At 41.3% G+C, this 72089-nt stretch overlaps 3 protein-coding genes across 4 annotated transcripts; 2 read left to right on the top strand and 1 right to left on the bottom strand.

The window, feature by feature from the left end:
- The first annotated feature begins 1813 nt into the window (after positions 1-1813).
- On the top strand, positions 1814-19249 carry vwa2 (von Willebrand factor A domain containing 2). Of its 2 annotated transcripts, none has more exons than XM_071527848.1 (13): positions 1814-1867; positions 5446-5520; positions 6502-6635; positions 6727-6836; positions 9867-10064; positions 10825-10958; positions 11262-11391; positions 12432-12487; positions 12673-12780; positions 13308-13889; positions 16198-16749; positions 17146-17268; positions 17893-19249. In XM_071527848.1, the coding sequence occupies exons 1-13, from the start codon at positions 1819-1821 to the stop codon at positions 18021-18023; spliced, it is 2382 nt and encodes a 793-aa protein (XP_071383949.1). In that variant the 5' UTR covers positions 1814-1818; the 3' UTR covers positions 18024-19249. The 2 variants fall into 2 exon arrangements, with proteins under 2 accessions (XP_071383949.1, XP_071383951.1); XM_071527850.1 differs by having other exon boundaries at positions 17146-17272; positions 17897-19249.
- A 1297-nt stretch (positions 19250-20546) lies between these two features.
- afap1l2 (actin filament associated protein 1-like 2) lies at positions 20547-71517 on the bottom strand. Its single transcript, XM_071527845.1, has 21 exons — positions 71296-71517; positions 53064-53192; positions 46992-47072; positions 44731-44836; positions 42175-42199; positions 39844-39854; positions 32841-32881; positions 29856-30067; positions 28394-28573; positions 28087-28173; positions 27707-27791; positions 27347-27451; positions 26721-26932; positions 24467-24612; positions 24244-24358; positions 23584-23832; positions 22884-23229; positions 22240-22413; positions 21767-21975; positions 21393-21557; positions 20547-21176 (listed from the first exon to the last, which is right to left on the bottom strand). The coding sequence occupies exons 1-21, from the start codon at positions 71309-71311 to the stop codon at positions 21150-21152; spliced, it is 2721 nt and encodes a 906-aa protein (XP_071383946.1). The 5' UTR covers positions 71312-71517; the 3' UTR covers positions 20547-21149.
- LOC139651022 (kelch repeat and BTB domain-containing protein 13) lies at positions 42215-43732 on the top strand. Its single transcript, XM_071527846.1, has one exon. The coding sequence runs from the start codon at positions 42215-42217 to the stop codon at positions 43730-43732; it is 1518 nt and encodes a 505-aa protein (XP_071383947.1).
- Positions 71518-72089: the final 572 nt, after the last annotated feature.

The raw sequence follows: 72089 nt of genomic DNA, 5'->3' as shown, positions 1-72089 counted from the left end.
TATAAATAAAATCTCTAATAACAGCTCACTACTGCAGCTAAACAACTAATGTTTCTATTAACATTGGAAAAAGCACTACAGTAAAGTTATATCCACAACAAAGGATTAAGTCCACTTAAATGAAAGTCCAACAAACACTATGTAGAGTGTCCACCCACATAGCCTTTATTGAAACATGGTTAGTCAAAGATAGTCAAAAGATAAATTAATGAATATGTTTGTTTCTTCAATGTAACTTGCTGCCCTGAAGGGTCTGGTGGAAGTGAGTTTAATGGATTATTGGCCAGAGATTATGTTTGATATAGAGTATATTTGAGATTTGCATCTAATTTGCTCTGATTGTGGAAGATGTTTAGGATAAGTCAAGAGGAGAGCAATTGGCAATACCCATCAGTTAGGCCTACACTGTATGGTGCTAGTCTCTGAAACTTAATAGAGAAAATTGTTCAGTGTTCATGATCTTACATACTTCCCTGGTAGCCATTGTTGAAGTCTTTCAGTAGGTCACAGGTTTGATCCCTGTCAGTGTCCAAGACACTGAACCGCTACATGCTTCAGGGGAAACACTTGCCCACCGGTGAAACACATACGGTATACGTATGTCTCAGAAGGATACACAAGTAATAGTAGTATTACTGAATAAACTTTCTAAGATTTTCTAAAAATTATTGCATGGTTGCATGCAGAACATGTTAAAATTGCGACATCTATATTGGCAAGGTCTGCTGCTTTTGGACTTGGACTTGTTGTTCTGCCATGATCAAGTTCAGGTCAAGATGTTCCATTTCAAAGCGGTTTTATCTTGATGAGTCTAGATAGAAAAGCTCAAATGAAAACAATGCTTGTTTCATCAATTCCAATGAGCATTTAAAGGGATACCATGAGTAGTTATTTTTCTTCACCAGACAAAATTATTTAGTTTGCCTGGCTGTAGCTGTGTCTGTTGTTTAAAATGGCAAAGAAAAATAACCAAGTAATATTCAAAATGTCAAATTATTCCGAAGTGTAGAGCTCTTTAAAGCCAGACTTCAGCAATGTCATTGGAGTGCAGAGATTAGAACAAGGTGGGCAGTTTTATTAAAACCAGTCACTCAAACACCAGCATCCTGGTGTGTTCCTACTATAGCAGGGTGATTGGAAGGCATCACTCGTCAACAGTCCCTTAATGCAGTGCTCCAGCTGGTTTTTCAAGGGCTTGACCTTTATACTTAGCTGTGAAAACATGGTATGGGCATACTAAGGGTCCCAGAGGCAGCTCTTCGGTCAGGTTGCGCACATAACTTGCCTGGTGAAGTAGTGAATATGACTGACAAGCTCTGGACCCCACTGGCCACCATCAGCTGTGGCTGAAAAGGTTATTTTCCTGCACTAGTCACTACTACATCTTCTGTCATAGAGTAGAAGACTATCTGGTAAGGATACACTGACGCTCCCCCAACACCCCCCTCACTACCTTTGACTGTGCTTTTAGCTTTCCCCTGTATCCTTTTCTAGTTCTGAACCATGTTTTCTCATCCCTTTCAACTTGATTACTAGGCTACTTGCAGTGATGTTGATATTAAAAATGCTGACTTGGAACTAGACTTTGCCATTGTTTTCCATGCCTGGCACCTTGTCTTTCTGCAGAAATAAAGATGGCTTTATTGACATTTGACGTATACACATGCCCCCACACACAGACACACTCCCTCGCATCTGTCCCTCTCTCCTCCTCCCTCTCATCACTCACACTCGCTCTCCCACTTCTGCTCTTCTGTTTGGTGTGTTTTGTTCCTAGCTAAGCAAAATGCCTTTGTTTATCATTCCAGGTGTCCCGACATGCACCCTGGTATCCATCTCTCCCTCTTCACACTGCTGCTTCTTCAAGGTTGGTTGATTGATATTATTGCTGTTTGGTGTTCAGTTTCAGTTGATGACTGGATACCACACATCACAGATAGTGTATGTGAAGCCTTCAGACCAAGAACCGTATAAGTTTGGTTTTGAAATGTTTTGAATAACCCACATTATTCCAAATGTATGGCCACTCAAAATAATTTGGGGCATGCAGTAAATATCAACACAGCACATGAAAGTACACAGCCTCTACATTCTTTACATGATGAGGTTTGAAAGCCTCACTCATCTGAATCTGAAAACGTAAAATTGACTTCTATAATATGTTTGAATTTGAAGGATTCATTCAATAGGTGCCTGTGGTTTTCTATTTTAAGGGTGCAGTATTGGATAGAATGCCCTCTGTTTTGCAGTTGTACCTTTTTTACATTTTGAGCATTCAGCTGACTCTTGTCCAGAGTGGCTTGCAATGACTGCAACAGTAGAATAAGTGCAAGAGCGTCCTGACAATATTCCTGTGACCATAGATTGATCATCTATGAAAGGGGTGATAGGAAAATAAATAAGGAGTGAGACAGGAGGGAGTTTTATGAGCAGTTACAGAGAGTAGAGGAGAGCTAATATGATTCAGTGATATGATTACTATGCATACATTAGCTTACAAACTAGGACTGAAGACTTCACCTGTCCATTTTAGGGTTAGGGTTAGAATTAGCGTTAGAATTAAGAAATAGTTTAGGATTGGTTTAGGGAAGGTTAGGGAAGGAATGTAGTCACAATGTATGTAGTTACAAATATAGTTAAAAAAAATGGTTTGTGTTTGCGCATGTGAGCATGAATGTAGTATGTGTGCACTGCACGACAGAGGCAAAGCTTCAGTGATGCTTTACTGGTCAACTCAAGGTTCTTTAACAGGATGTTTTACTGCTTAAACCTGTCAGGTCCTCAATGCAGAAGAATTCCTATTTTATCCTCTTCAAAGTGATTTCCTGCCGGTGCTTAAAGTGGTGTTTGTTTCCAGGCAAGTCAAATTTTGCGTTATAGCTCATCGTCACTCGCTCTCTTGGACCCAAGAGTATTCGCCCCAGGGAAGAGGCGGGAGTTGCGGGCCAATTTAATAGTTGAGTTGTTTTCAAAAATGACAGCTTTAGCACCATCTGAAGTATTTACTATTGGCCATGTCAAGACTTTGAACTTCTAGAAACCAGACTGTTTCATCTCTCCAATACTCCCCCTTTCCTCCTGCGCTGACAACACAGATAACATGTTGCAGTGCCTGAACAGATAGATATCCATGTCATCCAGACCGTGAACTTAAGTTTCACAAATAGATAGAAGTTGATCCTAGTTTTTCTCTCGGGTTTCACGGGGACATTCCCTAAATCCCTCAGCACTCCTCCCGACTGACACGGGATTAATGCCAATTAGACATTGTCCGCGCAGCCTGGGGGTTCTTCCCATTTTCTTGCTTATGTGTTTCCTGCAAAGTGTTCACTCACTTTAAAGACATGCTGTCAATCTGCTATGGGCGCTGAGCTGACCAGTTTTCAGAGCAGTGGGGCCCCACTGGCCATGATAAAACTGCTTCCCAAGGCCCTAAACTTTCACTGTCAGGAGGACCTTTGGCCTAGAATTAATGTTGGAATTAAGGCCATGAAGATGAAAGGCTCAGGAGTGAAGAGGTGGGAGCTGAAGCCCTTGGGTTGCAGGTGGCAGTCCTTTCATGATTCATGATTTTCCTAACCTCATGTCCATCCTTTGCTCTTCTCTTCCTATGTAATGGTGATTGAGACAAATGCCATTTCCAAAGAGTGCATTCTGAAGCCTTCGGTAAAATAGAATTTCATGGGCGTATAAAGAGGGATGTGAAGTAGGGAGCTGGGAGGAGAGGATTGTGTCCAAACACAACAAATCTGTCTCCTTTGCTTCATTGTGGTATGGATAATCCGCCAATCCCTTTTACCCATTATGGAATTATCTTTTGTTTACTGCAGGTGGTAATCACTTGGCAGAATCAACATAATCATTCAGATGGGACAAATTAAAAGGAGTGGAGATTTAATGTCCTGCCTGTGTCTCAACAGGTCACTCCTCGTCTCTCTCCTCCCGACCAACGCTCACCCTCGCTCCTACTTGCCGCATCCTCCACATTGCCTGGAGTGGGAGGGTTGCATACATTTGCATTCATACCTGGGAGCACACCAGTACCACCTGTCTGTTACTATTGGCCACTGAAAGCAGCTGTGGGTCAATAAGTGCCTTAAGTGCCTTACCTTGCCGTGTCGGTCTGGGGTTTCGAGCTCCTAATGTACCTTCCCTAACCTGCCTCCATCATTAAACATGTACAGTATGAGAGGGACGTTCCAACTAAATTGTGTTCAATACTGTAATCGACTAGAATATTGCAATTTGGTGATGCAATCTGAAAACTTATAACTTTGTCTCCAAAACCTATAATATAAAGTTAAAGAGACAATTATTTCAATTTTACAGGCTGAAATTTTGAATAGTGTTATCGCCTTCTATGTATAGTCACTGGTTATATTCATTTACTGGTTAATACTTAAGTATCTGACACAGACATGCCCTTATTGCTAAGCAGTGCATTGAACTTTTGCTTTGATTCTGTTTCTCTTGAGACTTGAAGGAGACATCAGAAGAAGCATCACCAATTTCAATTAATTGCATACAGCTCCATCTGCATGATGTGTCAGCAGCCACTGACTAAGCCGACATCTGAAATATTATTGCGAAGTTGACAGGAGAAATAACACAGTGTTTGACTAATTCTTTCTGGACTCTGATTGAAAGGAAGGGCTGTGCTATTCGAAGTGTGGAATCTGTTTAATGTGGAGATCTAGGCTACGTCTGTAAAATCACTCAAGTGCTCTGTCTCTGGACCAGGCAAATGCTTTCATGACCCATCGTGGTTACCAGGGACAACAGAACAGACCCAGAGCATGTTCACAAGTTTTGTGAATGGGAACTTCACTTGTCCACTCACATTAACTTTGATTACTCCATCACCCATTGTGAAGGGGGTCAAGTGGGAGGTAGTGAACTGAATCGAGGACAACATCCCATTTATTTTTTTTCCTTTTCCCAAGGCTCAAAGGATGTTGCTGGAATGACACTAAATGGTCGACAGTTTACATGAAGAGAGGTTAATGGCCCCAGGGAAGAGAGTGTGTGTGTACACTCATTTGGCCCGCTCTAACAGCACATGTAAATCATAGGTTGTCAATTTGCAGTCAACTTACAGGTGTTGGCTGTCATCAACAAGAGTAAAGCTGCTATCTCAGTCACTACCTAAGCTTCTATTTGGTAGTTAGTGTATGTAAATGGTTTATTTGTGTAGGGACAGATACAAACACATTGATTTGTTATATTAGAATATGGGTAGCTTATTTATTTACAAACCATATCCCAAGATGTTTTTGGTGTATGTTGATATAGGTTTGTAACTGATTTTTACTTTTGACATAAACTCCACCTCTGTAAGTTATTTGTATGTGTTTATGTGCATTGATGCTAATGTGTGTAAAGGGCCTAACTGTTTATTCATCTAAATGTCATGAGACTAACCACCATGCTTTCTGTCCCTCCTAGTCCAGCGGACCACCTCAGTGCAGGAGATCCAAACCAGCCATGAGACCATCGTCAAGATCAACTCGGCAGGAGAGAGTGAGTGCCTTATCAGAATCACTTGAATTCCTGAGTACAATGAATTTACATGAATTTGTCCTGGTGGAATTGATGCAGAGACATATTAATAACTTGGAGTTTCATAGTACATACTGACACACACAGTAGTACAAGTACAGTAGGATATTCCTTCAGTGCCAAGGGACAGGGCAACATAGCATGCAGTATGTTGATGCCATAATGAGTGGTGCAGTGGACCATGAGGAACATTACACTGAAAACAATGAGGTGCATAAACCTGCATTCCTGAGGCTGAAAAGTGACATAGTGTGCGATATCTGATGTAGACGCCGTTGTACAAACATTTTAAAATATTGAGAGGCTGGGCAAGTAGGTAATAATAAATGGCTTGATGACAAATATTGAAGTAGGGCGACAGCTCTTGGGCAGAAGCTGTTGAGGTGTTGGGTGGTCTTAACAGGCTGGCACTGTCTGGCAGAGGAAAGCGTTTTGAAGCCTTTATTACACGAGTACGCAGGATCAGTGGCAATCCTTCACAAGAGCTGTGACAGACAGACGGCACACTCTCCCTGTCTCTAATGACTCTCTTCATGATCAGCAGCGCATTCTAACATGACAGCTACACCACTGATTATTTACGCTGCTAGCAAGTACAAACATGCTCAAGGGTGTGGGTGGGAGTGTGTGTGTGTGTGTGGGAGAGAAAAACACATTGTTCTTGCTTGTTGAATGGGTTTTTTGTGTGTGTATGTTTGGAAAAGAAAATTGAGCTTAGGTATGCTAAGCTGTTGTTCCCTTGTTATTATGTCAGTGTGAGGGCAGGACATACAGTCGCTGTCTCTACTATTTCAACTGCAATAGCACAACAAAAGAACAGGAGCTCCTTGCCAGGAATGCAATGGTTTGGACTTGGGACAAGTGCGGGCCTACTTCTTTATCTATAAATCATACTGTATGTGTTTAACTGTTAACTGTGTGTGTGTGTGTTTACACATGAAGTGATGCAGTGCTCAGCAGCCATGGACATCCTCTTCCTCATGGACGGCTCCTACAGTGTGGGGAAGGGCAGTTTTGAGAGGTCCAAACACTACGCACTCAAACTCTGTCAAGCTCTAGACATAGGACCAGATAAGGTTCTTTCTGTCTTCCTTTCTATCTATTTTTGTTTCTTTCACCTGTACAGAGCACGTCAATCAACATTTGTGTAATTTCACCCTTGTGCAGGTGCGAGTAGGTTTGATTCAGTTTGGCTCCACCCCTCGCCTGGAGTTTGGCCTAGATACATACACCACCAAAGAAGAGCTGAGGAAGCACATGAAGAAGATATCCTACAGGTATGTCTCTCTTCTCTTCTCTTTTCTTTTCTTCTCTTCTCTTCTCTTCTCTTCTCTTCTCTTCTCTTCTCTTCTATACAGTTTATAAAGTGATATAGCTTTGAGCGAGACCTAACCATGCTTCAAATATGACCAGCAAATTCATAATATCATTTCTAAATCTAGCAGGTAAACAGTGAACACAATGCCAGAGCTTGAGTGACGTGATTTCATCTGCTTGTACTAATTAAAATCCTGACTGCTGCATTTTCAACAAGCTGGAGACATGAAAGAGTTTTGTAATTGAAGCCAGAATAAAGAATATAAATAAATGACCTTCACCAGACAACTAAATTATGAAATTGATTTAATTTTGAAAAAGTTGAAAACTGAAGGTAACAAGACTGCACAACTGTGTTTATATATTCAGCACAAGTCAGTAGGGAAAATTACTGAAATAAAACTATTCCTGATTTATTGTCGTTAAGCTGCAAAATATTTTGTGACATCCAGCGCTTAACATCACTGAGGCTTTCCTTAAGAGTGTCTAGGCCTTCCAGTTATTGGGTTTCAGAGGTAGATATATCTGTATATCATCAATGTAGCAATAGAAAAAATATTGTGTTTACGGATGATATGGCCAAGTGGGAGCTTGGTAATGGAAAATAGAATGGGGCCTAAAATTGAACCTTGAGGAACTCTACAGGAGTTGAAGAAAAACAATATTCCTATTGTGATGGAGAATGTTCTGTGACCAGTATGAGCTGAACCAATTAAGTGCTCTGTCCTTGAAGCCAACCCAGACTTTGACGGGGCCAATTAAAATTGCATGGTGTACAACGTCAAAATCTGCAGATATAAAAAGATTAAAATCTAACTTTCACTTACATTTGTTGCTTAAAGAAGGCAATTGGTTACTTAACAAGGGCAGTATCTGCATTATGAATTACTCTGATTGAAATTGTCAAAAATGAGTAAAAAATGTCATTTTGACTCATAAAAGCTATTAAGCTGATACGTTTCTCTAAAACACTAGCTAAAAATGGATGCTTGGAGAAAAGTCTGTAGTTGCTGGGATTTAAGGGGTCTGGACTTGTTTTTTTTTTGAGGAGTGGTGCCACATGTTTAAAAACAGAAAGGAAACTGCCATTTGCCAGAGAGCTATTTATTATTGATAAAATACCAGGAGCAACTGTTTCAAAGATCTCTTTCAGGAATTTTGTAGGAACAACATAATGGGGGCAGGTCTTGGACTTCACGAGATAGTTTCTGTGACAGATGAGAGAAAAATGGGTTCAAAACAGTCATAAATCAGAGAAATTTCCCCATTGATAGGTATGACCTGGTCAGTAAGAGTAGTCAGAAGTTCGCCACCTTTTTGGTATGTTCAAAACACTTCACCATTCTCTGGGCTGGCTCCAGTACCATGACTGGATTGAATGAGACAGGAGAAGAGTGAGATAGTAAAATAGTAAGTTGATAAAATAAATGTCTTTTTTACATGTTTGACAAGTTAGATGATCTGGATTGGATTTAGTTACAACTCATGCTGAACACACACACACTCAGTAAGAGGTTGACTAATGACAAATGCTCTCTGGAAAGGAAAGCAAATTAATTTCAGATTAGAGGTAGGTGGTCACTGGATATTGGATAAGCGCATTAAGCTGACAGAAAGATAAGTTGGATCTGTGTGTGTGTGTGTGTAGTGTTCAGAGTTTGGAAGCACAATTTTGGCTTGCCATCTGATTTGGAATGGCCACCCATATTTTGAACTCATTAGCTGTCTCATTGCCTCAAATCAAATTACATCTTAGAGTGTTCGAATTTATGAACATAGGTGTGTGTGTGTGCGTGTGTGAGTAAGTATACACACATTATTAATCCTGTACTTTTTTAATGAAGTTAGCATAATTTACATTCTAATAAATAGAATGAATATGGATGTGAAAATATGTATGGTTACATGAGACAACAATGCAATACTAGATATTTTGAACTGTTAAACCTTTAGAGTGTGCCAGAGACAGATCTTTGCTATAGGAGGATGACTCAAAAATAACCATCACTATAGCCATTTGCATGCACAAAGTATGCACTCTTTATTTCGATGAACAATTCCATGCAAAGAAAACAATGAATACCTCATTTTGGTCAGTTCATATGGGCAAATCATGCCTGAAGGCCTTTGTGCCTTTCACTGTATTGTCTTGTAGTTTCAATGCTCCAAGCATACGCAGCGTTGTTTTCACTGTTGAAAGAAGAAATGGTCAAAAAAGGGACAAATGCTCAGATGACAACTAGGCCTGCACATCACTGATTACTTCTGTTTTTTCAGCAGTTCCTTCTTCTACGATCATAAGACACTGAATAGATTTCTCAATGTCCAGTGGAAAGATTTGCTCTCCAAAAAAGAGAATAGCCCTCTGCTCTAACTGACATTGATGTGTTTTTGAAAAGAAACAATAGGTGATGAATGAGTTTCATATGTCCTCGGGTCATGAAACAGCACATTCAGTTCAAGAACAAAACTATGAAAACCATCCAAACTGGATCCACACTTTTCTTTGCCAGTAATATGGATAAGTGGCAATAAAACCTTGACAGTTACCTTTGTATTTCACTCCACTGTTTGCCCCCTTTTCTCCTATTTTTTCTAGTGTAGTCACATATTCTTTTCCCGTTTTTCTAATTGCTCTGTTCTGCTATTCTAGCAGCAACATGAAACCCTGTCAGTCTTTATGCCCATTCCTATCTCTACCACCATCTACCCTCCCTTTCCTCTCAACCTTGTGTACCTATCTCCCTCTTTTTTGTAAACCAGTTCTATTAGACCAAATAAAAGCACAACAGAAATGTATAGCCTAAGAGGAGTTTCATCAAGGAATATTCTTTTTACATATTTAAAAGTTTTTAAGGAGGAATGTATAATCTCTCTCTCACTCCACTCCTTTTTTCTCCCTTGCTTCTCTCGCTTTCCTCTTTCCCATACTACATCCCATTCTCCCCTCTCTTCCCACCCCCACCCTTGGAAACAATCCACCCACCCAGGGGAGGCAGCACCCAGACAGGCCTGGCTCTGAAGTACGTGCTGAGGAAAGGTTTCCCAGGGGGGCGTAACTCCTCCAGTGTGGCCCAGATCGTCATCCTCCTGTCGGACGGAAGGTCCCAGGGCAATGTGGCGCAGGCGGCCATGCAGCTCAAAGAGACGGGCGTTGTCCTGTTCGCCGTGGGCCTGCGTTACCCCAGGTACATTTGATTGGTTGGGTGAAAATGGATGAAAATCACAGGGGATAACGCATTAAACCAATTCCTTTTGTTTCCAATGCAGTCTCATTGGAAAAAGTACAAAAAGAAACAAATGAGAGACATAGCAATGTGTGTAGGAAGTGTAGGAAAGACAGAATGTGTCAAACCTGGGTAGAAATGTATATATTATAGTTTCATCAAGATAATATCATATTTAAGAATGTCTGTGTTAAGATGGCTAATAATTTTAACAATATAACATAATTACAGAAGATAGAATGAGATGATGCAGGAGGCAGTTTTTCTAGCTTGCTTTTCTAGCACATCGATGTCATTCCATCCTTCTGGCATATCCCCAAATATAAAGTGCACCCAGTATTTACATTGGTTGCCCATCTAGCAGGAACAGCTGTTGATTTGTGGATGCTTTGCACTGTGGAACTGATGTCCGGGGTTGGGGAGGTTATTACCAAAATGTAATCTGCATGTACAGATTGATCCTTACCTGCTTAATCCACTGTAATTCTCAAAGTCTTTAATGTTATTTGATTGCTTTCAGTTGCTTCTGTATCAACCTGCCTCCACAATGTGTAGAATATCAAGTAAAATACACATTTTGTACTGTAATTAGAATATTATTATCACCCACAACCTTTATCAGGAAGTGTAAAATGATCCGTAATCTCCCAATCACCTGAATTCCTCTCTATTTTTGTGTATCTCTGTCTCTCCCTTTTGTTTTTCACTCTCTGTTCTCCAGGTGGGAGGAGCTACATGCTCTGGCCAGCGAGCCAATGGAAAGCCACGTTTTCTTTGCCGAACATTTCTACGATGCAGTCAATGGCCTGTACACCACACTCACCACCTTCTCTGTCTGCAATGCCACACCTGCGGGTAGGAATGCACAGATATCACTTTTTCACTGGAGATGCAGTTTTGAGTTCTGAACATTAATTATCAGCTTATATAGACATAATTCACTAGTTTGGTGTCATTGGACAAAAATAATTGAAAAATAGTAAAATTTAACACTTGAGAGATCTTCCATCCTTCTGTGTGTGAAAAAGGAGAAGAAACAAACATTTGAAAATGTAAACTATGCCACAAGACTCACCTCAGTTGTCTCCCTCCTCCTCTCTCTACTCCCCTCATTCTCCAACTCCCTCCCTTCCCCCGTCCGCCTGTCATGTCCCTCAGGCTGTCAGGTGGAGTCCTATCCATGTGTGAGGAAGACACTGGAGACCGTGAAAGAGCTGCAGGGGAATTTCATGTGCTGGAAAGGCTCCAAGGGATATTCCCCGTACACTTCTCTCTGTCCTTACTACAGGCAAGAACACACACATACACATATTCTTGCTGTCTTCCTCTTTGTTAAGACCCAAATACAGAGTCAATTTGAGAGGATGAATGCATATTCTTTGTTAGGTTAATTCTGACTTGGCAATGTTGAGTTTTGGATTCCTGTACTTTAACAGCAGAAAATCCAGCTCATTATGTGTGGGTGGCCTAAAGGTCAAAAAAGCAGGTTTATAATAGGGAAGGTCACTCCAGACTGCGTGAAAAAATCTGGGCTGGAGAGCGGAATGAGTAACACTCTTTTCTCTCAGCAACTACAAAGTGCCATGTAGCAAGACACTTGATCCCCAATCTCTCTTATGAGCTGCTCACTGGGCAACAATACAAGACTGGTTGGAAAGCTCCCAGGTGTTTATGTGCAGTATGTCAGTGTGGAGGTCTGTCAGCCATACCTGGTCAAATTAAAAATGGCCTTTGAGAAAATGAGACTGCAATCTTCACAAATCTTTGCAATTTTACCACAATAAAAAGGCTAATTACAGTACAGAGGACCATCACAGCTTGTCAGTTGATCTTCCACAATTTTTGCCAGTTCTCAGACACACAAAATGCTACTTTAACTCCCTTACAATCCACTATAAAATATAGTATAAGCATTTTTAGGCGCATACAACACAAAAAGGTGATGTGGGTTACTTGTACATTACTCAAGATGAGTCTACCTTAAGAGGAGCCCTATAAAGAAATTCTTTGCAATTGAAATGTTAAAAATGCCATCCATGTAAATTTTTATATTTCTTTGTTTATTACCTGGTAAGCAAGGTTCAATGATTGTACAGAGAGATCTACAATCAGTCGTTCCAAAATCTTGTTATGGGAATTATTGTTTATTAGAGGAAGACACGGATACTGTACCTGACACTTCATCTCATGTTTGTTGCATGCAAGTTAAAAATGAAAGTTCCTCAATGTAAAACAGCAGTTATATGATTCATTCACAAATTGAAGTGAATTCTGTGTTGGTCCAAATGTGTGTGTGTGTGTGTGTGTGTGTGTGTGTGTGTGTCGCAGGTACAACAAGGTTTACAAAAGACACCAGACAGTCTGCCATCGGACTATCTGTCCAGGTAACAGCACCGGCCTGAAGGGAAAGTCTCTCTTTCTCTTCCTCTCTGTCTTGCCCTGTCTCTTTCTCTTGTTCTCTTTCCGTCTCTTGCTCTCTTTTGCTCTCTCTTAGATGTTGTGTGTGTGTTTGTGTGTGTGTACAGATGTGTGTGTAGCCCATGTCAAGCCAGTCTCTCTCGCCTGTTAGATCCCTGTGACTCCCAGCCCTGCTTCAACGGTGGAACGTGTGTGTCAGAAGGTCCAGAGGGCTTCCACTGTGTGTGTCCGCCTGGCTATGGAGGAGACCCACACTGTGGTCCGTACACTGCTGAGGGTGGAAGGGCCTGGACTGAGATATTGGCATCTACTCACTGGCTGCATGCTGCCACTGTATTCACATTGAAAATTACATAGATTGCAATGCATTATGGTATTCATTATTGCACATAAATGAATCTGGCGTGTTAGGAAATTAGTTGCAAGATTATTAAATCAGAGATTATAAGTATTAAAGACAAAGATTCTGCACACTGTGTATTATAGCATATCATATTCTCATTATAACAAAACTCATAATCTGCTTACAATGCCATAATTTTTTGAGCAACACTTCAGGTGAACCCAGCAATTCACACTTGAACCAGGGTGTTGTGTACATGTGTGTACACATGCACATGTATGTGTTTGCGTGTATCTCCATGTGTCCATGTCTATTCAAAGTGTGAAAATGAATGATTATGATTGACAAGATTTTTGAAGGACTTCTGCACATGTAATTTTCAACTACAGCTTGCAATTGTTCAAGCAGAGAACAAACTAACTCGTTCCTCTGTCCCTCTTCAGCTCCTGCACTATCATTGGACTGTTCAGTGGACCTGCTCTTCCTGGTAGAAGGTTCCACCACGCTCACCTTGGAAGGCTTCCTCCGCCTCAAGTCCTTTTTAAAGCGCTTCCTGCAGGCTGTTATTGGGTCTGACACCCCCACTAAAGTTGGCCTGGCAGTGTTTGGTGGAGAGGCTCGTGTCGAGGCCCAAGTGGGCAAGTTCAGAGGGGATGTGAGGGGTCTGCTGAACGCTGTGGAGGGGCTTCAGCCCATAGGCGGCGAGACCCGGACTGGCCAGGCACTTCGCTATGTAACGCGCCACGGCTTCCTGAGCGCGCCGGTCTTCGCCGACGTCACGGACGACCTCCCCCGCGTGGTGGTACTGCTCACAGCCACACCCGCTGCTGACGAGGTGGTTGAGCCTTCTAAATACGCACGTGACAGAGAGATCTTCCTTATAGGGGTGGGGCCAGATTCCTTAAAGGGACAGTTGAACAATATCACAGGAAATCCCCAACGGACTCTCACCTACCCCTCACCTGATAGGTTCAATGCCAAGATCCCTGAGCTCAAGGCCAAGATCTGCAGTGTGGACACTCAAGGTACTGTACGAGCAGCACAGCGCTTTTACACAACATTCATTGTATATTTACAGATACCAGAATGCGATATATTCTCCCCATTTATACTGCCATGTGATTCAATGTAATTAAACTGTCTGGCATCATGGATCCCATTGGACTCAAAATGAAAAACATCACAATTTTTAATGACATGCGCAGAGCCTGTGGCAATTTCAAGGCAAGTGTACAGTGAACGCACTAAAAGAAAAAGCTTGAAGAGATCTACATGCAATCAAAATGAAATTTTATAACATCCAAATTTCAATTAAAGTCTGGGGTCCACTCAGTCATCATAGCTTTACCAGCTGGGAGAAACATCCAACAGAATCCCTACATGCTGAATTTTTCAGACACATCCTACACACACAAAGAAAAACACCAACAAATGCGTGCAGATCAGAATTAGGCCGTTATCCATTAACAATTAACATTCAAAAAAGAGCGCTAAAATGTTTAAATCACCTTAAATCCAGTTCCCCAGACAGCCTCCACTCCAAAGCCCTCCAAACCCAAGAGCTGAACCCAGAAAAGAGTCCGCTGTGTCAGTTGGTGCTGAGACTAGCCCCCCCCCCCCCTCCCCCCTCAGTGACCACCAATTGGCAATCGAAACAGGAAGACATAAGAAATCATGGCAACCAAAAGAAAACAGAACATGTGGTCATTGTTCGACAGGTGAGGTCGAGACGGAGATGCACGTCCTCCTAAAATGTGAAAAATTCAAACCAGCCAGAGAAATGTTCTTTAACAAACTCAGCTCCCAAATTCCCAACTTCAAAGAGCTGGATGACAAGTCCAGACTAGGAATTGTCCTGGGAGAAGGAAACACAGCAGATCTGACTACAATATGTGTTAACCTGCCACAACCTAGAGTGCTTTTAACAAACAAGGCTGTCACAAAGTGAAAACAAAGGATACCAAACAAGTAAAAACAAACAAGAGAAAAGATAGATAGAAAAAGTACATCACAAACACCAAGAAATGGGGCCAGAGTTTTTCTGTGTGTGTGTATGTGCATGGCTGACATGCTCAGAGTTAAGGTAGGTTGCAGGCTGTGCTGACTAAATAGGTCTTGAGTCTGGACTTAAATACTGCCACACTGTCCAATTTGCTGGCAAGGGCAAAAAGCTTGTTCCAGATGGGAGGAGGCTGTACCCAAGACGGCTCTTTCACCAGCTGTTCTCTTTCAAATGCATAGAATGACATGGAGCCCTGCATCCTGTGGGCAGAGAGTATGGGTGGGCTAATAAGGAGTAAACAAAGCAGTGATATATTGAGGCGCAAGTGTGGCCTGGCTTATTTAATTGTGGCTTTATAATTGTGACTTAGAACGAGTTGGGAGAAATGACAGAGGAGTGAGTGCAACATAGAGCAGAGAAAGCCCTAAGGCAGCGAATAGTTCTTTCAATAATTTTGTGTGGATGGGGTCTGGAATGCAGGTAAATAACTTAGATACCACAACCAGCTTGGAGAATTCCTGCAGTGGAATTGGCGTAAAATGAGAGACACTATCCAGTCTGGCTGTGTTGAGATGTACTATTGTAATGTTATCACCTGAAAAGGCTCCAAAAATCTAAGTTCACTTAGTTTTCATTGAAAATTTCGTGAAACCATCACAGCTGAGGTGAGCAGTGCTAAAAGAGGTGCCAGCATGTGATTTGGTGAGATTTGCAATGGTAACTCATAAGTAATCGAGTTATTCTTGTTTGCTATAATCAAGTTAGAGAGATAGGTAGACCTGGCTGCAGCTAGAGTTTGTGTCTACTGTAAAGTATACTGTATATTTGTGTGTACTGTAGTAGTGAGTAAGGCTGTCCTTCCAGCCTAGTCAATAGATGTCTAGCTTAGTTGCACATCACCTGAGTGGCTTGCTTAAGTGTCCATGTGGACCTTGAATACCAAGTAGCCTTTTTCATTTTACTCCATTTTGAGAGGGGCAACAAAGACAAGTGAAGATCATTCATGGGCATTCATTGCTTAGGCAGTAGAGAGAGCTAGGGAGAACAGCTAAGAAATAGGCTTCACAGGATGTGATCTAGAATTCCTCATACTCTTGTCTTGGATCAGCACTTACTCAGAAACCTTACTCCTTAGATGTTAAAAGGAATGGATCTTTCGTCTTCTGGTTTAACCCGTTGTAGATTAATAAACCCTTGAGATAAGCAGAGGAAGGGCATGCAGTACCTCTCATGAATCATGTTTTGTGCATTACAACCAGCATTACAACTACTGTTATATGTATAGTGAATGTCTGTATGTTCTGTTCTGTTCATAAGTCTTTGTCTTTCAGGTTGTCTGGGTCAAGCGGTAGACCTGGTGTTTGCCCTGGATGCCTCGGGCGGTGTGGGTCGCGACAACTTTGCCACCCTCCGCGACTTTGTGCGCAGCATCACTGTCCAGTTTGACATCAACCGCGACGTGGCCCAGGTGGCGCTGGTGACCTATGGCCGGAGACCCGGCACCGTCTTCAACCTGGACACCCATGACTCGGGTTCCGCCGTGCTCAAGGCGGTGGGTGACGGCGGCTACATGGGTGGAGTAGCTTCGTCGGGCGCCGCTTTACTCCACATCCACTCCAACGTCCTGACGGTAGCCAAGGGGGCGCGGCCCGGCGTCAACAAGGCCGTAGTGGTGGTGACGGACGGTTCGGGAGGGGACGATGCTGTGGTGCCAGCCCAGAAGATAAGAGACAATGGAGTTTCGCTGTTTGTGATCGGCATCGGAGATGTGCAGAGAGAGAGGCTGCTGCGGATCGCCGGCACAGAGGAACACATGATCTCGGTGCCGTTTTATGAGGATCTCAAGTACTTTGAGGACGTGCTGGTGCAGATGCTGTGCTCAGGTGAGAATGCAGGGAAATACCTCTGTTCCTATACATAAGCAAACCTTACGTCCCATACTGGGAATCTTGTCCTCTCCTGTCCTGGGAATAGGAATAAGGGATAGGAGTGTGGTACGGTAATGATCAATTTATTCAAAATGTGTCACACACTCCTGCATATGCTGAGATGTGTTGTTTGTGGTGTCTGTTTTTCTGTGTGTGTGTGTGTGTGTGGGTGGGTGTCTGTGTGCGTTTCCCTCCACCAAGATTTCTTTGCAGCTGTTCAAGATGGCAAGATAGAGAAGACAGACTCATGAAACAAAAACAAAATGCTCAGAGCTCAGGGCTGTAAGAAAAATTAATCCATGTCTTTAAACTTGACCTTATGGTAATTGACTGTTTTTTCTCTCCAATCAGAGGTGAAGAAGCCAGTAAACCTGTGCAAGCCCAACCCTTGTATGAATGACGGGACCTGCATCCTGTCAGGAGGGAGCTTCCGCTGCCAGTGCCAAGGCTACGAAGGACCACACTGTGAAACACGTCAGTGGAATTAATGATGGTCTTTACCTTTACCTCTTTTCTTCATTCCTTCCTTCCTGTCTTCCTTTGTTTGTATTTTGTTGTCTTTGTTGTCTTTTTAATCATTTTTCTATCCTTTCTCTAGGTCCTTTCTTCTTTTCAGTTTAATTGTCAAAGCTTTTATTGCAAAGTTAATCTCACATAGCCGTTAGAGGGATGATTTCATCCAAACCAATCACATTGCACGGGGGCGAAGCTCTGCACTGGTGCTCACGTCTTTAATGTCACAGGAATAATCAAGGACGTTGGTACATTTACAAAGTTATTCTTGACATAATAGCAATTTTAATAACTTTTTTGGACTTTTTGCTTTATTAGATAGTTTACAATGGAGACAGGGGGATAGCATGCAACAAAGTTCCCAGGCTGGACTTGAACAAAGTATATTAATGATACATGGTATGCTCCTTAGCCAACTGAGCCACCAGGACACCCCATAATAACAATATTTGACTGCTTTCTCTCCAGATGTCTTGCTGTGAGTCACAGGTGTGGCTGCGTAAATGTAAATCTTACACTTTTGCAGCAAAAGTGTTTGATTTAGTGGCGATGACTTATTGAGTTTGTCCTGTGGTTTCTTCCCAGGGAGCAGCAGGTCTTCATCCAGAGGAGACCTCCCCAGGCCGGCTGCTCTCAGGAGGAAGAGCAGGCAGAAGAAGAGCCACCAGGAGCTGCTGCATCACTACAAACTGCACCGCAGGAGGCATGCTGCCTAAAACACCATGCACCCATACGGCACACGCATAATACTGACTTGCCTGCCTCAGCAGCCTGAAATACACACACACACATACAAACACACAACACACAGACAGCCAAACACACTTCAGACATTTAAGTACCATGGACTTTTGCAGCTACACAACAGAGAAAAGGGAAAACTATCATTTAAATTGACAGTGTTGTCAGAGTTCTGATGACAGAAACTATGTCACTGTTTCAATGTTTAAAGTTGCACTCTACCTAGTGCCATCACCAAGTGCCTTCAAACTTAACTCTGCATTTCTACTGGAGTCTCCATTTGTGTTTGTTCTTCTCAAACTTGTCAGTAATTATTGTGCAATTGTGTAATACTTAATTCTCGTCTTGACACGGTTCACTTGTCTATTCTAAGATGTAAACTTTTATTTTATAGTGTACTGTATATCTGTGTCATGATTTTATATTATTTTTTTCATGAATGTGTAATCAAAACAGAGTTTGACTTCCTCGACTTGACTGTGTGGCAAATGAAAAGTAACACAGGAGTCCCAAACATGCAATACACCAAATACTGCATTTTTTGTTGGGTGTTTTTCCATAATATTTTCACATTCTTTTTTTAATAGCTAGTCCACACTTTTAACTCTGTCATACCTGATATAATGCTTAAATTCACTATAATGTTTGACTTGTTAAGATGATAAAGATGCTTGTTTGTTTTCTTGAGAGGACAAAATTATTTGATTTAAAAAAAAAAAATATATATATATATATTTATTTTTTTGTTCTTAGTTACATTAGTGCTATATCACATTTAGAAAGTAAGGCTAATTTCATACTTTTCATACTTTTACTTTACTTCCTCATTCCTTCTGAATTAATTTGCGGGTTGTCCTATATTACAAGATTTGTCAGTTGGGCATTGCTAAAAAGTGTTCATATTTCAAGAATAGAATGACTCTTAAGCTGACTAGCTCTTAACAGATATGAAGGTCAATCACTGAAATCAATGGGCATTATGTTCATTAGGGGATGGCTAAAAAAAACGTGGAAAAAGAAAATTGTGCATGGCTTCAAGAATGTTTTTTCTGTGCCGAGTGCCCAGTGTTAGTCTCTAATCATGTTCACCTTTCATGCTGCAGGTTTCCATTGACATTTTCTTTCTTTTTTCTTCAAATAAAAAAAAGCATTATTGCATGAAAAGCGGATACATTTCTGAAAGTCTCTGTCAGAAAAATCTTCCCAGCTTCAACTGACCAAAAACCTAAAAATCTGTTCAATAGGAATGGTCTTTTCTTTAATCTAACTCTATTAAAAGATTTGGCGATTAAGAATAAATAATGAATGTTGTGAGCACCGTGTCATGTGAGTGACGTGGCTGTTTTTCAAATTTTTTTATTCGGAAAAAAGAGAGGCAGGAGTAACCCAGCGGCAGCTGGACTCAACATGCTCTGAAGTATCCACAATAAGCTGCACAGATGAGTGGTGGCCTGAAATTTTCATTATCAACTGTTGGACAGATTCCCGGAATGGGGACCATTAATTCTGGCACTGGCTGTGTATATTTTGATTTGTATAAAGTTTTTTGGCTTGCGCATCCCCAGTGTCCTTCCATTAAGAGATTCAACAATTAGCCTGCTATACAGGTGCCAAAATCATCTGGGATCAGAAGGGTCGGGCTTGGGTACAATATCTTGCCAGACAGCAGGAGCCCAACTCAGCATGGGCCCTGCACAAAATGATGCAGACAGGCTGAGAATTGATCTCTTCTTCTGACGAGTCTGCTGCTGTCACCCAAAGCCTCTTGCCCGGATGAGCCATCCAGGCCTACCCCAGTTCAATAAACCAAAGATGGCCCTTGAGCAGTTTTGAATCAGACTCCCAAAGGCGGCAGCTGACAGGGTCCAGTGGTACAGCCAGCAGCTGTGTTCACTGACAGAAGGCAGAATGGAACGCAACTGTTTTTTTTTTATCTAAACTTTTGTCTGTCTGTATTGTCTAAAAGCAAAGTTTTTGAAAATCCATCTAACCAAGGTGTGTTGTTGAATTGCCAACTTAGGTAGTATGACAAAACACAAACTGGTAGTTACAGGACACTAGTTACAGGTGGATTGAAAATGGGTGTTAGGGTGTAGGGTAAGGATGTGCAAGGGAAAATGCTTGAAAATGACAAATGTGCACATTTACAAAAGTGTGTGTGTGTCTGTGTGAGCACAGGTGTCAGTGTGCTCAGGTTCTTGGCTTGAAGTAATTCAGTAAAGTCAACTACAACTATTACTACGACTACTACTACTACAAGTATTTAACATTTCTTTAGAGAGAAATACAGCTGAGTTGGATTTGGAGGGAGACGGAGTTGGAAGTGGATTGAACTGAATCTCTGCTGAGTACTGAACCAAAAGACAAGTTGGCTTGATTAGTGTAAAAACTCCAAAGACCCATCCAGAAAAGGTAAGTCAAAGGTTGAGATCATCTTAAAGGCAGCAGGAGATGTTTTCATGAACAACAAATGCATTATCAAGCCCGAATTGCTGTCAGTACATTTTTATTTGAATAAAAAGTGCATTTTTAGCTAGCAATACAACAAGTCAAAAGGCAGAACAATAATGGTGTAAATATATTTACATCTTGGCTACCAGCATATATGAACCAAGCTACAATCTAGAGAGTACCAAATGGCCAATTTAGTAGAGGGGAGTCTTTCTATATAACATACCTGTTCAAGCAAACTGGCTTTCAGTGGTCTCAAATTTTAGGCTGTTTTCATTGCAATAAACATCCCATTTGTGCATCATTATCAGAAACAATTATAAGACTGGCCAAAATGCAACTACATCAAATTCCTCCTTTTTGGAAACAGAGAAAAACAACTTCAAAAAGTCATTGAAACTAAAATTGTCCAGTGGCATTAGTCAGTGAGGAGACAGCTGGTGCCTCTATCTGATTGACTCTCTGTGCTCTTGACAAGGAGGTGATGAGGATGGAGGGTGCAGAGAAGGGAGGATGCTGATGAACTGGTCCTGGTCCTAAACCCAGCCGCTCCTTGCCAAAGCAGGTCAGGCGGCACAGAGCCGACCCGGCCAAGAGAAACAGGTTGACCTTAGAGGTAATAGGAGGTCAAAAGACATTCATGCTCCCTCCTAGATGGTGGATTTCTTCTCCCACTCCTGTAAATACAAAAAAGGATGTTTTTTAGGTAGTCTGACAGTATATATGCCATCATAATATCATAATAGCAGTTCCTGAAACATGTACCTTCTTTGGTATTGTGCTGCGTCGAAATAGCCAAGAAAAACTCAAAAAGGATCCGCGTTTCAGGAGACACCTTAATGCCTTTGTTCCACTGATGTCTGTATGTTTATTTCTCAGAATTACAGTCTCACCTTTGCTTTCTGCAGGACATTGACTTTGCTGGTGGCCATGATGGAGGCGGGTCTGTTCTTCAGCACGGTGGCAGAGTTGACTGGAGAGGAAGAGTCTCCGCTGGCGCTACTGTTGAAGGGTTGAGACACTGGAGTCTGGGGAGGAGCCGGGGACGCTGCTTTAGTCTGAGGGCCAAATGGTAGAGAACAATTTCAGGTACAAAAACGAATAGCATCTTTGATCTGTATCTTAATGAGCCTTTAGATTCTGAAGATCTCTTGGTCGGTGGACATGTGGAAAACCATAACAGACTTGACAAACACATTTTCATGCACACAGCATGTAATCACTTCACTTAGCATCGTGATCATGCTCTGAAGTTCTACGATTAAACCAACACAGCCAGCATACGAACCACAGGCGTGTCCTGGAGGCTGCTGTCCAGTGTGGTGCCCAGGGTGAAAGGCCCCGCCTCCACCTTCCTCAGACTCTCCTTTACTTCTACCAGTCGTAGTTCCACCTCCACCCTGTGACGCTCCGCCTCCCGACACGCCTCCTCCTTCTGTTTCAGACTGGCTTCTAGGGAGGCCTGCTGCTTGGGATCTGAGGATAACAGACAGCTGTCAATCATATGGAACAGTGTCTCCTCTCAGTGATGGGCCAGAACAGCAAAAACGCTGTCAATGGTACAAGGAAAATGTGAAATTAAACATAAATGTGACTTAAATGTGAAGCACAGCATGTAGTTATTGTGTCACTTCACATTCAAAGTGTCTGTCCAAATATTGGAGCTGACTCCAACTCATGTTTTGTCCCTAGAGTGCTGCGGGTCACTGGCTCTGTCCCTACAGGGAAGTGCAGGTCTACCTTGACAGGTGCTGCGCTCCTCTTTGGTCTCCCTCCTCTCCTTCTTCAGGTTGGCCAGGCTGCTCCTCACCTCCTCCCTCTCTTTCTCCAGGCGGTCGCGCTCGTCGATGTAGCGCCGCATGTCTGCCTCCGTGCGGTTCTTGCCCAGTTTCACCTCGACTGCTCCGGGACACCCTGGCAATTCAGTTGTATGAATTAATGATTGAAAATATGGCTAAATTTCTGTTCATGCAAGGGCAAAAAGGAAATGAAAATGATCTGATGTTTATAAGGACATTTACAGGATAGTATAGAGAGAAACAACAAACAGACATTAAAAAAAAAATCTAATCATTAAAAAAAATACTTCTGCTGCAGGATTCAAACACAAAAAATACACTCTACTGCTGCTGCCCCTGACTGTGGATGATGGAGCTTTTCACTAGATGGAGCTGTGGTAATATAAGATTAAGACATAGAGCGAGGGAAGTTGGGACAGAATGTCACACAATGCAAAGAAAACAAAAAAGACCAACATTTAGTTCATCCAGTGGGATATCAATTGAAAAAATCCCTGAGGTAAAGAGGTAAATCACTAAAATTTGGCATTCTTGGAAGACCTTTTTTGTGACATTTCAACCCCATTGCCCCTGTTTTTCCCTCACCCATGGTAAAGGCCTTGGGCTTGTCTCCACTGCTGGTGCTTCTGCCCCGGAGGGTTTGCGGGCTGTGAGGACGTCCAGATGCAGCCTGGGCCAGCCCTCCTGGGCTCTGTTGGGCTTTGTGGATGTGTGCCCCAGGTGGGTTGCAGCCCTGGGGGATCAGTAATCCGGGGCTAGCCCTCTTCAGAGGCTCCTGGCTTTGGGACGAGGTCTTCTGTGGCTGGGTCTGGGGCCGGAGTGGGCCAGGGGACAGGGGGCGCTCTTGCTCAGGTTTGATGGTAGCAGGAGTCAAACTGGTGCCATTTATCATATGTGGAGGCTCCGGCTCAGAAGGGTCAGTACAGTCAAGCTGGAAGCAATGCACAGAATATAGTGTGAATGCACCAGTAAACACCGACTGCTGTCTCACCTGTAGGCCTTTTGCACAAAAAGGTTTCAATTGTCCATATGGTCCCTTCAAAAACTCCAAAAACTCTTTAATGTGCATTTACTGGTCATAACTAATAGTCCTGTCAAAAAACTAAAATCTATAAAAAAGTCTATTCTTAAAGGCTAATTCTTCCAATTTGATCCAATGTCAGTTCAACATCAGTTTTGTTTCCATTATCCATGGAATCTGTTGGCCCCAGATATACCAAATATGACTAAATATGTAAATATAGGACAACAGGTTACTGAGAGACAAATTATATCCATTCCCTACCTCTCTTATTTGACATGAGGTGTCCTGCTGTTCCTCTGTGGGGGAATGTCCGGAGGTGTCTTTGTGTGGAGAGGCCTTAGTCCCGCTGGATGTATGGAGGAACGAGCGCACGGGGATGAGGTCCAGGTAAACCCTGCTTTCACTATCCTGCTCTGTACCTACCGGGTCCTTGGCATCCTGAGTGCATGATTCGTTATGTTCCTGAAGGCTGCTCTCCTCACTGTCCGGTAGGCCGCTCTCTTCTACATCCTGGTGTGGCATGAGACGAGGAATAAAACATTATGAGATAGAGCATGGCCAGATGAAATGAGTCCACCTATAGTGAAACTGAAATTGACAGTATGATTACAAAACATCAGTACAAAACAGACCCCAACAAAACACTTATTTTCTAGTCAAGTGAGCCTCGTCTTTTTTTCGGTAGTTTGGTAGTTTATGTTTATAGTCTAATAGCACACGACTAAATTGAGGAAAAAATACCTTGGGTTATTTAGTATAGCTATTAATTCTACTAATACATTGAATTTATTAAGTTACTGACACTAATTAATACTAACTTACAATGTTGCTAATACAGTAGAATATTGGGGCTGTGTCTCAGATGTTTCAAGGGAATGCACAGATAATGTGATATTGTATTCTAATGCTGAGTGAGTCTACCTCTGGGTCAGCTCCTATAGACGCCACATCATCGTACAGCTCATCAGAAGTGTGAGGGATGGATGGTGGGCTGTCTATGTAGGTGTTGGGCTCTGAATGCCTCCTCTGCATCAAGCTAGAGAAAACACACAGACAGGTCTCACTTAAATATTGTGTCTCCACATATACACACATACGGAAAGGTGTCCCTTAAAAAGTAGAGAGGATTGACTATAAGACTCACTATAAGGAAGTCTTTGCCGCATTGACAATGCTGGAGATCCTCTCAGAGTTGACATAGTCGTACGTCAGCTCCTCTGGGTCGGTCTTGGTCCCCGTCTGGGACAGCAAGAGGCCCAGCCAGTGGCCCATGTCTGCTGAAGACTTAGCCTGAGGAGAGGAGAGGAGAGGAGAGGAGAGTAGGGGAGAGGAGAGGAGGGGAGAGGAGGGGAGAGGAGAGGAGAGGAGAGGAGAGGAGACAGGAGAGGAGAGGAGAGGAGAGGAGAGGAGAGGAGAAGAGAGGAGAGGAGAGGAGAGGAGAGGAGAGGAGAGGAGGAAAAAAATATTTTATTTGGTGTGTAGTGGTGGTTCAGAAGACAAAAGCATACATATGTACTTGCAACATCACGGGTGTGAATCCAGCCCATGACTTCTGCTACATGCCGTCTGTCACTTTATATTATCCAAAACACTAACACACCATTTTACGACTTCACAGCAGTATTTCAATGTGCAAAACATGTTCTGAAAGTGGGCTGTCCACTTCCCTATTGTGCTGCAGTGCTACTCTGTCTGGGCAATGGTGCTACAAATGGTGCTACAAGTAACAAGAAACTGTAAGCACATGTTGAATTGATTTAGTGATCTGCATGTCTAGTACGGATTTAAACATTGTGATAATGTGAAGTGGCTGTTTTCTGAGAATTGAGAATGTGATTTTCAGTTTTGCACTGTGTAAGCACAATCCTGCAAGTCAGTTTGGGTCTTTGTGTTATTAATTTTATAGGTTCACACTCTGTTGTGAAAGTTAAGACAAAGCAATCATGAAATACTGTAAATCAGAAATGCCATAACAAGTAAGTGGTAACACTGCACTTGAGGCACAATTCCATGAAGTGTTATGGGATATTCATAATGAGTTACAAGTGTGGTTACTGACATATAAAATAGCCCATTATGCCCTATTTCAATAACCAGAATAAATTACACCCATAGTGTTGCAGTTTCATAAAGGGACACAACATGTTAACAGCCTGTTATAAAAGATTCAAGTAGCTCATCCACTACAGCTATATGTAGCATTACCAAATAATCTTTTGTCTTTATCACTATGAGTATGTACATGTTCAACACATAATTCTCTAAAATGACAGGGGGTACGCTTGTTGAAGTTTTCATCTTTGAAGAACAGGACTAAGGCTATGTATGAGTATGAGTCTATTTATTTCTCAGAACCTCCCGTCCTTTCCTCCTTCAGATTGTTTCTTTTTGTTTCCAGTAATCATGTTTTGTTTCATCTAGCAAATACTGGACCAAGGAAGTAACTTGTATATCGGTTTCAGTTTGTGGAAAGTTTTGAAAAAAACAACAACAACAAAAAGCATAAATGTGTCAGACAGAATCTTCAAGACTAAACAAAGGATTCCATTGGCTAATACCAAATATGCGCTGTAACAGGGTGGTACTGGAAGCTTAATAAAAAAGGGTGTTGCATTAAGACCCCAAGATCCCAGTTCATCCCCACCCTTCACACATACACACACTCATATGCACTCATAACACGCAGACTACCCTTACATGCACACAGACACACACACACACACACACACACACACACACACACACACACACACATTACATACTTTGATCTCAGCAGAAAGGGATTTTCATGCGAGGGTATGTTTAGTGTTTAGTATTCGTGCGAGAAGCAGTGCACCGGTCTCTCTCTGAGAAATGCTAACATGTGGTTTCTCCTGCGGACGTTTGCTGTGCTGCACTGCTGCTTCTTCCTCAGGACCATAGTGACTCGTCCCATCACAGGACCCACACCCTCTCCTATGGGACGAGGCTGAGCTGAGCTCTCATCTGAGGCAACCGTCAACTGGGGACAGGGAATGGACTGGGAAGCCTGTGTGTGCGTGATTATGTGTTTTTGTGGAGGCACGTATGAATACAAGTGTTAAGACAGATGTCTATTATCAATCATCTGTGGTAAACAGCCGGTCTAGCTGGTTACCCACCAATATTTTCAGAAAAACACAGAAAAACACACTTGTTGGCAGTCTTCCCTTCAGTTTAAAACCTTTTTTTCAGCAGTGGTTTGGGAAAAATTTGTATCATCAAATTACAGTAAATTAAATTCATCCGATTTCTGCACAGTCACAGCACTGTGGAGCTGATGCAGCTTCATTAAATGAAGCATTTTCTCACACTCCTAACCCCAAAACGTTTGCAGAGATATTGTAAACGTATACAGAAGACAGCAGTTGTTTCCCTACCTCTAGAGTGGCTATCTGTGTCCCATCCATGTCGATCCTAAAGGAGTAGAGGTGGTCAGGACTGGGGTCTGGCACCACACTGCAGCCTCCCAGGGTCACAGCGGGCTGGCTCACTTTGGTCTTGCCCTTGTCCTGGTAAAACCACAGCTGGCCATTCTTGATCAGACACCAGCGGGTCCGCCACTGGCTGTTCACCAGCACATTGAGGTAGCCTGGCAAAGGAGAGGGATTGGGGGGGGCGTAGTTTGTTCATCTGGGATGTATAGTCCTGCCATGACTCTCAGCGGTTGTATATAATGAGACACAAAACTACTGATTCTTAAGAATTATTGCTAAAATGGTCTAAAATCAAGTTGTTGAGGCACTATCCACAGAGGTGGCCAAAATCATAATGAAGTGTACAGTGTGTATCGTCAAAACTGATTGAATGAAGATTGAATTTAAATTACTGAATACTGAATTACTGAATGAATGGGTTTTCTGATAAGGAGTAGCTAATTTTGGCTGGATTCTTTTTTTACCAGAGTATATGAAAAACTAAGGCTAAAACAGGACTACGGCTGAGTAGCAGTCTCTCACTACAGCAGGATTTTAAAGTTCGACATGGTGTGTAGGTCTCTATTCACCTGAGGTGTCGACACATTTCTCTGGGCTCTCTAATGAGGAAGGCTTTTTCTTGCCGATGTTCATGAGGTTGCTGAACTTGAGACCTGCACCATATTTTTTCTTCACTGTGGGGGAGAGAGGTTTAGGGCAAGATAAGCTGAGATTTCTCCCAACAGTAATGACCATAGTGGAGTATGCAATTACTGAAACACAGAAACAATATTTATTTGTTTATATTTTTTATAAGATGGCAATGAGAAATATACTACATATTTTTGCCATCAAATGCTCACAGCAGTACCAGGTGCCCAAATCCCTATGGAGGAATTGTAAAACAGTCTGAGTAGAAACTGAAAAATAAAAGCTAAGGAGTAGCTCACCATCTTTGGTTTCAGGAGTCTCAGCATGGCTGTCAGTGCTGCTGCCGCTTTCTGAAGCCACTGAGTATCTCTCACTCAGCTCCCCCTGTATGTTCAAATCTATATTTTAGCAGACACTCTCATACAAAACGACTTATGACAGAAAGATGACTAATCAGCTACTGTTGGTGAGCCATATGGTTCATGTATAGGCAATGCCACGCAAAAATGGCCATTGCCCCAACCATCATGGACAAACAATAACTGACATATAGAGTCCTGGAGCATTTTTTATTCCAATGGTCACCTGTGATATTCATGTATCAATAAAGCAAATAATCTAACAAATTGGGTTGCTCCCAAACCCCCCCGATACACACAAAAGTGATGGATAAGTGTACCTTAGTACAGATGAGCCTTGGGGAGTCGGACACAAAGTGCTGCGGTTCACAGCTCTCAGCTGGTCTGGGACTGATCTCCTGGATCACCTGGTAAGAAAGAGAAGAGATGTCATTCTCATATTCACGTTTAAAAATGACTCATCAGCCCTTCCTGCTTCACTGGAAATTAATACGGAAACAAGTTCTGTGCTTCTACTCAAGAGTTCACTATGCAACTTCTTGGGTTAAACTAATACCAGCTGCTCCACCAGAGCAGTAATGAGTTTTGGGGAAGTGATAAGAACGAGGCGTTTGTGGCACGGCTCACCTTCAGCCACTGCTCCGTCTGCTCCTTGCTCTGCAGCCCCAGCACGATGGCCTCCCCTCCCACAGGAATGATCTTCAGCTTGTGCTCCTTCCTCTTCAGCTGCTTCTCCTTGTAGACCACGCTGCAGCCCAGCAGGCTCACATCCAGCAGAGGCGTCTGCTCTTTGGAGCTCTTATAGCACTGGAGGGAGCAGAGAGACGATCGACTTAGCTCTGTGATTTTACTTCCCACCGCTCACACACTGTCACTCCACCACTGGCTTGCTTTGTTTTATGGGACTGCAGAGATTTATTCACTCTCAAGTTGACTGTCTGAGCTTTTGTTACATGGGCTTACAGTATGTCACAGCTAAACAGTTTTGCATGTATTTCATAGCAGTTCAAGTATTTTTTTTGTGGTTGGTTTGTGGTTGTGTTTGAAGTAAAACAGACATGTATTTTGAGTTAAAATAAATTCAGAAAATTACCAAGTCAAACATTCAACAAAAGCATTTATCCTGTTATATGAGCGATTCAGTTTAAAAATGACATGGAGGTCAATTTACAAATAACCCCCATTGCTGGAACAATAAAGTGATAAATAACAAAGTGACTAACTTTTTTTATTTTGACAATATCTTTTTTAATCTACTTCTGTCCGTGTTTCCAAGGAAGACGGTTTAGACACGACCCATAATCCTTTTTGTGATTTAACAGTATAATAAACAAGTATATAGCTCAACACAGGTTTGTCTCTGTTTGAAAATCGTGACAATGGGTTTCAATTCCTGTGGTGGATGCAGCCTGAACCCCATATGGTTTTGTGCTGTGACATGTTAAGGCATACAATTCTGCAAATAATTAAAACCTTACACAATATGAGCCATAGTTGAGTAATATGTGAAAGTCGACTGAACAAAGAGCAATTCTAAAGAAATGTTTCCAAACCTGAAAGTTACTCCTTTGCTACTACCAACACCAATAAACAACACATAAAGATATACAGTATTTTACTCCAGACTATGGAAATATTAAAAGATCAGTTAGCAGGAATCAGTAATAAGGGCTATTTTTCCCTGCAGTCAATAAATATTTTCGAATTGGTGGGCTTTTAGTCCCACTGGCACAGCACAAAAACATTAATGAAACAAAGTGAGAAGAGAGTCATGCTAGACTATCCCACTGCTCTCTTTGTTTATAGCTTGATTTATTGGATTGATATTTTTCCACTCTAGAACCAAGTGACTGAACTAGGACAGCTAAACATGGAGTTTTTAAAGTATTTTGAAGGTTTGCTTACATTAGCATTATGTGTAATCACTGTACTTCTATTTTGAGTTACAGTGAAACATTATAGTTATATAGAGAATATTTTCCTCCCACAAACCCTAAAACTCTATGCATAAAACCTCTAAGACTCTTGATATACCCAAAACTTCAACACAGGCGCTTTAATTCTGATATTGACGCGGTCCTTCACCCACCAGGAGGCGCTGGTCTTTGATGACACACAGCTGCTTGGCCCACTGGCCCAGCCACTTCTTCCTCCACAGGAAGGCACAGATCCGGCTGTCCTTCATCAGCTCGATGGATGCCTCTGCTGACGGCCACTGGTGCTGCGCTGACGGTGACTTCCCTCTGGTCACTTCCTCCTCATCGTACGACTCGTATGAACTGCTGACTGCCTCCCCGTCATCTAAGAGACAGAAAAAGAGGAGGCCATTATGTAAGAGGTAAAAACGAGGGGGCAGAGGTCAGAGGAAGAGGATGAATTAAGAGGCAAGAGCAGACCAGATACATAACGATGGCTGCCTCCTGGTTTGACATCCTTTCTTTTTTCACCCTTTCTTTTTTCATATCCTTCCAACAGTGCAAACCGTCCAACATCTGCTCCTGTCAGTCTGAAGACAGAGAAAGAGGCAGAGCAGACACTGAGTGCACATTGCACTGTGGGATGGGTTTGGAGGACCGAATGATGTCAATCTACTGGAAAAGGCCTGCATTTTTACCCCTGGTCCGAAGTTAACACATAGCGAATGATGATTTCTCCACAATACAAACTGCAATTAAAGTACTGATGGAATATGGTGACAGAGAAAGAGACCAAGATATGAGGAAAGTAACAGAAATGGAGAGGGAGACAGGGCTGATGAATGATTCCTGTCACAAGTCTTGGCTGAAAGTTGTTTGTTTACATGCGAGACCATGGATCATGCTGGACAATGAGGACTGGAAGACATGCCCACTGTTCCATGCACATTATGGCTTATAGCTCAGACAACAACAAGGCACACACACACACACACACGTCCAGTGACAGACAGGTAGGTACCCCTGGTGATAACAGCATAGACCACACTGTCAGAGCTGTGTACTCGCATCCAGGGCCCAAAACAGTCCAGCTCTACATAACAAGATAAAGGAGGAAGAGGATTGGAGAAAAAACGGTGAGGAAAATTCATTTAGAAAATTTGTTTAGAAAAAATAATCGATTTCACATGAATAAGTAGAAGCTCAGTGCTTCATAAACCTATAGGCTATGATACACTAGGAAATCTTTTAACAACCCAAATGTATAAGGAAGATTCTCAGCAACAGGAAAAAACAAAAAGTGTGATGGTGTCAAAAACTTGCTCCATTTTCCCATCAGCAAGTCACTCACCACAGTCTAACGTGTAAAAACGGTCACTTTTGCATGGGACTGACAAGAAACCACTGTCTCTAGAACTGACAAGTATTTCCTGTTGAGAACTTAGATGCATGTATCTCTACTGTCGCCATAGCGTCACCTTGTTTCCATTGTGGTCAACAGCATAAGGTTTCATTCAAATACAAACCATAACTATAACTGGCAGAGCAGATGACAGTCCTGATCAGTTTAAAGCTTCTGTAGCTTATTCAGCCATCAATATACGTAGGTTAAAAATATGCTGCTAAAACTGCAGAACCTTAATTATATATACAGCATATAATATATATACATAGTATATATTTTTTTCAAAAGTGATTTTATCTGTTTATGTCTCAAGGCTGGCATATTTGAGAAATTCCTTTTCACACATATGTCTCTTTCACAATACAGCCCAAAAAAAATAATTTTCAGTAGCCATGCAAAAGATTGATTAATATTGACCGTAATATCAACATAGTTATTGGATCCACAAATCGTTCAGCAGTTGTGCCTTGCTGATATTAACCCTAACCTCTGTGCCTGGCCTCTACAGTATATTCACAGGTTTGAAAATTGTGCCATTTTAATGAGGTGAAATGAAACAGGTATTATCTTCTCCAGTGTTATTTTCTTTTAGCAAAAGCCCCAAGGCAACGCAGGACAGGGCAGATAGGCCAAAAAGAACCAGGCTACTGTATGGAGCCACTGTTTTTCTTCTTCTTTTCTCCTTTTCACTCTGCTGTATCCCGTGGTCACTGGTCCTCCACTCCCAGGAGTTGGAAGACAAGATACTGGGGAACAAAGGAAACCCCTGTTCTCTCCTCTCTCTTCCCTCTCTCAATCTCTCTCTTTCTCTCTCTCTCTCTCTCCCTTGCTGTCTCTCTCTTTTTATATATGCAAGACAAGGATTAGTAAATACACGGTTCAGTTCAGTGGATATACTAATAAAGATAGTGATACCTTGGAGATTTTAGGAGCTGGAGAGAGAGAAAGAAGGGGGAAAGAGAAATAAGTCAGGGAAACAGAGTAATTCCTAGAAATTACAGAACTGATGTGGATGGGAGGAAAACCACTATATTGGCCAATCTCCTACCCAAACCTTGTGTGTGGTTGTGTGTGTGTGTGTGTGTGTGTGTGTGTGTGTGTGCACACATGCCTCTGCACAGGGTAGCTGTGACTTTGCAATGTCATATCTCAATGAACCTCTATTAAAAATGATGAAAATTGTTTGCAAAAGCTTAATTTGAAACCCAAATCATTATTGAATTAATCTGGCACATCTTTTCTTTAACAGTGCCAAATATGGTAATTCTCCTTTGGTGTGAATGTTCAAGGTAATGTTTCTGAACTTTTGTAAGTAAATGACAAAACCATTTAAAAAGCCTCTTCCTTATTTTTGTAATTAAACACATTATTTGAAACTTGTCATTGTTGGACGTATTTGGGACTTTTGTTATTTCACCTCAAACTTTTGACTTCTTCTATGGTGTCTGCCACAGTGAAATAATGTCCTATGGGTGCTGCTTAAAAGCCACACTTAAATGGTGTTGTCCTGAGCAAATTATGTAAACATACTAAGGGAAATATTACAATTACTCCATAGACGTGAATACAGTAATTCTCAATGTTCTGTAGAAATGGTAAATGTAATTGCAAACTGTACCCTAAACGGAATCATTGGTATTGAAATAGAGACATGATTAATCAATTATGAGAAAAAACATGTTCCTCTTAATTTGAAGATTAGAGTGAAATAGTTAAACAGTAGAGCCGAGGCTGTGCAGGCTGTGAGTCTCACCGTTGACAGTTTCCTCATAGGGCTGAGCCTCCTCATAGTAACTCTCACAAGAGTCCATACAGGCTGGAGCTGGGATGGCAGGTAAGGGGAAAGGCTCCCGACCCACCACACCCTGGGAGGGAGAGGGAGAGAGAGAGAGAGAGAGAGAGAGAGAGAGAGAGAGAGAGAGAGAGAGAGAGAGAGAGAGAGAGAGAGATATTATGAAATCCAAAGAATCTTATCACACTTTTAACTTAATTTCAGTGACATGCATTTTAACCATAATGTCTATTCAGGGAGCTATAAGTATAGTCTAAGATGACTTTCCCATTGCTGTTATGGCTTACGAAGCAACAATAAGATTATTCTTTAGACACTATTAGATAGTATACAGTGGAAAGTAACAAGGAAGATGTTAGGAGAAAGATGATGACTTGTGATACAAGTTGTGAACGAGATATTGGGCAGGATAGGCAAGAAGGATAGGCCTTCTTCAAAACCATGAGAGACCGGACTAAAAAAACATCACAGTTACAGACAGAACAACAATTAAAACATTTCATAATAGATAATCGACAATCTAAGAAATAGTGTGTGGAAGAGAATGACAAGGAGGGAAAGAGTGGCACAACCCAAACAAAGTATTGAGGATTTCAAATGGATTCATCTTCCAAAGCCCTAAAAACGCACTAAGAGTAATCAGATGTTCAAGTTTCAAATCTGTCTGCAGGCTGTTCCACACAGAGGGAGCAGAGATCATGACAGATTTCTTACTCATCTCTTTCCAGCCAGCAGAGATGACTCTTGGGACCTCAGACCATATTATCTTTCACATGTATGAGCAATATAAATACATAAATAAAGAAAGAACAAAGCGTTCCCAGTGTGACCTGATAATGGTATATGTTGCACTCCTGTATGTGGATGAGTGAGGTGGGTGAAAGAAGGGCAGCAGACATCTTAAATAAAGTTGAAACAAGTCTCTGTGCTATACAATGCATCACAGTTATTCCTCTGAAATCACAATATCCATCACATAATTACTTCAATTTATCACTTAAACTAACCATACATTCTCTTGGTCAATGCAGTCACAGTACATGACAGCACTGACTAGTTACTACTGTTAGCAGCAGGCTTGCTTGTCAACAAATTTTAACAAAACCATTAGTTGGTTTTGATAGTGACTCTACTTTTTACCCATATGTGTATAATAACTTTAGAAAACAAAATTGTGCATTATTGATAATCTACTAATAAACTTGAACTAATATCTTTACTAAATTGCTGACTATATAATGACAATTCCTATTGGACATTGTGAGTTTTACACACTTAATTCTATGGGTTTTATACTAAAAACCCATACAGAAAAAGAATAAAACACAATTATATACTGGTATGGAATGAGCAGGTTCCCCTTGACCTCACATCAACTATTCTTAACTAGCATTACTCAGCTATTTGCATTCGTATATCTAACATGTACCAGTGACTTACTTTTTATTGATGCCAAGTAAACACTGTGCTGTTCACACAGAAAAGATAGTCTCACAGACACACACACACATTTGGTTTTATTACTATAGTTGTTAAAAGATTTCATTGACGTGGATTCATTCCCCAACCCTTAGTCCTTCCCTCAATACTAACCCTAAAATGCCATATCCCAGCTCCTGCCCTATGTTCAGACAGAACACAAAATCTGAGTTGAGGCGAATGGAGCAAGATGGACACAACTTTGTTCTAAGGGGTGCAAATTGAGGCAAAGATGAATTTAAAGTTCAATTGTAAACACGATAGAGTAAAAGATATAATGCTGTCAACCAAACCCACTAATCATTATGGCTGTGGCTATCACCCTGGCTTCTTTCTGTTGTGGTAAGTGGTGTCATCAAATGTGCTTGCATGTTGTCACGCCAATTTCACTTTCTTATTTCTCAAGTCAAGCGGTCAAAGAAGTAGAAGCAAAGCGAAATTTCACCTCGCTTCCTCTCTGAATATTTATATTTATTTATTTAATATCTAAATCCAGCTCCTTACTCTAGCCTGCAACACCAAAACTGATCTTTTGTCAAAAAGAGGATCAACGACAATGTCCTCACTTAGGAGGATTTTCCTCATCTTTCACCACAGAATGCACCAAATATTAGGGACACTTACTCTTTTGATGAAGTATACTGATGAGGTGAATCCAGGTAAGAGCCAATATCCCTTATTAAATCTATATTAAATCTATACCAATCACAAAGGAGGAGATGTGGATAAAGAGAAGCAGGTGAGTTAGAGAAGGATTTTTAAGCACTGACACAATTGAGATGTTGATTGTGAAAAAGGAGCTGCAACTCAACATCAGGAAGATGTCCCTAATATTTTGTACATTCAGTGCATGTCCTTGAGGGGAAATGTCCAAGGTAATGTCACAACCAACACACACACAGACTGTATTTCTGTAACCTGTGTTCTTCCCCAAGGCTCAACATTTGGCTAATCCACCTGTCTCTTCAACAGTGAGTTGGGAATTCCTCATGTAACCAATCCTTGTCTGAGTCTGACCTCACTCTGTGCACTGGGAGAATTACAAGTTTGCCTTCGGGGAACTATGTGTGTGTGTGTGTGTGTGTGTGTGTGCCCAGTGGCTTTCCTGAAATCAATCAGCCCGGCTTCACCTCTTTCCTTCTCCTCGTCTCCTGTTCCTGCTGTGGTAAAGTCTAGCTGTCTGTCTGCCCCTTGCCCATATTACTGGAAACCACCAAACTGTCTGCTGCCTGGCTGCCTGTGTGGGCCTCAATATACAATATATATCTTCATTACTTTTATACGCAACAGAAGTCAGTACATCAACCACGTTATGCCTTTCCATCATCAGTCAAATGTCTACAAGCTCTGCTGATCATTGTCTTGTGTTGGATCTCATGCAGCCACACCTCATGCTCAGGCTGGGAGGTCTGGAGAAAATCATGTAAGAGGACAGCCCCAGTTTTAGACTGCAGTCACACATGTTTGGTGGCCAACTTTTTTTTCTTCTATGGAACGGTCTACTATGACTCTACTGTTGTCAACTAGCAAATTATAATGCCCAGTTATATCACATTAATTGGAAGCTAAAATGTTCTCCCCTAGAATTAAAGAAAATTTGAAAGTAAGTGGATTTTGTTATCATGACATGTTTACCAATAATACCAAAATATAATAAGGAAATGTTAACTCACAGTTTGATACCACACACCAGTGACTCCATGTTTACTTTGCCAGGTGCTGAGATTTCTGGCTTTCAAAACTCACTTTCCGACCCGTACACTTGTTTTGGAGCAAAAACGCCCCACCCATTGGAATTTCAAGACACTCCCAATCTCTGACCACAGCTGTATATAATAGAAAAGTTAGCAGGGTAGCTGTGGTGGGTAGCAGACAGTGGGACACATGAGTTTTGCCTTGACGCGTACTATATAATTTCTGCACACCTCAAAGTCTTTGAGTGACAAGTTTTTAGGACAAAAACAAAAAAAGGTAGATATTGAGAAGGAGATATAATCCCACACACTGTCTACACCTGTATAATACTTTCTTGCGATGTTTCGTTCATAGGACTTTCATCAGGCAAAGATGTGGCAAAGATTTAGATGTTGGAGGTACCGAAGACGTCCATAGTAAAAGGATTCTTCTACGGGCAATCGGAGAGGTACAAGAAATTACATTTACTTGCTTAAATGGATTTCAAATATTCTGTTAACTTGGCACATGAGCAAATCACATGGTATAAGTCACTCGGGGACAGAGAGCATCTGCTGCAGGAGTCTGATGTTCCTGGGTTTATATTAGAAAGCATAGTTTTCCTCAAGTGGGCTCTGTAAAGCACCTTGAGTTGAATGAGATTGAGCCTGGCACTTGAAGACGATTCGTTAAACTACTTCTAATGCCTCCTCCCACCGCTGATCTGAAAGTGCAGCCTGTATTCCTTTTCCTTCTTTGCCCTCATTTTCCCCAAGGCATGGCACATTCTCTGAGAATACAAGATCATAAGAAATGTGTGATATGTATTACCCTCAAGCAGAGAAGCTGCATGTAATATGCAATCCCTGCCTGAGGGAGGTGGGATCTGTGGCAAAGTGGAAATATGAGCTTTAACAAAGTTGCAGATACTAAAGAATCTAAAAAGATCAGAGTATGTTTAATTAAAGGTGGAGACCAGTGGGTCAAAACTGGCAAAGTTCGCTTCAATGTAGAGATATCTGTGGCAGCAAAGGCCCTTCCTTACTCATGATGCATCTCCCAAATCAAGTTTGGCAGGTACAAAGTTCACTTGAGGTTTTGGTTCATTCATGTCCAAATTGGATTTTAAATGGATTTTTAAAATTTGGTTAGACTTTTACTGCATGGGTGAGAAGGTCAAATAGCTACATATTACTCCTGGAGAGAAGAGGAAACACAGGATTCAGCTTCCATTTGACCCCAGATGCCCTCAGGAATAGAGAACCAGAGTAAGAGTTTGTGTCAAGTTGGCCCAAAAACAGAATAAAAAGGTTTGGCCTTCCTTGTGACCTGCTTCTTTGCAGAGGAGATTTGCCAGTTCTCTTCTTACCTCCCCAAATGAACATAGAGATAATAGAGTTGATAGAGTTAAAAAAAAAAAAAAAAAGATGTGGGAGGGGAAAATCTGGAGACATTGAAATATACAGTGTACCTACAGTAGAATGTTCAATTTAATGGATTCCAGTTTCACATTCTTTGTTTAGGTTGTGAGGTTTTGTTCACATAATGAGCACATGAATTTAATGATGATGCCTAAATATTTAATATTTAGACAGGTGAAAGTGTTTTAATGACTGTTTAGGTTTGTTGAAATTTTTCTTTTTCATAAAATATTTATTCCTCACAAACACAGATTTTTCACTTGTTTATTGAAATCAGTGAATGTGAATTAGGAAGATTATTTTCTGTGATGCATATCCCTAAAATATATAAAACATCACAGCCAGAAACAATAACAGTGATAAGGCTGAAGGCCAGTCTTCAATCAAGGAAATCATATGGCACCTATTAGCTCTTCCAAATAAAATCATACTGAAGCACAAAAGTAATTAGTACAAAACAAGAAGCAACAGGGTACTGGTGACTTTTATCCGTATTTTCTGTTGGTATCACGAGTGAGCCTATTGAAGCCAAGACACTATAATTTGGGCTAAGCCTATCAACTGCATCTTTCACAGTGCGGCAGATAAAGGAGTCATCATCAGATAGAAAGATACAACATTCATGATTAATTATGATTTCATTTTACATAGCAGTGTTCAGTTTACAGTAATGTTTACTCACTAAAAGGGGGAAAAACAGAGTAAAATGAAATAAAATATTGCTATGGTGGTAATGGTGGTTCCCAACCTGTGGTGGGTCCTGGTATGGTATGGTAGTAATACAGTTATTGGCACAACCCTATTTTACAGATCAACAAAGAAAAAACATAGGAACCAAATCATCTATCTCTGTAAAATCAGGACAGCATCAATCTTGATGTGGGTTGTCAGAGACTGTCAGCCCCCAAAAAGCTGGGATTCCCCTATTATGAGCCGTGTTCCCACCATTACTTATTAGTGAAATAACACATTTCCCGTAATACATAGCAGATGCCGTAAGTTATCATAATAACTGATGTCATGTCATAAGCCGCGTACAGTCATGATGACACATAACTTGTGTGCCTGATTAGCCTGCATGCCGCTAAATGTTAGGGTTGGGAAAGGGAAGGAGGACATGTGGGATCTACTGGAGCAGCCAGAGAGAGCTGAGTGGTGCAGAGAAGTTAAGGCTGAGGTTAGAGAAGGTTAGGATGAAGATTAAGGTTAAGCTTGGGGTCTTACAGGTCCAGTCTGTAATTGCAGTATGGTTTCCCCTGGTGAAACACTACCCCCCCACTAGGAACTTTGCTTATGATTTGACTCATTCTAGTGAAGACATTTGTCCACTCTAAAACTAATTAATACAAGAGTTTTCAGTATATGACAGTTAAACATTTTAAAGCTGTAAAATGTCTTTTTATAATGCTAAAGTCTATGAATTCAAAGGTAAAAATGGCAGTATTTGCAGTTACAATTTGTTATAGAAGTTATAAAAAGCTTGTTTTATTCGTGTAACTGTTCAAAATGATGCAACACTAAGTTAATATACCCAAATTTGATATGAACATATAAATTGTGTTTGAGGGATGGCTTGGAGTATCTGCCATACAATCCAATAGGAGATCAGATAGTTGAGGAGTTGAGGATAATAACAGGTATAGTGTATTACCTCTTACTCTGGCCATTCCACATGAGTCTCAATAGCACTGATATGGATGTGGCATCAAATTATACACTCTTCTTCACCTTCCATAATAATAACACCACTGGTTAAGAGAACACATTAGGTAAAGGTTAGGTCAGGTTCAGTAGTTGTAGCTCCCTTTTCTTCAACTGGCTAGTAGACTATAAGAGTGACTGATGCATGTTGCGAAAGGGACTGGTAATATCTTTGGCCTGAATGCAGTGAAGTGATGTCAGCACCTGGCTGTGGACTACAGAGCTGAGGGAAGAGAATGTTAATGAAAATATGAATGAAGCAACAGGAAGTGATCAGTGGGAGGCTTGAGGTGAGTTGAATGTGGGATGGTAAAGTAAGCTCGGTTTATACTTCCGATGAGGATTGAGAAATGGGGAATGGAGTCAGGTTTTTCTTGTCTGGTGCATGGGAGAAGAGGCGTAGGGTGGCGGCGGCCTATAAGTGTAGTGTGAAACTCTCTTCCAGAAATGTGAAAAATACAATTAGGCAATTACAAATACATTATGGCAGACAGTATAAATTGCCAGAATATGATCACAAAGATAACACTTTTGGGGGAAGGATATCTGGAACACTAAAATGCCAAAATGGATAGAAAAAATTGCATTCAGTTTATTTGATTTATGAAACATGGATAGAGTAAACATTTTAAAACACTGTCCAATTACATCATCCACATACTCAAAAAGCTTTTTTGAATAGCAAGCACCCTTCTGGCCTCTGGCATCCCGGTATTTGGCCAGCAGTCTTACCCAGGGTGACTTACAATAAGTTCAAGAGTAGAAAAAGCTTACTGTCAGTAAATCCAGTAATTATGGGAAACCTAATAAAGGGTCTGAGGGACAACAGTACCCTTGGCAGGCCCGGTCTGACAGTTCAAGCCTAGATACAGAGCAAGATGGACGACAACATGAATCACAGAGGGAGAGAGGAAGGACTCCAGTTTGTATTCACAGAAATAAACAAGTATTCGGATCCAGAGATTGCAGAACATTTCACAGACTTACTAACTCACACTCCTGCAGATTGGGGAAAAATACTAAATTGAAAAATGATTTATTTGATGCACCATGTTATTGCTGTTAGTATGCAAGTTGCAATACATTACGACATTTTGTTTGTTTTGATGTGACAGAAGAAATGGACTGTAATCTATGTGAAATGACATTCAGAGGAAAACTCTTTGAAGATATGAGGCTGGAAGCTACAAATGGTCAAGAGCTCACAGCAACTTCACAAGAGAAAAGTAAGATTCTTCTGAGAAAAGGAGTTTTTTTTGTGGTAAAGTATTATACATATATTGTGTATGCGCACGCAGTCACCCACGCACACATGCAAGGCACACAGACACACACACAGCAGCAGCAGTGTAAATTGCTCCATAGTAAAAAAAAGAAGCAGTTAAGGCATCTGTTATTAATTAAAACAAAGGGCCAGGCATTCCAGGGCAGCAGCAACTACCCCCCCACCCCCAAACCCTCCAGCTCAGCCCCCCACCCCTCCCTCCCACCCTTATCTCTTTCTCCCTCACTCTCTCTCTCTCTCTCTCTCCTGTCTCTCTGTATCTCTCTATTTCACTCACTCACTCATCTCCAATAAACTGAATCTGCCTGTTCTTCAGGTCAAGGCCAAAGAGGAGCATGATGAGCCATTCCACAGCCCAGCTGGCCTGATATGAAAGAGAACAGCGAGGGGAACATGCCAGGTGTGTTTCTGAGTATGAGCGTGTGTTGGTGTGTGGACCCTTCGTAAATGTCAAGCGGTGTTTCATTTTTTTTGCTCGCTTTCTTTGCATTCACTCCTTACTGATACTCAGTTCAGCCCCTTCCCCTCATGTCTCACACACACAAAAACACACACACACACACACACACACACACACGTCATCACCACAGAAACACAGGGTAAGAGGAACGGTTCAAGGAGTCAGAGCATAAATAACAAAACGAGGAGGAGGAGGAGGAGGAGGAGGAGGAATAGGGGTGTGGTGGAGGGGCTTTGACTAAAGAGTGGGAAAAAGAGCCCAAAACCGAACAGTCAGAGGAACATGGAAAATCCCTGGTTCCCATGCCAAGAATCCGGCACAGCAAAAACACACACACACAGTGTATCTGTGAGCCTGCTGGGAGCTCAGAGCGGAGGAGAAGGTAGTGATAAAAATAATCAGCGGGGCTCAGCTTTGGAAGACCAGATTGAGGAGAGCTCTCTGGGCGTCCTCACTGTCTCTTCACTACTTGTAACATGGCAGCTTTTTGGTTACAGATTTAGAATATAAGAGGAAGGGAACCACTTTGTATGCAAAAAGGAAACTACTCAAGCTAACAGTCGCATGAATAAAAACGTGTACAACGGCCGTGGAACTGTAAATATAGCAATACATTACGTACTTTATGTATTGCTAGTGGATACATTGTGGTGGATACATTCTTCCTCAGGCAGCAGTGGAAAAAAAACAATAAATGTCTGCATTATAAAGCCTTTGTACACATTTATTTTTCTATTATTTTGCCTTCTTGGGAACCCTTTACCATTCTTCACCCTTCATGGTTGTGGTTACAGATTTGAAGCCTACATCTTTGCTGTATTATTTGTGTGCCAATGTCTAATGCTATAAGTGAATGTTTAAACATAAACATACATGCAGAAATAAAACAGAATTTGTGACAACCTGTAACTCTGCTTAAGTTGTAAAGCCAACATGATCATGCAAAACTGAATAGGGTTTAAAGGGTAATATTGGCAGATAAGGCAATCATGAATTATTCAGCAAATGCTTAAGCTGACCAATAGCGTTGTGGTTATGATAGTCACCAGTTGCCAGCTTCCACATTACCACTTACTGTAGATGTCAACAGTTTCCCTTTTCCTGCCTGACGCTTGCGCGTGGCACAGCTGCTATCTATAGCACAACTCTATTTTCAGACCATGCAGACAGGACGCAATGGAACTCTCACAAACCTTTATTTACCGTCAAGTCCTGCGGAAAAAATGGCTAATCTGTGTTCAAGTCACACACTTGTCAATGCATTGTCACTTGAGCGCGTGTTTTAGGAAGAGGAAGGACCCTGGCTTAAGAGATCATGGAGGCCTCTGAAGGCCCGGGGCTCAACCAGGATATTCATGCAGAGAATGCGACCCCTGATCCGGACGACAGACAGCACCAGGCGGGCTCAGTGAGAGTGAGGGTGGAGGAGAGCTGGTTCACTGTGGAGCGGGCCTTGCTGGCGAGGCACAGCGACTACTTCTGTGCCCTCTTTCACTCCGGAATGATAGAAAGCCGCCAGGATGAGCTCTATCTGAAGGGAGGAGTGCATGCCAGGGGTTTCCTCATTGCCCTTGCTGTCTGCAGGGGCGAGGTTCCCACCATGAGTGATCCAGATGAACTTGTAGAAGCTGTGGAGTGTGCCGCTTTCCTCCAGGTTGCACTTTTGGCCCAGCATCTTTGTGACATTATTGACTCAGACAACTGCCTCTTGCTGTACCATGCGGCCTCCATCTTTGGGTTGCATACATTGTTTCATAGCGCTGCTCTTTTTCTTCGCGATTGTTACGATGACCTGAAGGAAGCAGCGGAGAGTACAATCCCTGAAGACCTGCTAAAATATTCGGACTCGTTGTCCCCTGCCACTTACATCGCTATAGGTACCCATTCTCCTTCTATGGAGCTCCTGCATGACTCCTTTAGGGTTGTTTGCTATCTTGATGAAACCGAGGCAGAGTGGAAACACCTGACGAACCTCCCCACTCTCTGCAGCACCTCCATGGCCGGGGTGGCAGTCCTCGACAATCGACTGTACATCGTCGGAGGAGTTTACGGTTATGGTAAGGACACAGTGGACAACAGTTTCTGCTACAACCCTGAGACAGGGGCCTGGACAGTTCTTCCTGGCCCCCAGCAACCAAGATATGACTTCACCCTGCTGGGTCACGAGGGTCGACTCTATGCAGTAGGCGGCGAGTTCCAAAAACGGACCATTTCCACAGGAGAAGTTTACAACATTGAGAAGGGAGAGTGGACATTTATAAAACACGCACCGAGGCCCGTAGCATCAGCCGGTTGCGCTGTTGCAAGGCGACGGATGTTTGTTTGCTTCTGGAAGCCGCCAGACACCACAGACATCTATGAATACGTACCAGCGAAAGATGAGTGGACGCTCGCTACCACCATGATCAGGCCGCAAAGCTATGGCCACTGCATGGTGGCACATAGGGACAATTTGTATGTGATGCGCAATGGGCCCTGCGATGATTTCCTGCGCTGTCTGATGGACTGCTACAATATCACGACGGGCCAGTGGACAGCCATGCCTGGACACTATATCAACAGCAAGGGGGCGCTGTTCACTGCTATGATAAGGGGCGACTGTGTGTTCACAGTCAAACACATGCTAACTCTTGTATACACCATCACTGGAGATGCATGGAAACCCCGCAGGCAGATGAAGGGATTCCCAAAGAGCGGTTCACTGTGGACGTGTTTACTCAGGCTTCCCAAGAGCGGACCAGTTCAACCACGGCCGGCCGCAGAAGGGAAGGAGGAACAAATGCCTTTGCCAGACAGATCTGAGGGATTTGTGGAAGCCATACTGCAACTGTGAAATCACTAAACTGAAAACCAATGTAAGGTTTGTAGGAATGTGGCTCTAAAAATGAAAACACGCTGATATTGGATGATATTGGAGATATGCATACTGACCAAGACATGTATGTACTTCAGTAATGCACTCACACACACTCACACATTTACTGGCACACGTTTCTGCATGAACACACACACACACACACACACACACTCACACACACGCGCACACACACACACACACACACACACACACACACACACACACACAATCACAGTGGCTACCCCTAATCCTTAACTACTGTAGCAGCTGTTGTTTATCAGGAAAAATGCTCAGTGTCAGTGTGCATATGCGTGTGTGTCTGTGTGTGTGTGTGTGTGTGTGTGCGTGTGTGTGTGTGTGAAGTTCAAAGGCACTGAAGGGATGTCCTAAACCTCTCATACTCTATATTGATAACCGCCTTTTCTGAACTCACACTGGGCCAATCCAGAAGCCACTAGCCTCCCAGTCAACATAAAACACACCGCAGCTCTCTCACACACTCTTTTCCCCAATTTGTTGCCCCAAGAGTGATTAAATACCTGTTTCTGTGGGAGAATACACAACATATTTCAATAAGCCTCAAGCCTATGATTTTGAGGGTTGTGGGAAATGTATCTGGCTTGTGTGGCTGTGCTGTTTTTATCAAGCATAATAAAAGACTATGAAATACGCTGGAAAAATGTTGTGTTAATGCACAGTATTCCATTTAGAATATGAAAATAAATGTCCTAGCTGTAACAAAAGATCAATATAGATTACATGTAAATTTTAAAAAGTGGAGTCATTTCACAGTTTTTAAGATTTACCAGTCTAATATCATGATATGCAGTTATTTTACCCATGTGGGTTTAACAGTCCCATTGAGGTTGAATACTCTATTAACATTCTCGTCACAGTAGCAGAGACTCAAATCATTCAGTGTGTTTGTTATTGTTATTAGTTTCACATGTTAATCCACCTTGATGAAATCAAACTGTTGATCACTTACTGTCCTGGGGGGCGGCAGGTTAGGGAGACTCTTCTGTGGGGCTGGGATATATTTCCCTGCTTTTCCATTGACCAGGGCATCAAATCCGTCATCTAGTCAGAAAAGAGTAAATTGAGATGTTAGTGAGATGATAGAAATGTTAATCCTGTAATAAATGTTAGGCTTATGGTGTTTGTTTGTTGTGAATGAAACTTAAGCCTTTTATAATGTACAAGAATTCTGATTAAATCAAAGAATTCATTCTTATTTTTGCCAGCACTATTTCCATTCCCTGGTAATGGTTTGCACCAATTGTGTGCACAAGACACTTCATTGTTAAATTACAGTGAGCCCAAATCAACGGGAAGCATTTGTATGGTTATAGCAACAGCCCAATTACACCAAACACACTCCACCACAGTACATAATCAAGACGGTGGGGAGGGACTTGGGATAGGAGATGAAAGTATTATGGTTTGACCATGGATTGCTCCAGCTATTAGTAATGGGCACTGCTTATGTCTGCGAGTGCTAGTCTCCTGGCTACAGTATGGCTATGCCATAACACTCTGCTTCCTCTGTCTTCAGACATTCCACTTACTTCCTCCTTGAATACTGACATCTGGGTTAAATGCAAGCGCAGTGATAAATGTTCAACTGGGAGCAGTCAGTAAATGTAGAAGAGAATTAGTAGAAGCCTGTTGGGCATTGTCAGCTGTTAACACCTTATCTCTAAATGTTTCTCAATGTATGTTTCTCAGTCTCAGACATAAACACATTTACATCCTGCTAAGTATAAAATAACAAAAAGAAACATGGTTTGCAAGGGCTTAAAAGAATGCAAAATCTGTGTTGCTCAGTATATTAAGCAAAATTCTCATGTTATGTTTCCATGCTGAAGGTTAAAGACATGGAGGATATACTGAACTGAATGACAAACATTATCTCTCAATATGCCTGCAGACCATCCTTATTTTGTCATAGAGATAACACTTGTTAACTTTTTTATTAGCATAATCTACAATCAATTCATCTTTCTCCTGCAATGGGACGCACAGAGAAAGCACGGGTTTCACACATAACCTATGAGACACCTCGATTTTCTTCACATCTCAGAAGTAGCCCCCGCTTTTCCCTTCTGTCTCTGTAGAAGAAAATCTGTGGCTTTCGCTAGCGTCTTTTGCTGAGGGTATGTGTGTTAAGTCTAGTGTTCGCTGAAACCACATTCTTCATCGCTGTCCAAACAAAACAGGTCAGTCTCAGATGGTGAGGAGCTACTAAGAAACAGACAGGAAATGGGGGGGGGGAGTGAGAGGAGGGGAGCTGGGGCCGCTGCTTGTGGCAACTTTTTCACATGTGCTTATGACAGCTAAACACTAGAATCATACCACCTTGAGTCTGCGGTGTAATGAGTAAACATATGTATTGGTGCAACCTCACAATACCATTGTTGATCACAGTAAAAGGTGAGCCACATGCCAGACTGCTTTTTTTTTAGGGATAAAGAGGGGTAAAGAGAATGTACAGTTTTGAGGCACTTTACTTTGTAGTTTAGGGCAAATGTTTTGTTTCAGAGCGAAAATCCAACATTTTACTCCTCTACATTTACTTGATATCAGCAGTTACTAGTTACTTTGATGAGAAAAGTTTTGCTTATGAAAACACAAGTTCATGTAACTGATGCATTTCAAAACTCGAGCCAGCAAAATGTCAAATGGAGAAATTACAGCCATCATAAGTGGACCACCCACCTGTTTTACATCACCTTCAGAGACTAATGCACCAATAATTGGACACTAACAATCACTGAAATGGAGTGTCAAATAGAACATGTACTTAGGCACTTAATTACTTTCAATATCAAATACTGCTGCTGAATTTGAAATATAAAGCTTTGACAGAATACTATTCTATCAGACTATTTTTGTGTTTGGGTTTGTGTAATTCTTCCACCACTGATTTTCCTATTATTATAACATAAACAGGATCCATTATATGCTGAGTAAAGAAAACACAGGCATCCAGTGAAGCTGAAAATGCGCCTTAAAAACCATGAAAAGCCACAGAAATCATTTTATGAAAATGTGATGGTACACTAAATGGTTTGATCTTTTTTTCTGAAAATTTGCTTTATTGTGCAGCATAATCCATAGGGAGAATAAGAGGCTTTTCCTCAGAGATTATATTTCAGCACAATGGAGCTACTTTTCAGGAAAAAAAAAATCACCACCACTAAATCTCAATAAAAATACTTTGGGAAAATGTAGCTTTTTAAACTCTCACCTTTGTCATCTTTGTCCTTTCCAGTAACAATGACTTTGTTCATGTAGATGTACTCCTCATCACCGCCTGAATGAAGAAAGCAAAATGGTTTACTGTATGTTCACATCAGCACAGTTCAGTATAGAGATCTTTACTTTATCTGACCAGAAACATTAACATTCTGATCAAGTGACTGTTTACAAACTGCTTAGAAATTTCAAGAAATAGCTGTTAAAATGTCACCAGACAAATCATTATCGTCCCAAGCATGAGTGACACCTGTACCTCCAACATAACAGTATCCCAACAAATATTCTGCTACAGTGTATGCATTCAAACATTCACTCAAAATAGCTTACTATGCAACTACTGATTGCATTTAAAGCAGAGCTATAGGTCTGGCCCACAGCTACACTGCAGATCTAGTTCCCTATGAGCCAGAGCACAGCCTGAGAACCTCAGGCCCTTCTGCCTGTCCCTCAGTCTAGACTCAAGACTGGTGACTACACTTTTGCCAACAGGGCCTCTTGACTGTGGAGAAGCCTCCCAAGGAACTAAGGCTAGCAAATTCAGTATTATCTTTTAAAACACTTCTTCAAACACACTTTTAAAGATTTACTTTCATGTAATCTTTTTGATTTTGTCTACCTTTTCACCTTGTGTCGTTTATGTTATGACTGTTGCTTATTAGTAGTAGTAGTAGTTATTAGTAGTGTAATAGTAGTAGTTGTAGTATTAGCATTCAATGACTGAACAGGTTGGGGTGTAATATCTCACTCAAGGACACTTTCAAAGGCAGTTGATGTGCAATCATTGACAGGAAACAAAACTTGTGACCTTTTGGTTATGGGGTGGTCTTTCTAACCACTAGGCCTCCCTGACATCAGTAATGTATGCTAACTTTCTGTTCAGCAAGTTCAGCTTCAACAGCGTGTTTTTCTTTGGCAAAACAGAAATGAAGTGTCCAGGTGAAGGCTACTACACACAATCAAATTGTTACCCCCAATGTAAACAAACAAAATTCATCTGCAACAGTAACGATCAATCTGCAACAAATAATGCAGTGTAAGAGATGAATGTACCCTACACAAGGAACCCATGAGAGTCAACCCATGAGGCAAAACTGGTAAACTGATCATACTAATTCAACTTCCAAAGTCCAGACCCAGCTCTCCATTTTCAATTGATCAGTATCCCTATAATGATTCATCTTTTCCTCTGGTTTCATTAGCATACAGTAACAATCAAAGTTAACTAAGCATACATAATCAATTACTTTGAACGTGGCAACAGTAGTGAGTCATTCTAAGGCAACTATTTTGTCATTGGCAGAATATAAGAGCAGTGAGCGAACTGTGGTCATGCCCAGCTGCGGGGCAAGAAACGTTCACAATAAAATGATGGAACCAACATCTTGCTGTTGCAACAGTTATGCCAGGGTTTTCACCAAAAACGCTTTACAAAGACAACAATTCTTCTGTCATAACACATGATCAATAGCCGCCAATCAAATGCATTCAAATTTCCTTACGTTTAGTATAATTCCTAGCTTTCTAGATTGTGGAACCATGTATGTAGCTGTATCCTACTTTTGTGGGATAACCGCCAACAATTCTGTGCCTGGTGTTAAGAGGTACAGCAGACTGTCCTTGAGCTGGCATCACTGAGCAATAAGCATTTTGGCCAAATTAAAGAGCACAAGTTGTTTTCAGCCGCTCTATAAATTCATAAGACAGTTGCCGCCATTCTTTTATTGTTATTAATTGCAAGTCATTGGGATTTGCCTGTAAACACAATTTTGAGCCTATGCCTAAATCAGTTTGACTTCAAAACTTTTAACAATACCATCACTTTGGCTAGAACATAAGCCATATACCCTTCTGCCAAAATGATCACTTAAGTGATTCTCACAATATGTTGTTCGCTTTTGCCTCACTCTTTCATGTTGCTGTTACTTATTCACTCTTTATTGACAGAATGATGTGAGTTGTATGAAAATCAAATAAAATGGAAATTTAACCGCTCAATATGAATGCTAGTTAGTTTGAATAAAAAGTGACATATTACACAAATATTAAAATTCATTGAGTTTTAAAGAATGGCTTTGAAGACACCAAGTCAACATAGTGGGATTTTATGGTTCAGCACTGTGTTAAATAAATCTCATTTTGCTGTAAAGGTTTAAACATTCTACTAAATTGAGTCTCCAATACATTGTAACTGAAGAAGCTCACTTGACACTTGACATCACTGCTTCAAGTCTTGAGAGAGAGAGCTGTCCATATTCACAAAGTGATTTAAATGTACAAAATCATAAGAACAACATGCAAATACTGCTTCAGGAAGGATTTACTATTAGAATGGATGGGAAAAGTTGACTCCACCTTAGTACCAAACAAACTTTCATCATTTGTTTGTCAAACGTCCAGGATTAAAGGGGAACTTCACCCAAACAAGTGGCCCATTGTGCAGACAGACGGGTCCATTGACACCCACTCTCACCGTGGCCTGCATTCATCTGACATTAGTCAGAGAGCTCCATGCCAACACAGATAGAGCACTGTGTCACTTCTATCTTTGAAGTTTTTAAAGATCATACAACTAAAACTATACAATGCACCTCCTGAACCTCCTTCATCTACTCTGTCCAGTTTGGACTTTCCAAAAGGTTACACTCTGACCATTAGGTGCCAAAGTGTGTGACAGTTACACTTCCACACCTTTTTCTGTGTAGGATTCATACTGTCAAGCAACAATAGTGTGTACGATACAGTCTTTGGCTACCAGGGCTACACATCTGATTAGAGAAAAAATACTATTCTTTCAGAGGCAGTTTGTCTTACAAGACATTTAAATTAACATAATTACAGTTCCATACCCAATCAGACATACTGATTGAGGATTAAGTACATGGCCTTAACATGGAGGGAGGGGCTGCAACTCCCCTGACAGATGATTAAGGGTGCCATTAGAGACTAAACCTGACTTCTCTGCACACTCAAATGAAAATATTTACAGGTCCCTGCGCACAATAGTATCCTCTAGGTTATATGCGGAGATGATGAAACTACATGTCACACACCAACGCTGAAGTTAGTTCAGTGAGAAAAGTACTGTGTTTGGTTTAATGTGTGTCTTGACATAGTGGAGTAATTACAGGCTGGCTAAGACATTGCCATAACTTGCCACATAAACAGTTTGATGGAATTACTTTTCTCATCCTGCGGGTTTGGCATAGGAGGCTCCGACTGGTTACTGTAACCTGTTATGGTAATTTGTTCCGGACCTGCAGTGCATTTCAGAGGCATTTATCAGGAAGGTCATCTCATTGCATTAAATATTTTAGCTGACTAAGATTATACCCTGAGAGGAAATCAAACAAAACTCTAACCTTGGGTGATACTCTGGAGAAGGTTTCTCCTTTGAAATAGATATCATGAGGTGAAACCAAACGGCAGCCAAATGAAACGATGTTTTGCCTGTACAGTGAAAACAGATTTTAGGGGAACAGAGTTGAAATGCTATTTATAAACTGCTGCTCAAAGGAAGTGAGCGTCCCCAGAGGATAAATGCAGCTTTGGAAAAATGATACAGCTTGGAGCCAGGGGAGGAAGTATGGAGAGACAAGTCCAGGACCTGAACATGGAAAGGCATGACTGCTGGTGTGTGTTTGTGTGTGTCAGTCTGTGTGTGAGAGAGAGAGAGAGAGAGAGAGAGAGAGAGAGAGAGAGAGAGAGAGAGAGAGAGAGAGAGAGAGAGAGAGAGAGAGAGAGAGAGAGAGTTGCAAAACCCATGTTGGGTCTTTCGATCCAATAGCGATGAAAAGAAGTGGTTCACTAAAACAAGATGCTCGGTCAAAGATCCTATAGGTCAGGACTGATGGTTTATGGAAGAGCTGCTGTCTAATTCTTTCACAGCTTGAAGCATGCAACTTTTCTCTAAATTACACAGAGTTATGGTTTCTGAGGAAACAGTAGGGTTTTGGACATCACTCCTTTTAAATCCATTTCAAGCAGGGCAGGAGTGCACATTTCACGAAAAGGGCTAGAAAGTAGGATCTGAGGATGGGGAAAGACTCATTGCAGGACTTGTTCGCGTCCCAACTAACTGACTTCAAGCCACCATAAATCACATCCGCCCGCCAGTAGCTTTGTTGCACCATTCTCACGTTAAGTGTCAAGGAATACAGTCAGCGAGTAAGAAAAACAAACTTGTCTCTAGCTGTTTGACAGGATAACATAACAGTCCATGCATCATTTAATCATGAAGTAAGAAGCACATTGTTTAACTTTTACCATGGTTGTAAAAAGCGTAGAACTGCAGACCTTTTTTTTTTTTTTTTTACAAATTCACAAAATAGAAAATGTCAAAGCTGCCAAAATGTGTCAGTCTGATATGTTAGCATGGGAGTTAGAAATGCTAGCAAAAATATTAATTCAGCCACCACAGAGTCAAATTCAGCTACCAAAGAGAGATAAATGACCCCAAATGGATTTGTTAATGAAAGCCTGCAAGAGTATAATTGTCACATGGTGGTTACTGAGGGTTTAAAATAGCAAAATAATACCATACTGGGTTGTCTGATAGCTTTCTTTAAACAACATACGCTCTGCTAGGAAACAGGGTCTGGGTAAACGTGACATGAACATAAGGCAAAGGTTAGATCAATGCGTCAAATGTCAAAGGTAAAATATATTTGAATGTGAAATATTTAAAAATATAGATAGAAGCCACTTCGATGCAAGCACTGACTGTGTTAATAATAGCCTTACGTGATTAGCAATTACAGAAGTGTGTTTTCTTTTAGTTGACAAAAGCGAGAGACTCACTCTCCTGCAGTAGACTTTGTGACGACTCATTTCTAAACCAGACAGAATAACTTCCTTACCTGCTACTTTTATAGTCAATGCTTTTACCAACTTAAAGTTTGGCATCTCATATCTGTTTCCAACCTTCCACTTCCACTTTGTCTTTGTCTTTACTCAGAAGTGCCAGAGCCAAACACCTCCCTGTCTCTGCCTCTGCTTTCACCTTCCTGGCCACCTGCAAATTCCCCTTTCTCTGCTTTCTCTTTGCTACCGAATCCACAGGAAAACCGACCTATTCCTGTGGATTTAACCAGATTTTGGAACTGTCCCATTAAATCATGAAATCAAACCATTTTAACTGGTGCCATGGGGTGGGGTCCCCTATATTCCAGACTATTATTCAATACCACAACTGCATATGTTTAGCCATTCTAGACTTTGTTGCTCCATTCAAAAATGAAAAGTCAGCATCAGGAGTGTTGTCATTAATTACACAACTGGGGCTCTAAAAAGAGAATGTAGAAAAGCATTTTCAAAGCAAAAATCTTTTATGACATTATTAAAGACCTAATGTTCAGATATCAGAAAGTGGTTAAGGATGCATGAGCGCAATCCTCTGAACTTGCTGTTAACCTCTCTCCTAACTACAATATTGAAACCTACCCACATAAGTGTGAAGATTTTTTTGTATTCTTCACCAAAAAGGTAAAAAATATGACTCCAGACTGGATATAGACTGGAATAACCCTCCTGACTGGGGCTTATCCATTATGTTGGAAAATTCTGCTGTTCTCAGTCATTTTCAGCCTATTTCCCCATTGTTTTTAAAGGAAAACCTTACTCTCCCCATATGGGCGCTCTACTTGTTGTTCCTAACTGCACAAACGCACTTAAGAATTGCCTTCCAGACATCAAGTGATGGATGAACAACTAATCCTGTTTAGCACTTCCACTTATATAAATTTGTAAACTGCAAACATCGATAACTCTGTCAATAGCCATCATAGCGATAACATCATTTTTTACCCAGTGGAAATTTTTCATGAGCATCAAGAATTTGCTCTTTAATATATTGTTTTTAATCAATATAGTTTATTACCTTTTGTTCATATCCTTAGTACCTTTTACACTTTACCATCCTACACTTCTATTCTTTATTGCAGCAATGACCCAATTTCCCTACAGGGATCAATGAAGTTCATCTTATTTTACTATCTTATAATCACGAACTGGATTTTGTCCAGGTCTGGTCTGAGTTTTTCCTCCGTACCATTGGAGGCTCTGTAGGACTGGAGCAGATCGGACAGCAGGCCCTTCTGGATGGTGGCATTCCCACTCAGGTTCTCCTTGTCCAGGACGAGCAGGAAGCGGTGGAGCTCCACCAGGAGCTGGTCCAGCACTGGAAGCAGAGACAGAAAAAAAGAGTTTCAGAGGTGTAGCATGACCAAAGTACATTCATTTTGCCATTAGTGATACCAGGGTCGAGCTGTTTGTGAGTACGTTAAGGACGAGGAGTCATGAATGAAGCCATTGTTTTAATCTATTTGGTAACACTTTATTTGGATAGTCCAATGCTAATACTCAACTAACTATGAGGTGACAAAAAGTAGATGTTCAACAAAATGTCACTTGCTTATTTGATGCATCTCCACATACTATGTAACCCTAACCCTGACCTTAGACTAACCCATAACCTGACTTTTTTTTGGACTTTATTGGACTATCTAAATAAAGTGTTACCATATTCTATGTGAACTACAGTTCACCTACAGGACAGAGTTTTAACATCTTTGCTTTCAACTGCTACTTTGTTGGCCATCTGATTCTTACTGCCTTACTTTTGTGCTGCAAGCAAAGCTGCGAGTATTATATGCCAACATTTTTCATGGTGTTGAAATAAGTAATCTCCAGAGTCTGTTTGTCAGCAGCAGTTGATAACTGTTCAGCCCTCAGACCATTCAGTCTCTTCTCCAGGCAGTTCATTCAGTTTTCATCTACGTATCTGTCCCTGTTTGTTATTGACAGTTGCGAGTCTGTTTTGAGCTTGTTTTGACAGCAAGATCGGTTCAGTGAAAGGTCAAGGCCGGAGGAGGGAGGGGCCTAGGCCGGGGTCAGCGGGGCCACTGTGTCTGGGTGCAGCCCACACACATCCTTCAGGGGTCAGCGCTGAGCTCGCAGCCCTCTCCTCTGTGTGGGGAGCTCTTTGTGTTTCCCTTCACTGTCTCTTGGCCTCATGAATAGGCCCCTTGCTACAGTGGGCCTCAGTGCGAGAGACAGAGGGGAAATAAAGAAGAGGGATGTTATTAAAGGAGAAGGTGGGGCAGATATCGGTGGGGGTTTCATACTGTACTTACATTCTGGAGTGTCTGAAATCCCCACAAGAATGCATGCAGTCATCTTTTTTAGATGTTTCCTGTGTGGTCTATTTATTGTTATCGGCTTTGAAGTAGCTTGTTTCTCACTATATCCATGACCATGTGATTTATGTTAAAACTTGTAACGAATTCAACCCCGGAAGACAGTGTTTGTCAGTAGGTGCAAGGTAGGAGGGAATGTGAGCTATAAGAGTAAATAAGAGTTGCAGTAGCAGCGCAACCTTTTTAATAACACATTAACATCAAAATCAAATCTTCCTTTATCTGCAGTGCCATATGAATTGTAAACCTAAAACTAAGACAAAAACTAAAGCAAGAAAAAAACATTTTAGTGGCATGAAAGTGAAAACCGGAGACTATTAAAAAACTGAAACTAAACTATAATCACTACCTCCGCAAATAACTGATATGAAAAAAAACATTCAACTACCACTTTCGAGTCTTTCGGTCAAAGCAAATTCAGAGTGCAGTGGATATTGAAGAGAACTATCTACAAATGAGTAAAGGCCACATCTACTAACATTACATTGATTAGCCTACATACTATCAAATTCCTAAGGTAACTCTCCAACTATGTGTACTTGTGCTTTCCTTTTTTAAACACAGGACACATGATGAGTAGCAACTCAAGACACAGTCTCCGTATCCATGACAGTCAAAATACTACTGAAGCTAAAAATTAGTAAAGTAGTAAATTAGTAAAGTAAAAGGTAAAATAGAAATTAAAACTAGCAAATCCCATCTGAAAACTTGCTGAAACAAAAGTGAAACCAACAAAAACTAATGCAAATCACAAAACTATTTTAACCATGGTAAACAGCTCCTCTCTGTTTGAACTCTTTTAAAACTGTCAGCTAGTCTGTTTTAGTGGCTCCTTCCGGCTCAAACTGATCGCTAACCAGGCCTTGAGGGAGAGCAGGCTAATGCCCCCCCCCCCACTCCCACACATCAAAGGGCCTCTTAAGATTTCTGCAACATAAGGTGTCAAACCCCTGTGAGCGAGCTTTGCCTTTCGGAGATGACGCTAGGCTTTCCCAGAGCTAGCTAGCTGCGTTGTTTTTATGGCTCCTGCTCAAGCTGAGTCAACTTCTGCTGTGAGGCCCCACGTGAGGACCTGTACCATGGAGAACATCATTACTTCAGACTCCTGCTAGAGAGGAAGGTCGCACACACACACACACACACACACACACACACGGGAGATCTGAACTAATTAATATCTGTCTAACCAATGACAACAACACTCAATGACTGCAATTGACTCCTCTATGTACTGAAATTTTGCTAGACCGATTGAAGCCGCACGTATACTTTCACTATTGGGACACACATTTCCAGTAATTGTTTAGCTCGGTGTGTATCAAAACATTTTTCCATCTCCTTCTCCTTGTGTGTTTGCAGAGATTGACTCAGATGGCCTTTTGGATTGGGGGACCCTGGGAAAGGGAGTCAGCTGACTGGACAGGGAGGTCCGCAGCAGGCCGTCTCCGTGGGTTACGGCTTGGCTAGACGCCCACTGCACATCCAGTGAGTGACCACAGCCTCCACAGCATAAACAACCCACTTCTCTAGAGAACCCAAAAGGAATCTGTGAGACCATCTGTGATTCAGACTACTACACTGCTGTTTCAGTCAAAAAGGACTTGGGTGAATGGATGAAACGGTGTAGTCTAAATCAACAAATCTCTGGTGAAAATATGTTAGAATAGCCTCGAATGGTTATACAGTTAATGAAAGAACTTTACACCATACAGTTTGTGTCTTTTATTTGTTCAATTAAAAGTTTCTACACAAGAGGGGATTTCTCTGCCTCATGCCAAAGGTTGCACTTCCTGGTTTTTTTCATTCAGGACAGAAAAAGAGTTTTGATATGACCCACATTAGTGCTATCCATTCCAATATATGTTTGAGATAGTGCTCTGATAAGCCGGCAGATCAGTCAGGTGAATTTGTCATGCTTGGGTGTGCTAGGACAGAAGAATGGAAGAATGGAAACTAGAATGAACTATTGGCTGCTACAATTTGTGTTTAAGCCCAACCTAAAAGAATTATTTGGTGCTTCAACAAAACTTCAACAAGATCCACCATGACACTAAACAGATATAGACAGAAAGATCAAACCAGAGATTATCTACACTCTTTTTTATCAGAGTCTACTTGGCAAAACATTTTTTTTGAAAATATAAAACCGTGGATGGAAAGATCAACTATGGACTAAGAGAGGAGTGTTCATGCATTTTAATATTATTAGAACTGGGTTCCGGCCCCAGCCAAGACTATTTGCAAGTTCTAATCACGCCTTGTCTGTTTCCATGAATTACTTTGTCTGAATGCATCAAACACATATGGAAAATAGACTGGTATCACATACGGTAGGGGATGAAAAACTGCATCATGAAGTGCTTGACTTTCTAATAAAAAGGTTGACATTAGGTGAAATCTAAACATGCATTTTACATGATTTCAAGGCTGTATTTTGAGTTACAACAGGTTAATTAAAGTAAAAAATAAAAAATCTTAAGGCAAACTTCAAGAGTATGACTGCATTTAAAATTTTGCATTCTCATTATTTCTGAAATGGGGCTTTACAGAATACGAAGAGAACGAATTGGACTTGAGTCCATACCACCATTACCCTTGTTAAATTTGAATAAATCACCGTCTGGACAAGGGGATCTTGTCAGGATCTTGATAGCATTGCTGATCTGAGAAGCTTGAGGTCCTGATCCACACACCACTACTGACGAGCCACATCTTGGCAGACATGAGCGTAAGCATTTCACTTTATTAAACGAATCAGGCAGGCATGGCCACTCATTTCAATCACACTGTTTCCAGGTTAACTGAGGTTGCTGCTACACTCCTGCTCCTCCATGGGATAAGTCTCTAAAATATGCTGGGCCTGGATTGTTAACTGGCCAAGTCTTAATTGAATCTAATTAGTTTTTCCTCCACAGTTTACTAAGGGAAGCGTAGTCTCTCCCACAACTGCAAGAAGTATCTGTTTAAAAATTAATGGGTGTTTGGAACCATGCTGCAGCGGTAACTGTCAAAATAAAGGAAAAACCAGGATAAAGTGTCTTAATAGGGCGTTGGGCCGCCACAAGCCACCAGAGCAGCTCCAGTACGCCTTGGCATATACTGCAAGTGACTAGAGCTCTATTGGAGGGATGTGACAGCATTCCATCATTTGGTGTTTTGATGTTAGTGGTTGAAAACACTGTCTCCGCTCCAGAATCTCCCATTAGCGCTCAGTTGGGTTTAGATCTGATGACTGGGGCAGAAGCAGTGTACATGTTACATCGTCTTCATGCTCATCAAACCATTAAGTGACCACTCATCTTCATCTTTCTTCTCATCTATCATCTCACTGCATCTGTCCGACCGAATTCGAAATAACAACTCCTCAAAACTATAGCGTATCAATTCCTCCACAAATAATTCAGTTTTAGAAGTGATGCAATATTTGTGCTGCTTTCATGCATTGTGACTTTGATCTGTTGAAACGAGTCAAACGGGTGGGAAAGCTAAAGAAAACAAAAACAAGCGGTCTTAGATGAAATGTGAAATTATAATATTGCTTAAACCTGATGATGCAATAAAGGCCGCTGAAATGTAAGCCGGGTCTCTTGCTTGTTCAGCTTGGAGTTGCTCTTCGAGGTCTGCTCAGGACACATCCTCTACTCTCTGAATCACAGTCATATTTTGGGATGTGGTGCAGATGTTGAAAATAGCAAATTTACTCACATGGCTTTCTTTTAGCCTTGCTAAGAAGTGCATGGTACACTTACAGAGCTGTTATATAACAGGTCTGTCTGGTTGTCTGCCTGCGTATCTACCCATATACTCATCCACCCATCCACCTATCCATTCATCCTAATCTCTTTATATAGTCTTTCTACAGCAGTATATATCTTTAGCACATTTGTTCTCCAGATGCTGATAGTGAACAGGACTTGGCTGCAGGGGAACATTGTCACCAATATAGATGTGGTGCTGTCTCCCTCGGGGCCAGACAGAGTTTGTCTTGACTAATTCTGTGACTCAGTCTCACTCCAAGCAGTTTAGCCGTGAGACGTCCAGCAGCACAAGACGTCGCGTGCTGTCAAGACCGGCAACGGCTCGCACATCCTCAGCTCTACTCCTGTTCCAATGCTACTTTAGTGTTCCAGTGCCATATGTGTTAAAATCAGACACAGACACACACACACACACACACACGCACACACACGCACACGCAATAAAAGTCAACCTGATAAGAATAGTGTTATTTTCATTCTCATCATCATTCATCAATCGTTTTATATTTGAAAATACAAAATGATTCCAACTTACATCTCTATGCCTCTTTCATAGTGCAGTGAATTACTGAGTTATGTTATATATCGGAACATGTCTTTTGGGGAAGTCATGCTATCAGTATGAATATTACTTAGTTCATTCAGTACAATGAATCAAACTAATTGATTTATATTATTATATAAACTTATTTAAAACATTTGCAAACAATTGCAATAGCAGGTATTTCCAAGTTCCACTTGACAGAGACTGTAAACACTGTTGAGAACTGCAAAATTGAGTATAAAATAACTGAAAAATGCTTTGTTGTGTTAAATCGACCTTACCTGGCTTAGCTAAGTGACTATCTGCAAAACCCCTTTGCCTCTCTCCATGCCTGCTGGCGGCTGGCATTTCTATACTTATATAAAAATTAATTAAAGCACAAGTATGACCATTACTCATGATGGTAATTAATTGGCAGTTTATTTGGATATGATCCCAGCTCTCTGACTCTCTAGTTGATCAGTTGTCTTAATCTCTTATATTCTTAATCATCTGCATCATCTCATCTTTCTCTTCTTAATCTCTTCTAATGTTAGGCTACTTCGCTTGCTAGTTAGGTTAGCAGACATGGCTTATTATGATATATCAGCAAAATGGACCCAGAAATGCAAGGTACATCACCGATAACTGTTGGTGGATTTTTTTCTTTAAGAATTAATCTGGATTTGAGCTTGTAGATTGTATTTGTCTGTAGGCTACTTGTATGCACTTACATAGACTTACATAGCACCAAGGTATTTCAATGACACAACAGCCTCAAAGCTTATTGACATTCTGTGCAATGAAAGAGCTACAGCTCCGCCTAAAAGGGAAGTGATGGCAAGAAAGAGAATTGGAACCAGTGACTGAATACAATAGTAAAGGGTATTGTGCCTGTAACACAGTTACAGATACAAGGCTTTTCTGCTAGAGTAGAAAGGTAACATTTGACAGAAGCAGGTCAGATTTTAGTCATCATTCCAACCACTTTGGTTTAGCGTATGACTTAAACACCAAACTTCCTGGGGAAAAACACATGAATGACATTGACCTCTGGGTCAGTTTCAATGTGCACAACTGCAAGCAGCAGCCACGTATGATTGGTTTGTTCCAGACTGGCCTTCCACTGGTTGAACTCTGGCTGATGGCAGGGCCTGATTAAAGGGTCTGGGGTCAATTTGATTGGTGGATGATCGCTATTGGCAGCCGTTAGTGTGTCTCCCTGCACTGTGCTCGGTTCAGCGGAGGGGCAGGGACTGCTTGAACAAGGCTGGATTAATCCAAGCTGTGTTTTGGTGTTATTGCCGTAGAAACCTGAATAAAGAAAGCGGGTGTCAACTTGATGACTTCAGAAAAAGGGCTGCCTGTGTCTGATGGTAGCGCTGAGGGGGCTTTGGAAAGAGGAGGGTTTGGATAAAGTGACAGAGAAATTAAACAGAAAATGAAAACTGTAGGTTGTGAGCTAGACTGAACCTAAAACATTATAAGTGTACCTTAGCACCTTAGCCCAGTGATTCTCAACCTTTTTCATATCAAGGACCTCTAATTTAGTTAGAGCAAGTAGTTGTAACATTAGAGCCACGGACCCCCATTTGACGAGATTCTGTCTCTCGAATGCAAATCGGAGAATATTTTTATTGTTAGATATGATTTTGTCCAGAATTCTATGACTATCTGTATTGTAGGTAGAGAACTAACAGTGAAACTATATTCAAAACAGCCATTCTTCTACTATTATCTGATTGTGTTAACTTCTTATAAATGAAATAATGGTGAAGTTTACCACTTCATCAATCTGCTGCGGACCCCCTGGAACCCCAGCAAGGACCCCTGGTGGTCCCTGGACCCCATGTTGAGAACCACTGCCTTAGCCCACTGAGAAATGGAGTTCCTTCTCACTACACTCTATACTCATTACATTAGCATTACACTGAATGGTAATTGGAGTGCAAAACTATTTGACTTTTCAGATATGTATTTGAAATGCAATGAAATATGTACATTTATAATGACAAAATATATTGTAAAGGGAGAGTGCAAACATTGTTGTCCCAGGCTTATGTGGAGCAAATACAAGGTAAAGTTGCAAATAGATTGAGCCTTTGACCTTGTAAAAACCAAGGAAACACTGAGAAACCGCCAATGAACAATAAAATGAGCTGACTGAATCTCTGTAAAAACGATATTGTGTGGCATTTCATTTCAATTTAGGCTGTTACTTAACCAGGCACTTGTCACACTGACAAAGAAAATGTTCTATGTTAAGCCGGTAAGCACAAACAAAATAAAAACAAATTGTTAACCTTAATTGTTATACTTGGATTGTGTCTAGCTGCTGCTGTTTCATTTCCTTTCGGATTGCTAGCCACACTAACAAGCCAATCCATGGTTAACTCCAGGGCCAGTCTAAAAACATTTCCCATTATGTGACTCGCTAAATAACAGGTTTACTGTACAGAGAAATAGAGAGAGAGAGTATTTACATTCATCATTCATTACATTCACTCCAAATATTAGCCAGCAGTGTGACCGTGAAAAGTTACTTGGTAACATTTCAAGTTTAAACTAGTTGCTTAAGAACTTCATTGGAAATGAAGTGTCATGATATATTCCTTGCCAAAGAATGCTGTGATAGTCTCTGGCTGTCAGTCCCTTGACTCTGCAGTATTCATTTCATCAAAGACGAGCTTCCGTAGTCTCTATCCCTCTCCCTTCACTCCCGCTTTTCCTTTTCTTTCTCTGCTGTGTCCCTCAAGACTCCAAAATGCTAATGAGAATGCAAACAGAATACAAGTTCTGTCTTCCTATCTATCCTATCTATCTATCTATCTATCTATCTATCTATCTATCTATCTATCTTTAACACAGCCTGTGGCCACAACTTAAACTGCTTTAATTTTCCAAAATGTATTTCACACATTTGCAAATAGCTATTTAAAAACAACAATACACAGCACGTGTTTGAAAATTATGTCAAACACATTTTGCTTTTCAACTTTATGGACTGGAGTACACATTTGCACATTTGTGTTACAAGTTTGCAAGTCATGTTACAGCCTCTCACATAGCCTGTTTTGGCATTTTGATAATAAGATGATACAGCAATACAACTTTGGGTTTTGACAGTGAATAGATCTGCCTTTATGTACTCCCTATGCACCGCATGAGCTACCAATCAGGCAGTGCATAAATCCCTTCTGCAGTACCTAAAAGCAGATCTAAGCAGGTTGTAGCTGAGGTGGCAGTAGATGAGCAAAAGCAGCAGAATTCTTCATGGCATGCAGCAACACAGCAGACTGCATGGAGTGAACAAGAGAGTGTGGGTACCAGCCTGGTTAAACAGTTCACCCATGAGGACCGTGTGTGATTGGTGGTGTATGTTGAACATTCTCGCTGCACCAACAGACCAATAGTTAGTTTGTTAATTTATTTTTCGGACACTACTGATCAGATTTTGAAAAACTGTGTCATGCAATATCTCAGACACCATGGATTGAATTTTCACAAATCTTTAGGAAATTATGCATCTCACCACCTCCAAAAATACACTGATTGGCCCAATGGAGTGCTGCAATTGCAGGTAAAAGCAAGGTGACATATTTGCCACTGATTGGCTCGGACACCATCATTCGTGGGGGATGACATGTTTGTCGTTGCCTTATTTATTGAGAGACTTATTACTTTCAAGGCTATGGCAAAACAGACTTAAGAGTTGCTAATGCTACCCAATGAATCAAAAATGTGCCATTGTCCTCTATTATATACAAGTGATGGAAACAAACTTGGCAGGGCAATTAAAACTGTTAACCAAAAATCTTTGTCAATTTTGTAGTGCAGTGGCCAAAATCTAATGTGTGGTTGAAGAAAACTAAAAACTACTACAATTGTGGTCAGAGAGGAAGTTATGGCCAAGATCATAAACCAGTCATGGGAAGAGTTGGATGCACAGTGGGAAGAGTTTGAGGTTGTCTAGTGGTCCTCGCTCATGTTCCACCATGACACAGGAGTCTGCAGTATCTGCAGGTTTTCTGTCCAACCAGACAGCCCCCGTTTTTTGGGGTTTTTTTTTGGCAGAGCACTTTCCCTGTTAAAAATGCTTGAGGCATTCTGCCGTGGCACAATTAAAAATTTATTCAGTTTGATCGAAGTGATTAGACCAAGGAAGAGAACAGAAAGAAATGAGAGTTCCGATGTCAGACAAGGGAAAAGATGAAAGGGAATGGTGTAGGCATGGGCTGAATACACTACAAGCAGGGGAGAGGGGGAAAAGTCTTTGGGCATAGTTGTGTACGATGTTACTGCAGAAAGAAATTCTACCCCATCACAGCCCTATTTTCAGGTTTTTACTGCACATTTACTAGGACTAGGCTCTTTGGAGTGATGCATCAGCAACAGACTGAGGTATTAACTTTTATAAAAAATACTGAACGAAGAAGCTATAGGAGGCACTAGTGAAGAACAGCTCCCATTTCTTTCTTTTTCAAGTTTTCACTCCCTTCTTTCATCTTTTGCCTGCCCCATCTACTGTATCTTGCCCTTATTCATCTCTCAGCTTTTTCTTTCCTGACACTCTCTCCTCTCTTTTTTCTTCCTTTAGATCTCTCTCTGTGCTATCCATCTTATATTGAGGCTTACAGCTGGGTCCTTGGAGAAAACAGACAGCTTGATAGTTGAAGCACACTAATGGGCACTGAAATCCAAGTAAATCTTTGTTTTTTACAGGCAGGGGCCCTGGTCCAGTCGAACACCCTCACCTTAATTAGGATGCAATGCATGTTTCTATAGTCTTTCCAGATCCAGCCTTGAGCTGAAGATTCAATACTCTGACTTAGAGGCATAATGACATGAACTCCTGTGTGTGTATGTGTGTATGAGAGAGAGTCTACAGCCAAGACAGAGAGAGGGAGAGTGCAGGAGAGATGTTGGGAGTGAGAAAAAGAACAGGAGGAAGTTCAAAGTTGAAGTTTGGAGGATATTGCAAAAATCTCTGCCCATAAAAATAAAATCAGCCATTTGCTGACACAATATGGCTGAAATGACACCATCATAGAAGCTGCATGTCCCATATTACTGTAAAGGGATACATTGACATTTTGAATTTGAGTAATTTTCTTCAGCGTTTAGGAAAAGTTTCTGTAGCCTATTGCTGACTCAGCTGACAAATGAATAGCACTGTTATCAGTTATCATTCAGACCAATGGGCTCCACTAGCTGCAAGCTAGTTTGCGTGATAGTTTCAGTGAGGAATGCTATGCTGAAAAGCCATTTTTAACACAGCCGAAGGACAAGAGTTAATAACTTTTCTTCCATAATATGAGAAGGCAAATGTCATTATATCCCTTAAAGAACTTAGTTTACATCCAAAAAGCATTAATGAGCTGTTTAGATCTCCACTACTCCACTGTAGACAACTTACAATGACCCATTTAACAGTGTGGATTAGCCGTAAACTGACGATGACAGTAATATTGTTCGTTGGAATTTTAAGTGACACAAGTCCTCCCAAAACAATCAACTCTATAACTCTCTTCCTTCCTCTGTCTTTCTCACAAAACACACACAGTCATGCACACAGACATAGATGAAAAATCTGTCGATCCTGCGGCATGAGGCAGATGAGGATCAGTGCGGTGCCACCTCCTCCCTTCATCTCTCATTCACTCTGCCTCTCTCCTTATGTGCCAAAAACAATACTCCCTCGTTCCATGGGACCTCACAAAGTCACAAGTGACATCCTCTATTGTCAGATATTTGCTGTGTGTGTGTGTGTGTATGTGCGTTTATGCAGACATTAACAGTCATAAACCGTGTGTTTATGTATGACTGTGTAAGTGCATGTGTGCACACCTGTGTAAATGTGTATGTGTCATAAACTGTGGTGCTGTGTATGTGACTGTGTATGTATGTGCATGTGTGTGTGTGTCTGTGTGTTTGTGCACATCTGTGTAAATGTGCTTGTGTGATAAACAGTGGTGCTGTGAGTTACATGTGAGACTGTGTGTGTACTATATATGTGAGTGTGTATGTATGTGTCTCTGTGTATGTCAAATACCGGAGACTTTCATAAAAAAGGATGAAAAACAATCTCAAAAAAGTGGATTAAAAGCTTATTCCCACACATTCACAACCACCAACATCCTAACTCAGAAACAATGGAGCATTGGGCAAACAAACAACCTTATCTTCCTTGTAAAGAATGTTGCTACAGATATTCAGTATCCATCAATGTTTTGCTAAAGCGTAAAAGGAAACGAAAGCAAACAAAGTTGTCCATGACAGAACAAGTACAAATTCAACTGCTTCTTTATTCCTTAACATCAGATCTTAAACGGATAAAGACAACGTCGGTATTGATTTCAGACATCGTTATCCAGTTGTTGCTTTTATTACGTTAAGGTTAGAACTGGAAGTTAGAATTGTTTCAGTGAAGATATATTGTGTGGTGATTATTGTTTGATGTCTAGGTAAAAGTGAAGCTTTTACAAGCCTCCTCAGTTCTGCTTTGTGAGAAAGAGAGCGACAGACTAGAGGCAGCTGCTGACAAATAAAAGCTAACTAGCAAGGCCGCCCCAGAGTCAGCCACATGAAAGCTTCCCAGCTTAGTTATTATCCCACAGATAACTGGCCAGGAGTGCTGTAGGGAGAGTGTGAACTGGTGTGTGTGCATATGTGTGTGTATGAGCATGCACATGTAAGCCCCTGCTTCCTAAGCACCTATTCCTTCAAAAGGTTACATGGTGAGACAAAAACAATACAGGCCTGATACAGAGCTTCTGCAGCCAATAAACAAAGCCACATTAGATGTGTTGAAAATGAACAAGAGCAAGACCCACAGGGCAAAAAGGGGCAAGCACACATAGAGCCCCCCTCCTGCCACAAAGCAGGAAGAAAGTCTTTCTTTTCATCATTTTTATAGCCCAGTCCAGCTTCCTGAATTACCCACACTGCACTCACTCCCCGTTGGCAAATACACCTCATGACACACATCCAAGTGAACAGGCAGGCCCCATGCCAGCGCTGATGGCCTACATCCTAGCCTGAGCTCATGGGAGGTCAAACCCCTCAACCCACTGAGTCTACTGTTAAGACACATTGTTAAGGTACAGAGAGGCACTTTGCCAACTGTCATGTCAACTGACAAACTGCACAACTTATTTTGACTGTATGGGACCTTGAAGGTAATTTTGACTGACATGGTCACCGCTGCATTAAAAACACTGTGGATGCCCCATGTGCATTGGCAGTGCTGACATACCAGGACAAATTTAGGACCTGCTGCATTTAAACTTGCATTTCACTTGAAAATTGTATTTTCTAATGGTATTCCTCACTTAAGCTTTGTGCCATGCCAGTTTTTCATGAGCATCATTTAATTTGAGCATTTTCTAGCACATGGATCCTAGGAAAAATGCAACCTAAAATAGAATTCCCATGTTATTCGTTACTCTTTCAAAGCTAGAAATAAGGGAGGCGAGAGTCTTATTCATTATGCCATTAAGCAATACTTTCTCAAATTGCTCAGTTGAAGACATTGTGGACACTCTAACACGCTGGATAAAGGTAGCTTTTTCCAGGGAAATGGGAACCTTTTCCTGGTTCAGAACTGTTAGTGCTACTACTACTACTACTAAGGTAAATCTAACTTGGGTGAGACTATGCATTATGCATACAAAAACACTGAATTTTAGGTTCATTGTTTGAAGTATAGCAGTCTACCATTGGTAGGAACTATGGCAGGCAGATTGCAGAACATGATTACTGGAAATCCTCTGTCTGCGAGCTCAAGTGCTGAAGTTTGTCTTTGGGGAGGTTATTTGAATTTCTTGAATTTTACGGCATTTGGCTGTGCCAGACTTCTCACTAGCAAAGGAAAGTCTAAAAACAGTTGTATCCTCTCTATGAAACTTTCAGGAAAAAAACAGTGTTTTTACACCTTGCTATCAAAAGAGCAAAGACAATGGTAACAGATATTTTCTAAACTCTTTAACTTCAAGGATGTTCGTAGTTTAATAGAGCACAAGAACGAACTGTTCAAAACAAAGGCAGGCTAGGAGTTAATTTCGGAAGGAGTCATTGTTTATGCAGCAGATACTTATTGCATAGTTACACTCTACACTTAACTTCTACTTTATAAGCCAAATACTGCCCAATAGTAAATCAACAATATTTTAAAAGATTTCAACATTTTTCCGACTCTAGTTGTTTTAAAATTATCATATTTGTGTTGTAATCATATTATAATGCCATCAACAAATGTTTGATATGATTTGATTGACACATTTTATGGCTTCTATGGTTAAAAGCCAAACACTGGAGAAACAAGCCAGACAGGGCTTGTGTCCCCAGGATCAATTTGTCAAACATACACCTGAAACTAATATAACACACTTTGACAGTAGATTTCTATGTGTAGCTGGTTACCTATGTATTGTGTAATGATATTGGGGCTCTGTAATGTGTAAAAAAAATGAAGACAGGGATAACTTTCAGGAAAAAATTAAAATTGTGCACTACGTTAAACAATATTCACAGTACACACACATATTTCATGGTACACACCTTTTCCCATTCCTGATTGGGTACAAAGTCAGCCCATTTAAAATTGTAGTTGCTGGTCTGTCAACTGAATTATCCATTGAATCAAAAATGTCCAGCAACATGCTAATCTGTCAGTCTCTTTCCATTTGTATTACATTTTATTTATTTTGGCACTGACTGTAGAATCAAATGGTTGTTGGAGAAGACGACTGAAGTGGGAGGCAAGAAAAGGAGGCATCATGGATCCCACCAGGTTTTTGGGTGAAACCCAACTAGACCTACATAAGTTTGAAGCATAGACACTGAATTCTACACAGACATGCTTTACCCAGAAAACTGCTGGGATCCATAATAACATGGAAAGCAAAACAAGCAAGGATGTGGAGTGGAAGAGATTGATTGACAAGGAAAGGAAGATAAATATTGAAGAGGCTTTTGAGAAAAAATAAACAAGACTATGCTATGTTTCCATTTCGAGGGTTATGGGAATATTTGAGGAAATTACACTTTTAATTATTTTTATATGCGTATTTAGATGTTATGTAGATAATGTTTACCTTGTTGGCAAACATTTTGAACGTGCCCATGCACATAATGCACTAATTGATTTGTGGGCTGACCAAGTGTTGGGAGGCACAGTGAGAATGTAAACAAAGCTGTGTGAGATATGAGTGATGCAGGATTCTTCAAAATAAAGATGGCTATAAAAATCTTATGATAGGACAATATGATTACTTAGTATATGTATGTTAAAGTGTTAGCATGCACACCAGGCAGTGCTATCTACCAGAGACACAGACATGATTTTGGTGCCAGTCCTCTCATCAGATATTGGGTGACCAATGGGCCAAACTCCTAAAAAGTCGGTGTAGTCCTTTAAGCGTGAAGTTAACAGACACCCAGTACACCCAATGTTTGTGCATGGACAAATCCTCAATCATTGATGCATGTGCATGGATAGGGCCTCAGTCATCAGGCCACAGAGTTCAGAAGAACACATTTATAGGAATAGGAAAACACATTACATGAGCATTCAATTGGTATGTCATGCAGATGTGGCCACAATGAGTGTTGAGGCAAGTTTCAATGCAATGAGCAATGCAATTGGCTGTAGCAATTTGCCCATATTTTCCAATCACAGCTGTTTATTGAGGGAATTCAAATAGCACTTTCTATTTGAAGCATAACTACATAACTGTGAGTCCTGTTAAGTGACCTAGGGCTTAACTAACTACACAACAAAATAACTTAGCTGGGTTAGGTCTCCTGCTGGTTGTCATGGAATTTATACTAAGCATGGTAAAAGCTATGAAATTGTTACACAAGACATTCTCTACTTTGGGTGGTATCTTCACAATTTATGCCTACAAGACAACTATCTCACTTCAACATTCTTACTCCAAGGTGGGTAATCTCACAAAAAGTGTCTACAAACTAAATGCTCTCCAATGGGTAGTTTGGCTTGTTACAGTATGTAGACAAATTAGGTCTTTTTTTTAACTGCAAGTTGGGTAGGGGGTTTGGAACATTACATAAAAAGAGCAGCAGTCATCTGCTGGCTGAGCTGCTGAAGTACTCCCTCCATTCCCTTTAGCCATGTTTCCCAAGAGTTTCCATTCCAACGAAACACTACAGCAGCTCATTTCCCTGATTCCTTCAACCAAAGGGGAGGAATGAATCAGTAAAATCACCTGGTGTAGTGTTTTATTGGAATGGAAACCTGCAGACTCTTTGCCCTCCATGGCACATGCTTGAGAAACGCTGTCCTATACAACACATCCAGACTGCTGAAGTCTGCCTTGTCTTCTCCAATGTTTCCTTCTCCTGTACTCCCTCCACTGGCTGCCTGTGGCTATTCATATCTAATGTAAAACCCTGGTGCTGGTGCACAAGGCTGCTAAGGCAGTCGCACCCCATACCTCCAGGCCTTGGTCCAGCCCATGCTCTGCACTCCATTACTGCCAGGTGCTTAGCTATCCTTTCCCTGCAGCAACCTAGCCATCACACCTGCTCTCAGCTCTCCCTCTCCCCTATGGAGAACATCCTCCTCTCATGTCTTCCCCCTCTACCTGCCCTGAAAATACTCCTGACCTGTAAAAGAAAACCTGTCGTCCTCAGCTCTTAATTCTTCACCTATAGCATTTCTCAATCATACAAAGTAATTCCAGGGACACAGCAATATTTGTTCCATCTATTGTCAAGCTAATCGTATTTTGTATTTTAGGCATTTAGCGGACACTTTTATCCAGACAGACTTACAATAAGTGAGTGGGTAAGGGTTCACTTCAACAGAAAAGATGGTTGCTGATTGGTTGTTTATGGGGCTTGAACATATAACATTCCAGTTCTAGGATGTTCTGTCTAACCACTAGGCTGACCTGTAAACCCACAATATAGGGATATGTGATTTTTGTATAATATCATATTTTCATGATGCCCAAGTCGGGCAGATATGAAATTGTTGCCCCCAACTAATGATACGGCCACCCTAAGGGCCAATCAGTAACAAATACTGTATGTCATCTTGTCTTGACCTATAATTGTGCCAATATAATTGAGCCAGTCATTGGTGAGATGGTCAGATGCATCATTCCCCCAAGTTTCGGCAATGCCCAATCAGTGGTGTCTGAGATACTGCATGTGATGGACAGACAAATTAACAGACAGAGACCGATCCATAGCCACCACCCATGATGAAATCCCCTCAAGGGACAATGATACACAGAGTTCCCCCACATTTGGCAACTAGCAACATTGGTCATCTACACTGAGAAAGAGAGACAGAGGGAGAGAAAGAGAGAGAGAGAGAAAGGGAGAGAGGGAGGGAGTCAATAGGCTGAGCTGCCTGGTCAGCTGGAGAGGAGGAATGTTGAAACAAGACTGTTTTCTTTAAAATTGCGGTGATACCATTCCAGTTAGACTAGTCGGCATTGTTCTCCATCCAACAAGTTGCATCTGCTGACTCACCCGGACCTATGAAGGCGAGGGGGTTTCCATAGTATGTAGTGCTGGGAGTTGATGGTCCACATTCATGTTTCTCCCATCACTGCCCAGGTCCAAAGATAACTAACCTCCCCACAATAACACTGTTTGTTTTGGACTGTAGCATTGATTTTTACATTAACAAGCTTTGCATGTGAAAATGTGATGTTGAGACAGCAAGCTGTTTGTGAGGTGAGATGCAACTCATGGCCATTTAGTGATTTGTTCTTCAAGATTTAGGCTCAAACTCTTTGTTTATGTCAATCAGGCAATATTAAACCGCCTTACACATTCTCATGGAAAAAATAACCACAGGAATTTGAGGAATCTTGGGAGAACAATGTTGTTGCTATTGGAATTCATCAGCGACCACTGTAAACTACTTTTAGGGCCCACTTGGGGGGCGGTTTGGGATTAAGCACTCATCTTTATATACTGCAGGAAACAGCTATTATCACTTCTCAATATTTTCAGTCGGATTCAGTTTAGTTCTTGACATTGTCCAAACGCGGCTTGTTATCTTAACAGTTACTAGACTTAATACAGTCTGCCTATATGTATAGCAACCCGCCCCCCACAAAGAGAGAACAGGGACATTTCTGAGGTGCCCGGTGATCGTGACAGACAGGTGACCGAAACCCAGACCGAGATGAACGCAAGTAGGCTATAGCTACAATGTAGATTATATGATGTGGCCATTACAGCACAGACCAACTTGTTTCCACCAGAAATAGCTTCAAATTATCAGCAGATGCTTGGAGTGTTTTATGTTTCCTTGTTAATTATCTACTCTCCTAGCCCACGCTGGAAAAAAAAACATTTCACACATCACATGACATTAATTCGAAAGTATTGTTTGGGCATTGGAAATACATGTTCTTTCTATGCGCTGATGACAACATGCAAATGTATCTGCAAAGCCTATATCCCAAATATATTTTGGCCGCTCAAAACCTATTTCGCATGAATGTCATCTGCATGTACAAACACATGTTGGCCAATTTTGGTACATTTTTTGAAACAGCCTATATAGGCTATAGGCTACTCAACATATTGTGAATTAGCCTATATGTCAAATGTATGCGATGCATGCGATCACTGCAGAAAATATGCGAAATGGTTAAGTGCGAGTTTAGAGTCCAGTCCAAAATCTATACGGTTGCAGGCTATTGCCATCAGTCACATAGTAGGAAGCATTACGTCTACATGATGTGCACCCAAGTGTTACAAGTCGACAGCCCTTTCTCAGGTTATTGACACACAGTTCAAAAACCATTGCCTTACCTTTGTGCTTCTCCATTCGCTCGCACGAACCCTGACACCAGCTTCACCTTGTCCCTCGCTTTCCCCCTCTATGGAAACGAAAAAAAACAACCCCAAAACAATCCCAAAGTTTGCTGACAAGTTACCGGGTGATGGAACGGCAACTTTCGCGGAAGAAAGCGCTCCCGTTTTCAACAATACACTTGCAAGTTTGGACAGCCGGAGTTTGACGGAGCAACAGCGCTCTCCTCTTCCTCGTCTGCCTTGCCGCACCTCCTCCCAGCGCACAGACAGAGCATCAGACCGCAGCGAGGAGAAGAAACCAGTCGGCTGCTCCCAGTCAGTGGCTCCCCACTGTGAGGATCTCCAGGTGTCTTTAAGAGGCTCTCGGGGCTTCCCCAGCAAGACGAGGAATTTAATTTCGTTAAACTCCCAAAAAGTTATCACACTGAGAGAATGCGTAAGGATGGCTGCATTATTCTCCCTTTGTCATCTCCCCCATCCGCAGTATAGCCTAATTCATCATGTCTAACAACAAAAACCTTCTCAAATGGGGTTCCTTGGGACAAAATGTATCTGCGTCCATCTATTTGCGGGTCCTTGACGTAAAAACGTCTGTGAACCCCTGCTATAACAAACAGAGCTGCAGGCCTCCCATATAAATGAACTCTGACATGCCTTTTGTAGTTGATGCTTTTGAAGGGTAAGATATAGCCCCATACAGGCTACTCAATTTTTTTGCGTAAATTGTCTAGGCCTACTTGAGTATTGGAGTTAAAATGCCATCTATGTGTTTAGTCTACATGGCATTGCTC

The sequence above is a fragment of the Centroberyx affinis genome, unplaced genomic scaffold (assembly GCF_046629955.1).
Source record: "Centroberyx affinis isolate AG114_WGS23_722 - 3 ecotype Tasmania unplaced genomic scaffold, CSIRO-AGI_Caff_v1 ptg001581l_1, whole genome shotgun sequence".
NCBI lineage: Eukaryota > Metazoa > Chordata > Actinopteri > Beryciformes > Berycidae > Centroberyx > Centroberyx affinis.
The sequence above is the reverse complement of the archived record's forward strand: the minus strand, read 5'-3'. Positions and strand labels throughout refer to the sequence as shown.

What these genes read in the sequence shown, in the direction of transcription:
- vwa2 (XM_071527848.1), top strand. Translation starts at nt 1,819, where the DNA reads ATGCACCCTGGTATCCATCTCTCCCTCTTCACACTGCTGCTTCTTCAA. An exon ending in TAGACATAGGACCAGATAAG is followed by an intron (nt 6,636 to 6,726) that starts GTTCTTTCTGTC and finishes ACCCTTGTGCAG; the next exon opens with GTGCGAGTAGGTTTGATTCA. An exon ending in CTGCAGTGTGGACACTCAAG is followed by an intron (nt 13,890 to 16,197) that starts GTACTGTACGAG and finishes TTTGTCTTTCAG; the next exon opens with GTTGTCTGGGTCAAGCGGTA.
- LOC139651022 (XM_071527846.1), top strand. Translation starts at nt 42,215, where the DNA reads ATGGAGGCCTCTGAAGGCCCGGGGCTCAACCAGGATATTCATGCAGAG.
- afap1l2 (XM_071527845.1), bottom strand. An exon ending in AGGACAGTAAGTGATCAACA is followed by an intron (nt 42,200 to 44,730) that starts GTTTGATTTCAT and finishes CTCTTAAGCCAG; the next exon opens with GGTCCTTCCTCTTCCTAAAA. An exon ending in CTATAGGAGCTGACCCAGAG is followed by an intron (nt 23,833 to 24,243) that starts GTAGACTCACTC and finishes ATGCCACACCAG; the next exon opens with GATGTAGAAGAGAGCGGCCT.